Consider the following 72089-nt stretch of genomic DNA (forward strand, 5'->3'; position numbering starts at 1 on the left):
CAGTGCCCATTCCACTGCATTTGAGTGTTCTCTGCTAACTTTGGGTCCCAGCTGGAGACTGAGCTGAAGCAGTCCCCCTAGTCCTAGACACCGCACAGGCTCCTAAGCGACAGCTGGCTGGCCCTGCTGCCCTGATGCCCAGCACTCTGTGGCAGTCTGGCAGGCAGACACACCCTGGCTCGAGCCTAGGGAAACGTTTCGCCTCTGCCCTCAGATGAAAGGAGAACTAACATTTATCAACTCTTCTGCACCTGGGGAGGCATGCGCCTTCCCAGGCTTTTGTAGATTTTGCAGATTTCATTCATTCTTTCAGAAGCAGGTGATGAGGCTCCCGCTGGGTGCGGACTAGGAATCCTGGGAGCTTGCAGAGAATCACAAGTCCATTTAAATGTGCTGGCAGAACCCAGAATCAGGGACCAACACCCATAAAACCGAAAGAAGGCAGCATAAAGGCACATAAAGGTGCTGCTTCAAGAAGGGGGAGACCCCTACAGCAGCTCCTGCTGACAACCCAGCCCATTTCCTCTCTGGATGCCCAAGTTCACCTACACCTGTGATGGTGAATCTGCACTCTAGAAGCTTCCCAATTGTACTGCCTGCCTCCTCTGTCTTAAGGCTTCCTCCAGAATCAGGGGTGAGCCAGCTACATAATTTGTAAGACATGGTACCAAAAGAAAATCTGGCCCCATGGCCTCTTCTTCAAAAAGCATGACACAAACTTTTGATGGAGCGCGCTTGCTCTCTCTCTCAACCTGTCATAGTGATTTTTAATTGTTATTTAATGTTGCATTCCTTCTGACACAAGTGTTATTCTCCAGACAAGATCAGACCTAAGCGAAGCCTTGCTTCACAACCTGGTGCAACACAATCCTTCCCATGTCCACGCCAGGCTCCAGCCAAGGCAGAGAACAGCCAGAATGCCAGGGTCGGGTGATGGAGCAGGCGGCCAAGAACCTGTTTCCACGAGGCAGGAGGTGGGGAGGCAGGGAAGAGGACAAGATAGGACCAAGATGAGCATATATGTGCCTTTGTCCCACCAGACTTCACTTACAAAACCCAGTTTCAAAGGTAAAATTGTTAACAATTCCAAGATCGTGACTGCAAGGCTCAATCCTAAAGTGGAAGGAAATTAACAACCATGGGGGCAATCCACCACCCACGGGGGCAACAGTCAGCAGGTAAATGCCAACCTGCCATCCAATGGAGCAATTCTGAGGTACGTTTTGCTTATTCTACTCCACAGGTCATGGTGGGATGGAGCCCAGCTGCCCACAGCAGCAAATTGCTTATGAATATATTCTTTACTGGTCTTCTTCCCATCCTCATTGGTGCTTCCCACAACCTGTGCCCATTGTGCTTATTTCAACTCAAACTAAGCCCCCCAACAGTTCGGGGATTTTGTTTGTTTGTTTGTTTCCTAGGGCTGCTGCAACAAAATACCACAAACTGGGTGGCTTAGAACAGCAGAAATAGATTGTCTCACAGTTCTGGAGGCTAGAAGTCCAAAATCAAGGTGTTGGCAGGGCTATGCTCCTCCAAAGCCTTAGGGGAGGATCCTTCCTTGCCTCTTCCAGCTTCTGCCTCAAGCATTTCTTGGCTTGTAGGTGCATCACTTTAATCTCTGCCTCCATCAGAATTTCTAAATAAACTCACTCCTACATGAATCCTTGTCTCAGGACCTACCATGGGAAACCAGGAAAGCAGGGGTCCACAGGTGCCCCGAATTCTGGATGCATGTTTGCAGGCCTACTTGAGATGTCTTCTTTAGAGCAAACTCAAACTAAGCCCCCCAACAGTTTGGGGATTTTTTTGTTTGTTTCCTAGGGCTGTTGCACGACCTGATAGTCTATGTTTTTATCACACTCCTTTTTTGTTGTTGTTGCTGGCTGCTCTGGGTCTTTGTTGCGAAATGTAAACTTTCTCTAGCTGCAGTTCTCTCAAGCTTCTCTAATTGCAGCACACGAACTACTCTTGTAGACTCTCAGGTCTCAGAGAGTCTCAGGCTCTCAGGTCCCGCCCAGACATCCCAAATGAGAATCTGCATGTGGGCACAATTCCCAGGTGCGTCACCTGCACAATAAAGAGAAATATTGCTTGGAGGCATAGGCCAAGTTTTCCTCTTCCGTGAAGACTTTTCTCATGACCTCCTGTTAGGAATGAATAAACAAACAGAGAGGAGAGCGACTGGGTTCCATACCGTAAGAGACATAGATGAGCTTGACATCATTTTCCACTGGGCATTACAGAAGATGCCATGGTGAACCATTGGTGGTACCCCACTGGAAGGTGCTGGTCAAGGTGAGCATCATCCCACGGACATCTTCTCCCTGTATGTCTCTGAGTCTCTTCTCCTCTCCTGGGGACATCAATCATATTGGATTGGGGCCCATCCTACTCCAGTAAGACCTCAACTGAACTAACTACATCAGGCACAACCCTATTTCCAAGTAAAGTCATGTTCTGAGGTACTGGGGTTAGGACTTAAATGTATCTTTTGAGGGGGTGCATCACTGAAGATCATAATCCCAGCAGTATGTCCCATGGTGTATATGATTTTAGTTCACCCACCAGGGATCAAACCTGCATCCCGTGCATTGGAAGGCAGATTCTTAACCACTGGCCCCCCAGGGAACTTCCGTTTATCACACTCCTTGATGATGTTGATGCAGCTCAGAGAGGGAAAATGGTAGACAGACCTGTATTCATCTGCCCTGACTTAGTTCTAGTAAATATCAGACTCGAGGGCTGCTACATCCTCCCCATTTGACGGGGGTGGGGAAGCTGTCACTTGAGCCACGAACAGAAGACGCCTCTGTCCAGCACCTCCTGCCCTTCCCACTCCCTGGCTCCTTCCTCTCTCTTGCAGTCTGAATGCTGGTAACCTGCTAATACAGCTGGTCCCCCAAAGGACTAAAACCTCTAGAACCCCCCACATTCACTGGGATTATATAAGGCTCTAAGTGATCTCATGGCAATTCAGACCAGGTTTTGCCATCAAATGAGTTTTTGCCAAAACTTCATGTTCGGGGCTATAGGGGTTTTAGTTCTTTGGGGGACCAGCTGTATTAGTAGGTTACCAGCATTCAGACTGCAGGTGAGAGGAAGGAGCCAACGAGTGTGAAAGGCAGGTAGTGTTAGGCAGAGGCATCTTCCGTTTGTGGCTCAACAAGCACCCTTTTGGGGTAGAAGCTGAAGGAAAGTCAATGGGAAACTGATGGAGGGTGGTGGGAAAGGAGCACAGATTGTTCCTGCATTTTGAGTAGCATCATTTTGCTCCCCAGAGGCCTGGAAAATATTCATTCCCAGACCCCTTCTATCAGCCACTGAATAGCTGAATAAATGGATGCAAGGCCATGAATAAATAAACAAACAGAGAGGAGAGCGGCTGGGTTCTGTACCCTAAGAGACGTAGATGAGCCTGACACCCATTTTCCACTGGGCATTCCAGAAGCTGCCATGGTGAACCACTGGTGACACCCTGCTGGAAGGTGTTGGTCAGGGTGAGGCATCTCCCGACCAGCCCTGGGGCAGAGGGAAACATTTGCGATGACCCCTAGGCCAAAGAAAACTGGCCTGGGGGAACTATCTGGCCCTGGAGTTTCATAAGCCCCAGGCACTAAATAATTCTATTATCCTGGGTTTTGTTCCCAGGTTCCTGATAACAGCCTCTGGTCGATTGTTAGTAGTGACTGTCTGTACATGGTGCATGCATGTGTGTGTGTGTGTGTGTGTGTGTGTGTGTGTGTGGTGTGGTGTGCCTATGTAACAACAGAGACACACGGAGAAAAGAAAACAATGGTTTTTCTCTGAGCCCCAAAGGGAGCAGCCCCGGTGCTCCGGAGCTGAGCCAAGGGAGAGAGAGTTGCGTGTCCTCCTCTCCGTGTCTTTTCTTATTTTGCATTTCTCATTACATCCGCATGTCACGGGGCTGCTGGCTGATTTATAATTTATTGGTTTAGTGTCTCGCGGCAGGGAAAGGATGCTACGCTATATTTTTCAGGGACACTCAATTCAACTTTGCTGAAGCAGCCAGGGCCACAGCTGCGAGGGGCACGGGAGAAAGATGTGTGAGAGGAGGAAGACTGCAAGCCCAGGGCTGCCCAGGCCATCCTGGGTAAGAGCCGTTTGCCATCAGAGATGCTGACCTGCATGGGGGTTTTATTTAAGTGGAGGTTTTCTAAGCGGGTTTGGGAGATTCCATCTCAAGCAGGCCTGCAAACATGCATCCAGAATGTGGGGCACTGATGGAGCCCTGCTTTCCTGGGTTTCCCGTGTCAGGTCCTGAGACAAGGATTCATGTAGGAGTGATTTTATTAAGAAATTCTGCCAGGAAAAGGAGTATGGGAGTGTTTTAATTTGCTAGGGCTGCCACAACAAAATAGCACACACTGAGTGGCTTAAACAACAGAATGTATTGTCCCACGCTGATAGAAGTTAGAAGTTCAAGATCAAGGTGTCAAGGTGTGGGCAGGACTGATTCCTCCTGAGGGTGAGAAGGAGAGTCTATCCCATGCCTTTCCCTTAGCCTCGGGTGGCTTGCTGGCAGTCTTTGGCATCTCTTGACTTGTACCGAGTTGGCCAATAAGTTCATTTAGATTTTTCTATCTGATGTGATGGAAAAACCAAAACAAACTTTTTGGCCAACCCAGCAGAAGCATCACCTCCATCTCTGCCTTCGACTTCACTTGACATTTTCCCTGCATGAGTATCTGTGTCCAGATCTCCCTTTTATAAAGACGCCAGTCAGATTGGATTAGGGTCCATCCTAATAAACTCTTTTTAACTTGATCACCTCTGTAAAGACCCTACCCTCCAATGAGGTCCCATTATGAGGTACTGGGGGTAGGGACTTCAACATATGGATTATAAAGGGACACAATTCAATCCCTAGCAGCAAGTGAGGAAGTGATACAAAGAAAGAAGGTGACCAAGTGAGGGTGTGATATCAAGCATAGCCCCTTAGAGGGGAACTTGGGCTTGACCTCTAACAGCATTCTGGGCCAGGGGAGGGAAGTCACCCTCAGACGTGCCTGATGGGGGTACAAGGGAGTTGGAGTAGCAGTTACAGGAGGTCCCCAGAGGGACCTCAATTGCCAGGTACTTCCAGCCCTCCTAGGACACGGATAAAATGGGTGCTGGCTGTTGGGAATGAAAACATATAGAAAAGGATGTGCTAGAAAATGGAAGATGGATTTCAAGAGGGCGGGGAGAGTACTGACATTTGCTGTGAGCTTTCAAATCCCATTTCTATCCAGAAGTGACTAGTTGCCTCTTTGGTGTGTTGACATGCCCATACCAGGATATGAAGGGGAGGGGAAAACAGGGAGATGAGAGCATAAAGTCCCAGAAAAGCCTAGATTGATATTGAAAAACCAGTTGGTGTTTAGCTAGATTTCTGTCAGTGGTAGATTTTAATTGCAGGGAGGTGACCTCGGGTAGTAGGGGGGTGGGGGAGTGGGGGTGGGGGATGAGGAAACAATGTACAGACAGACAAGAGGGCCAAGCATTCTTGTGTAAAACAGGGAAAAGGAAATACACTTTGGAAAAAGTGGTCATGATCGACTCTTGGGGTTAGAATCACAGTCTTTGATTGAATAACATGGCAGGGTTTTGATTCAATAGTAATCCGATTTGGGCTGCACACCAATCATAAATTCTCCAGCAAACTGAAAAATTCTGTAGGGTAATGGAAAGTGTTCGAACCCCACGGTTTTCATTGAATTAAATATGAAAATGTATCATACAATCGATATTGCAATATTTGATTCAATCAGCATTTGGGGATGAGAACCGTTTTCTCCCATTTGTTTTTATGCTGTCGAAAAATATTTCAATTTGCTTCAGAATTTATTATTGACAAATCACCCTAACGGCGGTTGGTGGTTGAGGTGGGGAGCTTGTCACAGAGGATTGGCAGCTGAGAGATGGTGGGCCAAACCAGGCCCCCAGAAATAGCCAGGGACTGCTGAATGCTCAGCTGAAATTCTAGAAAGGAGCTGATTATGCACGGCAAAAAGGGAGATGAGGACATTGTCACCAGAAGAAAAGAGACAGGACAGGGGGCCTTGCCTTTCCTCTGGATGGGCCTGCTTTCAGCAGCAAGGGTCAGCCCTGAGCAAAATTTTGAGGCAGGCAGAGGAGGCATCCCCACCTCCTCTGCTCACTGTCACCCTGGCCCTCAAGAAGAAAGGGCTTTTCTCTGTAACCCTGCAGTAAGTGGCCTGGTGCTGTGTTATAAACACCAGCGTGGAGACTCAGAAACTTGGGTTTGATATGGGGGAGTCTTCCACTAATTAGCTGTGTAACCTTGGGTAAATGACTTAAAGGATAAAATCTGACCTTTATCATAGAATTCTTGTAATTATTAAATGAATGCATATTAAATGAACATGTATATGCTCAGGACTTCATAAGCAACCAGAAAACAGAAGTTGTTGTTGTTGTTATTATTATTATATCAATTATCCATTACTGTGTAATTCACTTACTCTCCAAAATGTAGTGCCTTCAAATAATAATTAATCTACCAGTCAATTTTGGGCTGGGCTGGACTCTGCTGGTCGTGGCTAGGCTCACATAGGTGTTTGTGGTAGGAGTGTCAGCAATGGGCTGCCTAGTTCAGAGTGGCCTCACACGTCAGGAGGTTGGCTGGCTGTTGGCAATAGTGGTGACAGGGCCAGGTATCTCTCGGCCTCCAGCAGACCCTACCCAGCTTGTGACATGGTAGAGTCAAGTGTAGCAAGAGGGCAAGCTTTGATGTGCAAATTTTATTCAAGTGTCTGCTCTTGGCACATTTGCTAATGTCCCCCAGTGGCCATGAGAGACACAAGGACAGCTCAGATTCAAGGGGTGGAGGAAACTTCTCCTCCTGAAAACATGGATACACATTTCAAGAACATACATCCAAGGAGAGGAAGAATCTGTGGCCACTTTTGCACAGGGACATTATTATCATCATCATTTCTTTTGAAGTGCTTGTCATATCCCACCCCTCCCCATGTAAAGCTCTAGACATGAAACGCCTCCCTCACTAGCCCAGAGCTCCTTGAGGGCGGCATCGTATCTTTGCACCTTTTGTACCCAGCAAGGTAGCAGGCACTTGAAATTGCATCCTGAATGGTTATGTAAGTATAATTATATAATCTTATGAGAATACTTTTGAAATGCATTCATACTAAAGAGTTGTCATCAGAATCGCCTGCCTCGCAGAAGTGTTTGAATTTTTAAGCTAATGGCAGGAAAGGGGCATGGCTTAATATAAATAGAAATTCTGGGTAAAATGTTAGGAGTCATTGATGGGCAGCTGTTTTAGAAAGAGTATGTCTCTCATATTCCTCACATTGAACCATTGGACATCTTTCAACTCCATTTACAACTGTGGCTGTCCTGTTTACATCTCCTAGGTAGAGGGGGTTAGGGTGGCTCAAGTGGTAAAGAATCCGCCTGCCAATGCAGGAGACACAGACAGAAGATGTGAGTTCAGTCCCTGGATAGGGAAGATCCCCTGGAGGTGGACATGGCAACCCACTCCAGTATTCTTGCCTGAGAAATCCCATGGACAGAGGAGCCTGGTGGGCTAAAGTCCACGGGGTCACAAAGAGCAAGGGGGGACCCCCTGCTCCCCCCAGGCCTTGTCTTCTGCATAATCCTTGTTAAGCCTCCCTGTTCTGCCTGCCCAGTTGCCCATGGTTAACACACACACACATACATACACACCAACAAACACACGTGCATGAACAATCACACTCCGTTTCCTAGGGGAAGATGAGTCAACCACTCCTCGGGGCCCTGCGACATCCTGTGCTCAGGCCAGGAGGTCACATCTCCTGGTCACGCAACGTTGCCTCTCTGCAGGCAGCCCTGCCAGTCTGCGGCTTCGCCTGACATCTTTGTTTTAGGGGAAGTGAACACAGAGTATTGCTGGGCTCCTGCCAAACTGGGTCAACCGTGTTCCCTCTTCTGTCCCCTGATGGGCTGAGACCCATCTGAGAGCTGCTTCCTCTACCCCTTCTTGTTCTCATCCAGCTCCTCGTCTGACTTATCCCTTTCCTTGGCTTTCTGCTTTGAGGATATCACCCTGACAGCATCTCCTCTCCACCATCTTTGCTAAGCAGCTACTAGAGTAATAGCTGAGATGCCCTAGGGAGTATCCACAGCGCAAAGGCCTCCCAGGAACACATATTGTTGGGGCCCCTTCTGGGTGTCCTCACTCCCATTCCATATGGTTTTAGTCTGGCTCTTGGTCCCACCAACCTATGCCCCCTCTCCAACCCCACCCACCAGGCAACAAGAGACTTTGTCCTGACGAGTCAGCACAGCCCACTCCCCTGGACACAGGGCTCAGTTTGGGGCTGGGCCTGAGTTCCAAGCAAGGGCAGTCACACTGATTTCCTGCAATTGTTGTGCAGACACCAAAGCAGCAGCGTGCTGGAGCCCTCCTTCCACCAGCTTTTGAGAGTCAAAGATGTGCAACCCTTGGGTACCTTGAAATGGACCACAGTGGGAATATGTGCACTGTGGTGAATTCAGCAAATGGTACACATCAGAGCTTTTTCATTTGGAGAGTCAGTTGTTAAACATTTACCAATATACAACTGGATGGTAAAGAGAAGCTCTGTTTCCATGAAGTGGCAAAACTGGAAGGCTCTGAAAGCAGCAACTTCTTATGCTGCATGGAGAGCTGTCATGCAGCACCAAAGAATGAAGACAGTGCAGAGAGAAGCAGAGTCAAGAACAATGAAAGAGAGAAAGAAAAGAGAGAAAGTTAACAATATGTGTGCTCCTGGATCCAGCCATGCCTGAACTCCAACCTATCATGATTATATATTAAAAAAAAAGGTTTTTTTTTTGCCTGGTTTGCATTTGCTAATTTGAATTGGATTTTTCCCCTTGAAGTGATTTAGAAGGAGCCTCCCCAAAATGTGCCACTTTAGCATGTGGACTATTTAGAGTTAAATATAATCAAGGCCTACTCCCCTTTTTAACTACCTAGAAGAACATAGATAGGGGGTGCCTGGCTCAGAGAAAGAGCTATTGCCAAAGATAAGTTTTATCTGAATGATCCATTTGCATGGCCGTGCAAACATCTAATTGCCAAACATCTGCTCTTATTATCATCCTGTGAATGACCCTCCCGTCCTTGGAAACCCTAAGTGCCTGTCCCATTTTGTAGCTCAGGAAGGCATACAAGTCTCAACTACCCTATTTGCCTTTGGGTCTTATATTGTTATGGGGATCCCATATATACAAAATTAAATTTGTTTTTCTCTTGTTAATCTGTCTTGTGTTAATTTGACCATTAGGCCAACAGAAGGGTAGAGGAAAATGTTTTCCTCCCCAACACCCCCAGGCAACTTTAAGATCCCTGACTGAAACGAAACTTGGGAGAAAATTATATTCTGCTTGGGGATTCCTAAAATTATCAGCACAAAAGGGGAAACAATGCAAAAGAAAACCCATCTTCTCTTGGTTCTGGGGTGCAAGGAGATGGAGATTGATGAACCCTTGCCAAGCAGGGTGCGGGGCATGTAGGGTGTGGCTTGCCAGTGTCAGACCCACACCTTCAGCCATGGGCAGAGGTCCCAACCTCAGGGCGCCGGAGCTTGGGTGATCAGCTTGGAGAATCCCCAGCACTGCCATTATCCCCATACTGAAGCTGAGGTTGAACCCCTCTGGTTTCTATTATTGTGAATCAGATACAATTGGCCCTGAAGGGGAGCCATATCTGCTACCCTAAAATATGCCATTTAGGCATAAAGATTATTTTAGGCTGACTACTTTCAAGAAACAGCAGTCACTGGGGAAGCTCTGAAAACAGAAGTTTTGTAAGAGACATCTCCGTGTAAAGGAAAAGTCCCTTCGCCAGTGTCTTCTCTGTACCAGGAAGATGAGTGGAAATCTCTAGAAACTCCTATGAAGGAAACAGGCATGGACTTAAATCTGCATAAAAACCTTACCTTTGTTTACTGCGCTTTTCCTAATACCACCCCCCCCACCACGAATGGCCCCAGCCATACCACCCACCCCCAGCATCTTTCTTTGTCTTTAGCTGGAGATGGGGTTTAAGGTGGTGGTTTGAGCCATTTCCAGGATTACTCATTTTTCCCGGGGCTCTCCCACGTACACAGACAGTATACAGGTTATTAAACGTCTGTTGATCTTTCTCCTGTTCACCTGTCTTCTATTGGTCTCAGCCAAGAACCTAAAAGGGTAGCAGGAAAAGTATGTTTCCTCCCCCACACCCCCTTCCAGTGAGAAAATCTCCAAGGGCAGCGGTCCTGCCCGTGCCACTGGCACAGAGCAGTTGTGCCCACTGGCCCTCTCAGAAGGAGCAGAGCCAGCAAGCCCCAGGAGACCCCCTTATCACTGAACCTTGACTCTACATGGCCTAGAGAGGTCCTTCCAGCACCTTCGCCCTGGGACAACGATGATGTGCTCCAGGCTACTGGCAACCTCAGTCCCAATGCAGGAGAGGCCACAGATTAAACCCCTCCATCAAGGGCATCCTGTGCAATCGGGCCTCAAAGGCGCCCAGTTTTTCTTACGATCCTGAGAAACCCTGAGCCTTTCTGAGGCGCCCACTCATGTCATTTCTGAGCTACCAGCCCCGATGAGGAATATCCCTCTCTTTGGGCACAGGGTAGTCACCCACCCCTCCTCCCCTACCTCCCCCCAGCCGACTCCATGGTGATCAGCTCTGAAACCCTGACATCAGAGGTTTCTGCGAGTGTTCCTACTAGGAAAGAGAAGAAAGAAGGGGAGAGACTGTGACTCATCCCACAGCCCAGCCTGGGTGGAGGAAGGAGGGTGCCCCACCACAGGCAGAGGGCAGCAGGCTGAGCCCCAGGTGCCTGGGAGAGGGAGGCAGGCCTAGTGTGGACAGCGAGGGGCCCTGGGCTAAGAGAGTGGCTAGCAGAGAGGGCCCCGGAAGATGGAGTGAATTCAACCCCGAGCCAGAACCTGTCTGGCCTTGGCAGTCCGAGACCCAAACACATTCACACACGTTATATACACACCACTCAGAAACACAGCCCATGCATGAACATAGACCATACACACTCCACACTCACTCCTGTGCAGACATGAACACACAAAGATACACACACACACACGCACTGACATGCCCATATATACACACACACACTTACAATCACATATGCATAGACACACACATCCAAATATGCTGTGCTCACACACACACCCGTCTATTGTGAAACCCCAGGAAACTAGGATTGTCCTGGGACACTTCCATGATCAAACTCCTTCCCTCTTTGCTGACCCCAGGTCATTTTTCCTCCCCCTGTTGCTGCCCCAATCCACCCCCCTCCCCTCAAGCTGGACCATTTTACCAACTCCTCCTCCTCACCCCCGGCTTGTTCTCTTTTCCTGAGTGATTTTAAGTTTCCATCTGTCATCTGAGGTCTTTAATCCCAAGACAGAAGGCCAAAGAAGCCTACCCCACACAGCCAAGCCATTAACTAATTGCAAAAGGTGCGCACATCCCATCATATTAATCCCCCTACAGCAGTCCATCGCCCGAACCTCGCTTCCGGAGTTGTGCTGATCAAAAGGATGAGTCGCCTGCTACTGTCCTGGATGGTATTGCCATGATGGATGGCCCGTGTCCAGAAAGGGTGGAGGTCAGCCTCGGGGACTCACGTGTCAGGCTGAGGAGGGGCTGAGAGGTAGGCAGGCCGGAGCCAGTGGCCGGCCGCCAGGGTGAATTTTTTTTTTTTTTTCCGCCAGCTGAGAAGGAGCTGAGACTTCCTGCATCCCCAGGCCTGGCTGGCCTAGACCACTGTCCCAGGATGGTCGGGCCTCCGAACATCTTCTTGTCTTTTTGTCTTCTCCAAGGACAAGCACAGGTGAGAAGAACTGAAAGGTCCCCAACCCCCTCTTTCCAGCAACTCTGCTCTCGCTAAGTCAGCAAGTTCAGGGAGGCTGGCTTTCAATGGACTGCCCGCAATCTGCGGACACAAACCTTCTTCCTGACGGTGATCCTGGAGGGTAGGTGGTCCCCCCAAGCTTCCCGTCGCCTCCACGGGGGACTGGCAGGCCCTGCCAGCAACGTGCAGGGACTGTCTGATGACCTATTTCCCAGCAGGAATTCTCAGCGAGTCTGCAAGCGTGCGTGCACATCCTGCTTTTCCACTTCTAGGGTGGGAATAAATTGCCTGATTGACAAACCTCCCCTGTAGTTCATGCACACTGTGCCCATGGGTTGGCCGCGGCTACAGTTGCAGTCAGCTGACCTAATCCATTTATCTTATTTATACTGTGTTCCATTTTCCATATGCGGAGTCGGGGCCTCCTGGATCTGGTATGCAAATGAGACACAGAGATTTGCAAATGAGCAGAGGCCTGACACTTTAAAAAATTATCATTAAGGACCTTGCCACCCTGCCACTGGGTAGGAGGAGAGGGGCTGGAACTGAGAGTGGGTGATACGAAGCATCCTTCCCAACGTGCTGGTCTGCACTCTCCTCCTCCTCCTCCCAGCCTTCCTGAAGCCTCGTGGAGCCCTGTCCCCTTCCACAGCCAGTCTATTGTTGGAGGGTGATGGGCACAGGCGTTGCTGGGGACAAAAAGGCTGGCAGGACATTCATAGTGCATTAAACGAGGCCAGACCGGGATTCCAACCGGCATTCCCTATCCACATGCCCCGGGCCCCAAAGTCCCACACCCCACTGCTTCAACAAACAAAAGAGAGGTTTGTCCACCCAGTTTTTTCTTTTGGGGGGTGGCCCATGGATGAGCTCTATTTAGAGCAAGGAGGAGGTACCTATAAGCCACCAAATAAGATAATCATTAATCAAATAGCCTTCAGACAAGAACCAAGACCATGCAACTTTACAGAATCTTCTTTCTCCCCTTTCTCTGCTCCAAACCCCCTTCAGGCAGATGTGTTTGTTCAAAATTACAGCCAGCATGATCTGTGCTGTGTGCTTAGTCGCCAGTCATGTCCAACTCTTTGCGACCCCATGGACAAGTCTTTATCGAATGCCCCCTGACTCAGAAGCCATCCCATGAAGGAGGCCAAGTGGGAACAACAAATCTGAATCCTCCTTGGGAACTCCAAGTGGTATGTTGGCTGCGAGACACCCTATGTGATCCAACAACACACCCTGGAGAGTGAGTCACCACTGGTGAGCCCAACAGAGGCCATCTGGGGAACCCAAGTTTGAGAAACAGGAAAGCACAACCATTCAAAACTCCTCCCCACTCCAGCTTCCGGCAGCCTGCTCTGTTATTCTCTAGTGTGGTATTCTAGAAAGGAACCTCATTTGAGTTCAAAGTTTGGTGGATTAATTTGAAGCCAACGTCTTACTTTTCTTTTAAGACACTGGAGAAAAGAACATGTAATCCCAGCTTTTCCAAAGGCGGAGCAAGAGACTTCAATAACAAAGCTGTATTTCACTTGGCAATCGGGGAAAACTGCCCCCCCCCCTTTTTTTCAAGTGCTCTTGTTTTTTGTTCTGCTTCTAAGAATATGCAGAAGAGACATCTCCAGGGCAGTAGGAACTCTTCTATCAGGAATTTCAAAAATGGCATTCCAAACATTTGGCCAATGGTTAGGCATCTGGGAGCTGATTTCCAAGATGCAAATCATGGTACCCGCCATCAGGAACGTAGGGCAAGTTGTCTCTGATGAATAAGATAATATTCGCAGAGGTTTTAATAAAATGAAATACAAGATCCTGAGAAGATAATGCCAGATTTAACCCCAAAGCCCCTGGCTTGCAAGAAGAATGGACTCCTCCCCATGCTAACTCTCAAAGCAAACCTCCATGTCCTCTGGATTTGTCTTAATGCAATTCATTAAGGACAAGCCACCACTGGTGACCAGGCGATGTTTTTAATTACTGTGTTCCCATTGACGTCTGCATGGCCTTGTTATCATTCCAGCAGATATTTACAAATATGACTTCTAGGGGGGGTTCCCTGTGATCTCCACGAGGACTACAGCTGCTAATGAGAGCCAGGCAGGCCCCCAGCCAAGGGGGCTGTTGATTATCAAGCCAAGAAACATCCAGACTCAGAAACTAATGAGCTGGCAGAGAGACCAAAACAGACTAGGACTGTGTAGCCCAGCACTGAGGAGAGAGGTCACTGAGACAACCTCAGGAGAGAGACAGAGCCAAGACAGAAACTTTCACGGGAGCCAAACCTTTGTGGTTGCTAACTGCCTTGATGAACAGCAGTTTTATTCGCCAAACGTCTATCAACTTCCTTCTACGTGCCATGCATTGGGCTAGGTGCTGGGGAGGTGATTCCGTCATGCTTGCCGCCCCTACAGAAGAGCTGGGAAGGCCGACAAGAGAAGATTACTCAAAGATGTGAGAGCCCCCGTGGCTGTTCCACTCATGGAGAAAGTCACCATGTTCTGTCTTGTGACCTGCTCTCACAGTATCATCTGGATCTGAAATTTCACTCTGGAATGGCTTCAGACACCCGCCTTAGGGCAGAGATGGACCAGATGCTCACCAAAACTGTTTCCTCTTCTGGGCACGCAGTTAAACTAATTTTGAAACCCCTTTTAATCTTGATGAGAGACTAGCTTTCAACAATCAACTGTGAGCAAAGGGGATGAGGTACTGAAGAAGGAGAGTGCCTTCTCTCTCTCTCCCTCGCTCCTATCTGCTTGCTGGATGATGCCAGGGTGACCTTGAAGGCACATTTTGAAGATGGCAGTGCTGAAGGATGTTAGAAGCTACTTCAGGTTCCCTAAAGGCAGAGCTTGAGATGGGGATGCTGATGCAAGGGACTGCATGACAGAATGCTCCCAGGTGAAACCTACAAAGAAAGAAGTAGGATAAGTCAAAGGAAGAATCTCAGCAAACAGGTAGTTTGGGATGAAGTTTAGCTCTGATTCCCCAGGAAACTCAGGAACATGAATGTCTCCACGGAGCTGTGTCCACTTGAGGCCATGGAGCCAGGCATCTGTCCTCTGGGTCAGTCAGTCATTGGCTGCGGGCTACCTCTGGGGGTCGCCTGCCCTCTCCAGCATTTCTGGGGGGAGTATCTGCCTGTCAGCTCCGGGCAAATAGCAATCAGCATCCAACTTTTACAACAGGTGCAAGATGGGCATACCAGACTGGTAAAGGAGAAATTGAGAAAATACCTATTAGCATCTACTCCAATGGGTTCCCTGAATGATTGCCTGGGGCAGAGCCCCCGCCTGCACTAGACTGTGACGTCAACAGGAAGTAACCCTTTACTGTTGTAACTGTTAGGCCACCAAGATCTTGGATTTGTTGCAGTAGCCAGTGTCAGACTAGTTGCACACCTAGCCTCTTAAACCAGAAGCTGGTAAACTTTCTCTGTAGAGGACCACAAATACTTTCAGCTTCTTGGGACACATTGGTGTCTGTGGCTACTGTTGGCCAGAGCTGTCTTGTAGATGCACCATAATCTGCCAGTGCATGTGTGTGTGTGCTGTCTTGTCCAACTCTTTTCCACCCTATGGACTGTAGCCTGCCAAGCTCCTCTGTTCATGACATCTCCCAGGCAAGAATACTGGAGTGACTTGCCAGTTCCTCCTCCAAGGGATCTTCCCAGCCCAGGGATCAAACCCACATCTCCTGAGCCTCCTGCATTGGCAGGTGGATTCTTTACCACTGAGCCACCTGGGAAGTCCATATTATACAATTGGTGTTGTTCAGTCGACCAGTCGTGTGCAACTCTTTTCGATCCCATGGACTGCAGCATGCCAGGCCTCTCTGTCCCTCACCTCCCGAAGTTTGCCCAAGTTCACGTCCATTGCATCGGTGACACCATCCAGCAATCTCATCCTCTGATGCCCTCTTCTGATTCTACCCTCAATCTTTCCCAGCATCTGGGACTTTTCCAATGAGTCAGCTGTTTGCATCAGATGACCAAAATACTGGAGTTTCAGCTTCAGCATCAGTCCTTCCAATGAGTATTCAGGGTTGATTTCCCTTAAGATTGACTGTTTTGATTTCCTTGCTGTCCAAGGGACTCTCAGTCTTCTCCAGCACCACAGTTTGAATGCATCGATTCTATGGCTCTCTGCCTTCTTTATGCTCTTCTTGCAACTGTATGTGACCACTGGGAAGGCCTTGATGTTATACAATATATTATGCAATAACACTAAATAAAGCCCAGGTGATTGATTTGAAAATGAAAACAAATGTAAGGTTTGTGTTATGATTGTTGTTTAATTTGATTTCATCTTCAGTGACCACAGAAAGGCTGACTTTCTGTGTCTGAGGTAGATGGTTCTAGATTCTGTGTGGGTTCCTTACGAGTTGCTATTGGAGATGACTGGCTGCAGCTCCCTATACTTTGGAACCTCCTGTCTCAAGTCTCTCTCACCAGTGAGAACAGAATCAGCAAATTCTGGCTTACCAGCTAGGGCAGTGCTAACTGTGGAGGGCCCAGGTATGCTGAAGGACCAGCATTACACATCCTAGAATCTAAAAATTGATCCATCTAGTACTTAAGTCTCATTGGCTAAAATCTTTTCTTGGTGCTTCTACATCCAATTTTAACAGTAAATTGACAAATATGGCAGCCATAGCCTGAGAAGAGCATGGTAACCAGAGGCCCAGACCCATATGTAATGAGAGTCTAGCTCACTTCAGTGGGGAAACTGCCTAGAATTAGCAGAGGTGCTAGCTGAGTGTGAGGGAAGTCTTGAATGGATGATAGAGGTGAGGGTAGTGAGCATCAGTTATGGCCACAAGATCAATCAACTCAGGAAAGAAGACCACTTAGAATCCTGGAGAAAGGCTTCCCAAATGGGACATACTCACCTAAGAAGCAAGTAAATCGGAAGAGCACAGGGGTAGACTTAGGGGATACCGTGGACTCGGGACACTTCATGTAAAGGCCAACACATCCATCCCCCGCTGGCTGGGAATATCAGCCTGTTGGTCACTCACAGCTGGGTTCTTCACTAGGCATTGCCCTCAGTCACAAGAAACTGCCCTGCACAAGTTTATGCCCTCCCTCCCAGGAGTTGCCCTAAGCCATCCCTGGCTGATACAGGGGTACAAAGGCCTGGTCCCCTCACCTCAATTTTGGACAATTCTGAAGGGCCACCCCAGCTCCAATGCCCCCATATCCGCTGAGGCCTCAGTTGCAACTGCTCCACCATCCTGCATCCCTCACTTACTTGCAGGTGCCTCTCCCAAGACACTACCAATAAATCTATTGCATGCAGCAACTAACAAGTCAGTCCTAGTATGTATATGAAGATATAAAGGAACCAGAACAGCCAAAACAATTTTGAAAAGAATAAAGTGGGAGGACTTACACTTTTTGATTTAAAATACACTACAAAGCTATGGTGGCTCAGACCATAAACATCTGCCTGCAGTGCAGGAGACCCAGGTTCAATCCCTGGGTTGGGAAGATCCCCTGGAGAAGGGAATGGTTACCCACTCCAGTATTCTAGCCTGGAGAATTCCGTGGACAGAGGAGCCTGGAAGGCTACAGTCCATAGCGATGCAAAGAGTCAGACACAACTAACATTTTCACTTTTACAAAGCTATAGTAATCAAGATAGTGGGTTACTGGCATAAGGATACACATGGAGCAGAACTGAACCAATGGAGCAGAAGTGAAAGTCCAGGAAAAAAATCCTTATATTTATGGTCAATTAACTTTCAACATAGGTACCAAGATTATTCAGTGGGAAAGGACAATCTTTTCAATAAATGATGCTGGATCTACTGGATACCCATGAAAAAAGATGAATTTCGATCCTTATATCTCACCATCCATACACAAAAATTAACTCAAAATAGGTCATAGATCTAAATGTTAGACCTAAAATTATAAAACTTTTTTAGAAGAAAACATATGACAAAATCTTTGTGGACTTTGATTAGTCTTTTCTTAAATATGACACGAGAAGCATAAAATTTTAAAAATTGTAAGTTGGACTACATCAGATTTTAAAACATCTGCAATTCAAAAGACACCATTAAGTAAATAAAAAGACAAGCCACAGACTGGGAGAAAATATTTGCGAATCACATATCTTGCATACAGAAAATATTATTTTCAACTCTTAAAACTCAGTAATAGGAAAACAGAGAGCCCACTTTTTTTTAAATGGTCGAACACATTTGAATAGTGGTTTCATCAAAAAACGCGAAAGTGAAAGTCACTCAGTTGTGTCCAGCTCTTTGCAACCCCATGGACTATACAGTCTGTGGAATTCTCTAGTCCAGAATACTGGAGTGGATTACCTTCCCCTTCTCCAGGGGATCTTCCCAACCCAGGGATCTAACCCAGGTTTCCCGCATTGCAGGTGGGTTCTTTACCAGTTGAGTCACAAGGGAAGCCTGAAGAAGACATACAAATGTCTAATAAGCCATATGAAAAGATGCTCAACAGCATTAGTCATTAGGGAAGTGCAGATCAAACCGACAATGAGATATTGCTTCACACCCACTAGGATGGCTGGAATCAAAAAGACAGACACTAGCAAGTGTTGGTGAGGATATGAAGCAACTGGGACTCTCATAGTCTGCTGGTAGAAATGGAAAGGGTGCAGCCACTTCAAAAAACAATTTGGCAGTTTCTTAAAGAGTTAAACAGAAATTTAAGCCACTTAAGCCAGCAGTTCCACTCCTTGGTAAATACCCAAGAGAAAATGAAAACTTATGTCTGTCCACACAAAAATTTGTGCACAAGTGTTCATAGAAGCATTATTCATAATAGCCAAAAAGTGGAAACAGCCCAAATGTCTACAAACCCAGTTGAAAACAACAGACACTGCATTTTATTTATTTATTTTGGTTGCACTGAGTCTTTATTGCTGCGCATGGGCTTTCTCTAGTTGCAGAGAGTGGGGGCTACACACTAGTTGAAACGCATGGAGCTTCTCATTGTGGTGGTTTCTCTTGTTGCAGAGCACAGGCTCTAGGTGCATGGGCTTCAGTATTTGTGGCACTCAGACCCTAGAGCCTACAGGCTTCAGGAGTTGCAGCTTACAGTCTCTAGAGCTTGGGCTCAGTAGTTGTACCAAAGAGGCTTAATTGCTCCACAGCATGTAGAATCTTCCTGGTCCAGGTATCGAACCATATCCCCTCCACTGGCAGGTGGATCCTTAACCACTGGACCACCAGGGAAGTCCACATATATTGCATTTTAATAGAAATGCTTATTTCTTTGTACCTCTGGTCAAATTTGAGAAAATTGGCAGTTTCAAGATAAAAAAGCCCCAAAGTATGCCCAAGTACACACACACACACACACACACACACACACACACTCACTCATCTTTCAAGCTTTCTGCCTTGACATATCAGCCACCATCATCATCACCTTTCCTGACCCGAGGTCTAGAATGCAACACTGGAATTCCTTCCCATGAAGAAAATAACTCAACCCCTGCCCACACGAAGCAGAGCCACAGTTGCCCATCCTACCATTCCTCATTATTTATAATTGTGAAATCCTATTTTTAATAGATGTTTCTGTTCTGTGCTTATTTGTCATAATTCTTTGGCCTTAAAAGCCCAGCTACCCTGAGGTGTAAACAGTGGTGGTATAAATTGCCTGTGTTTGGTGGCTAGTGAGGGTCAACGGGTTGGCAGGAAGGAGCCCATGAGACAGACTAGGAAAAAGAGAGGGGAAAGAAAAAAAAAGATGAGTTGATGAATAAGGACTCTGAGTTCATCCCCACAAGGCTGACTGGTCATTGCTCAATGTTGCAAGACACTGATTTCTGAGAGGTTTGCAGTAACAGCTCGCTCGACTTGGAAATTGCTGTGAATGTGAGTTCCACCTGAGGCCGAACCTGTAAAAAAGAGTTCTTGGGCATCCTCACCTGGCTGACAGGTCTGGGACGTCAGGTGTTCCTTTGGGGGTGGCTGAGTCTAAGCCCCAGCAACCCTGCCCCAAGCTCTTGACCATCAGACCGATCAGCAAAGACCTTGTCTCATCTCACTCCCTCTGTCCCCTGGCTCTTGCTTCTGCCATAGGTTGCAGCACTGCCCACTGCCTGGAATGCCAGACGCCCACTCAGTCACTCCCGAAACATTCATGGGACATCTACCATGACCCCGTGGAACTACCTCTGGGCTAAGTTCCAGATCAAACAAGCCATGAATAACACAGCCTCTACCCACAGGAAGTTTGCAGGTGTCAGAATCAGGTATTTTTTGCACTGTGATAAATATGGAAGGGGGAAATATCAGAAACAGAGAAGTGGTTTTGGGCAAGTCCACCTAGAAGGAGATGCCTGGGGAGACTTCCAAGAAGAGAGGACACTTAGATGGTCTTTTCAAAGAAGGGTGTCCTCTCGCACACAAGGCATTAGATTTCATTCAAAGGAGAGAGCATACCAACTGAAGCAAAACTCCAGAACCATGCTGTCCATTAGAATTTTTTCAATGATGAATATATTCTGTATCTGTGCCATCCAAAATGGTAGGCAGTCACAAATGAATACTCAAAATGTGGCTAGTGAGGCTGAGCAATGGAATTTTATTTTATTTCATTTTGATTCACTGTAACTTCAATATGCACACGTGGCTGCAGGCTAGCCAAGTGGAGAGCACAGCTTCTGAGATACAAAACAGCAGGGCCCATTCCCAGAAGTGCCAGTGGTCATAGGAGACAGAAGATTCGGGTGCTTGGGCATGACTACTAGGAACAGCCAGAAAAAAAGAGGCCAGGTCACCGAGGAGCTTGTGGACCTGCCTGAGTCAGGCATCGGGGATGATGACATATAGATATTGCCCTACCTAGTGAAGGAATTCGTCCCTCTCCGCCCCTCCATTCGAACACTGCCGGCTGCTAGGGGGAGATGGGCTGAGAAAGGGCACAGATGCATGGTGTGGGCATCCTGGTCACTCTGACTGGCTGGACAAGTGCAAGTCCCATCAAAAGTGGGCAGCCAGTACTCAGCGTCACTGGTGCTCTTGTTGTCTCCAAATGCAAGCCCCCAGTTGCCCGATCTTCAGATGATTCAAGAGAAGCCAGAGTCATGATCTATTTGGGGAAATAGTTCAGTATATCCAAATGCTGGCTACATTTTTGTTAAGGCTCCACAGTCCAAGGAAAACCAATCTGGGGGCTGGGATTTGGTCATTGAACTACAGATTTGCAACCAAGACTCATCTCTCCACCTGTGGCACCTACCATGCTTCTAGTATGAACCTTGCGCTTATAATGCTCATCTCTCCCCACTAGGCACCCCATTCCTCAAGGGCAGAGATGGAAGTCTTATTCATCCATCACTCCCAGAACCTAGTCCAATGCCTGCACATAGTCTCTGCTTCGTAGATGTTTGTTGAATGAATGAAAGCACGACCTCATTCATGGGTGAAATGACCCTGCCAGCCAAGGCAGTGGCTCGAAGACACAGCAGCAAAGGAGTTAAAAGGCAAGAAATGAACTAGGCTTGGGGATAAAATCCCATTAATTGCCATCTTACCAGAAATCTTCTTCCCTGCAAATCCGCAGGCTGTAAATTAAAATCTGAATAGTTGTTTTGAGCGCAGCTTTCTCCAAACCACAGATTTGCAAACACTTCTCTTCCCGGTAGCTTGAGGCCTCACAATCGTCTTGTGCTATTAAATCTTGCTGAAAAGTGGGCTGAGACCACTGGGTCTCTTGTGAACATTACCAGACGTGTCAACGGTTGGTGTGGGTATTCAGCGAGATGCCTCTGCCCCTGTCACCAGGGAGGGTCCAGCTGCGAAGAGGCACCTTGGGAGGAGGATGCCTGACCTCGGGTGACCCCCCAGAGCTGGGGGGAGGGGCGGAGATGGCATCCCAAAGTGGCGAATCCAGGTCCACAGCCCCTGGCTTGTTCCGCTCCAAATTCCCATAGCACATCAGGGGAAGTTATGCTTCAGCTGCTCCAAGCCATGCCTGAGAATGTGTGCTCCGCACCACAGCAGCTTCCTAAAGCCAAGCAGATCTTTGTGCAGCGATGTCAAACTTGTGGCAGGAACAATGAAAGCCCAGCCAAGAAAATGCATGAGGAAGCTTCCGAAAGAGGTGGGAGGGTGTGCCATCCCAACAACCCCACACCCAGACTCCCATGAGGAGCAAGAGACTGCGTTCCCGTCATTTTTTCCTTTGGGGGCAATTTTGGAGAGATTTTTTTGAATGCCTGCAATTCATCTTGGTAAAATCAAGACTGAAAAGCACCTAAAGGACTTTGAGTGGACCCCCTCCCTTGTTTAGTGTACAGATGAGGAAACCGAGGCCCCCCTCATTCTCAAGCACTGAATTCAAGGACACGCGGATGGACTCTCGGAGCCGAGCTCAGCACTCTCTTATCTTCTACGGCACCGCGGGTGCCCCTTGCTAATCCATACATCTGCACACACCGCGGTGTCCTCTCGCGGTCACTGATGACAAAGGCCATTTTTCACAGGAGGATATAATCTGCTAAAATCTTCTCCCGCATTCCAGGGCAAGAGTGCCCATATTTCACCGAGCAGGTTAATCACAAACATCAAGTGATGAAGCAGGAGGAACAAGAGAAGAAAAGGAGCCCTCACGGTTTGTGGAAACTTCTGAAATGGGACATGTTTTGCTTCCCCTCCTCATACAACACTGCAAACCACCTAAAAGCCTGTAACATTTAGCAAAACCCTTTGCCATACCTGGATACAAAATCATATTCTCTTTAAACCGATAGACACTTTATTTAGGAAAGATAATTGATGAGCTATTTATATTAGTCTCCAGTGTCCAGAGCCACCATCATTGAGATGAAATGCTCAGGACAGAGTGAAATCCCTTAATTACTCTCACATGTGTTGCGTGTTGCAGAGAAAGAAAACAGAATGCAAAGTGCTTATATATCTCAGCCGCATAATAGCTTGATGAAGATTTCTAAATTTTTCAAAATGTCATTTCTTTCCAAAAGATGGATTATTTCTGTTGGGGTTTAGTCTACCTAATTACTCCTGCCTTGATTACTTAACTACTCCAGATATTTCATCCCTCCATGCTCTTATCATGTTCGGCATGTTAGAAGAACCAAGGCAGCTTATTAGCACAAAGTAGACAGTCGAGTTTCCTGGCAGTTAGTGTGGGAGCATGGATGACAAAATTGAACACAAGGAACAGCTCCTGTGAAGCAGTGGCCTTATTGCAGCTTCCGGCCATTTGCTACAACCCAGGCTAGTCTGCACAGGGCATCTTCTAGACCCAAGTCACCCTGCCCCATCATCCCAGGAGGCAGCATGTTGATTCCCCTCTGCTCTCCAGCTCTCTGCCCCGTCCATTATGGAGACCTTGAGTCTGGGCTCCTTATTTCCTTCTTTAGAGGAGTGCTTCTCAAACTTCCACACGGAGGACTCCTTAAAACAGAGAAGGCCCAGCCCCACCACAAGGTGGCTAGATTCGGCAGGTCTCTAAGGATCAGAGAACCTGTGTCTCTAACAAGTTCCCAGGCCATGTTGATGCTGCTGCTCCTGGGGCCACACTTGGAAACACCGCTTTAAGACAATTTCTGTCTTTCTTTAAAAAAAAATTTTTTTAACCACTCAAATCTGTGATTAGTGTCTGTAATTAGGTCTGAAATTGGGACTAAAAATATAAGAACCGGCCTGCCTAATGCAGGAGATGTAAGAGATGCAAGAGCCATGAGTTCAATCCCTGGGTCGGAAAGACCCCCTGAAGAAGGGAATGGCAACCCACTCCAGTATTCTTGCCTGGAGAATCCCATGGACAGAGGAGCTTGGCGGTCTACAGTCCATGGGGTTGCAAAGTGTCGGACACCACTGAGTGACTTAGCACGTCCGGTATCTAGCTCTGGATTCAATGAGCAAAATAACTATTTAGGTTAAAGGTAAGGGCCTCAGAGTGAGAGAGAGGACAGAATGGAGGGAGGAAGAAAGGATGGAAGGAAGGAAGATGGTTGAACAGGGCAGGACATCTCCGGAAGGTGTGATTCTACAATTATACTCTGGAGAGTCAGGGAGCAGGCACAGCCTCACGGCTGGACTGAGAGGAATATGGCTTTTCTCCGTGTTTTCCTGTTACGTGGGGATCGCAGGGTGGGTTACCCTATCAGACGCGGGTCCTTTTTCACTCGCACGGGGCGCTGGGCCATGGGCAAGCCTGGATCCCAGAGCCTGCCTCCGGCGCACCTGTCACGCTGAGGGAAGGAGGCCCGCGCCCTTTGGCTGATCCCACAGCCTGGAAAAAAGCCAGACTCCCCAGCCTTTGAAAGCCTGTTCCTTGGAGCAATCCTGACTCGCTAGGTTTAATTGTTTCGTCTCTTTCCCTCTGGTTTATGAAGCCGCCCCGCCTGGAGTCCGCCCCTTGCGCAGCGGCCCCGGAAAGGTGGGAGGAGCGCGCTCAGCGTTCCCCGCTCGGCCAGAGCGGGTTTCTATTTCCCGATTATAAAGAAGCATTTGTTGGGAGCTGATGAATTGCGGCGGGGCCGGAGCCGGCCCGGATGCGCACCTGTGATGCTATGCGCCTACCGGGTTCTGTTTATGCATTAAATGTGGGCGCAGATTTTCCCTGGCGCTTGGGGTGGTGGGGCGAAGAGGGAGCAGGCTTCGAGTGCAGCGCCTCTCCATCCACCCCCTCCCCCCCCACCTACAATCTTGAAATCCCCTGAGACCTGGCAACTCAAAATGTGGTCCAGGGAGCAACAGCAGCGCCCGGGAGCTCGTTAAAAATGCAAATCTCGGCCCCACCCAGACCTACTGAATCTGAATCTGCGTTTTAAGGAGAGCCTGCAGTAAGTCCCAATTCCGATTAAGCAGGACATAGGGGTGCCTAGCATGGAAAAGGTTAAGCGCTCCTTCTTTCAGACGAGGAAGGGCAGGGGAGGGAGGTAAAGGTCAGCCCCCGGTGTGAAAAGGAGTAGGGGGTTAACCCTGAGGCTTGCCCACTGGAGTGGAAGACAAATTAACATAGGGAGTGAGTTACTGGACAAGTGGCCGAAGCTGGGTGAACATGAGTTGCAGGGGACAGCCCAATTTGTCTGGGGAGAGGGGTGGAAAGAAAAGAGATGGGGTAAGTGGGTACCACCCACACTCCCAGAAAAGTTGGGTATGTTGCATGCTAAGACCTTTTCCTCTGCCTGCTGCGCATTTTCTGAGACCCAACTGAGGCGGTTCAGCACGTACAATGCGTAATAGATGAGAAAACAGTGGCGGCCAGAGCTGATGGCAGGCACGCCGCTGAGGTAAGAGCACCTGGGAACTTCGTAATAAGCAAGTTGACATGTGGTGAATAAAATTTTAATGCTGGAAGAAAAAGAAAACACACAGTCATAAAAAGTATGCCCAGCATCGCTGCATTGTAACCAAGAGAACGCGCCAGCCAGGGAGCGCCTGTGGAGCTGAAGTGATGAGGGCCACCCCATCCTCCCATCCTAGCAATAACTCGTTTCTGGGCCCAAGAACCAGCCTGTTCTCCAGAAGGAACTGAGCATATTCAAGAGGAGGTCATCCGAAAAGAAATGATTTGGTTTTGGTATGAGGACAAGAAGTGATAAGCACCAACCTCTCTGGGTCCCCCTCTGACCATCTCTTGCCCTCACTTATCAGCAGCCCTGCTGGAACCAGGTGGTGGGACCCAGGGGCGGGAGGGACGGAGGCTTCAGTTAAATCTCATAAAATCCAAAGTAGCTGGTACACTTTCAAACTCCCCTCCAGGCCTCTTTCATCAGCCCTATTTAACAATTTTATGCATGGAGCAGGTGGACCGGTGGAAAACACACACCCATCAAATTCCTGGTTGCCCCCAAGCTGGTAGAGTAGTTAATCTACCAAGCAGATAATTTACTTGGACTTCAATTATGTTTCAACAGACTGTAACAATAAAGTGAGTCTATCAAGATGGTATTCACTTATTTATTTATTTATTTATTAATATATGCCTTCTCCTCCTCTTCCATAAAGGTATTGAGGTGCTTTGCAGAAATTGTAGCAAATTAAATCAAAATATTAAAAATGTAAAAGTCAGGTTCAGTTCTGGTGTAAAGTAGCATTAGACATCAGGACTGGTGCAAATGGTGACATTAAAAAGGAAAAAATTTAAAGTTCTATCCTTGTTCCAGAAAGCAAAAGTCGGGGTATAGGATGTGAGCAATGTGGTTTAGCAACATCTGAGATTAAAAAAAACAACAACCGTAATGAACAGTCTGAGTAAAGAGTAGGATACAGTGACTGGAAAAATTAAAAAGAACTCAGCTCCTAGGGTATAGTTACAGATGGAAATGTCTCTAAAAAGGGAAGGGATGGTCCCACACCACCATACTCTTATCAAGACCACTCCTGAAATATTCAGCTCACTTCTGAAAGTCACACTTTGAAAAAGTCATTTGGCAAACTGGACACACTCTGAAGAAAATAATCTGGAGCGTGAAAGATCATGAAACACAGAAGTGGGCTATGTGCTGGGCCCTGTGTGAGATACCAAAGGGACAAAGTCATGGAAGACATGGTCTTGTCCTTCAGAAACTTACAGCCCAGTGAGAAACTCAGATAAGTAAACCACAGAAAGAAAGAAGGCTAAATCAGGCAGTGGAATCTTGGAAGAAATTATGGAAATTATGAAATATTTGGACTGGGTGACATCCAGCACTCAATACTCTCAACAGCTGCAGAAATGAGTGCCTCCGTGTTAAAGGGAGAATCCAAGTGCATCTGCACAGTGCTACATGGATCAAGAAAACCCTGACTACAGAGGCTTCAACAAATAAGATGGATTTTGCTCACACCACAAGAAGAGAGGAGGTAAGCAAATATCAGTCCAAGAACGTCAGCACCTTAGACTCTGTGACTTTCTTGGCCCTTCCCTCATGGTTACAAAATGACTGCAACTGCTCTTGCCATCTCATCTACATTCCAGCAGGAAGAAGGGGAAAGGGCAACACTTGTATCAGGAAGACAAAAACTTTCCCAAACCCACAGCAGAGATGCCTGCTTACAGTTTATCAGCCAGAACTATGGCCCCTGTTCCCATGATGTGATTCATTATCAGGAATGCACTTTGGGTCAGGCAACTAACAGTGTCGGACATGAATGGGTTTTTGTTTTTTTTTAATTTCAGCCAAACACTGCTTCAGGCCATTCATGTCATTCACAGCCTTCTTCGGCCCATCTAGCACCACGTTGAGGCCTGGCTTCAGAAGCCCTCAGGAAAACACCTCCTGCAACTCTATCTGTGACAAGAGAGTCATCAGAATTGGAGTCTGAAACTCAGAGTGGGGTGTGTGGGGGGGTGGGGTGGTATCCATCTCGCCGCATGCAAGTCCACACCCACAGGAGGAAGTCGAGTAGCCCGAGACCCCCACACCTGGAAAAGGGCGCTCCTGGCCACTTTCAGCCCCTTGCCCTCCAGCTGCGGATCCACGTGGACTCCACAAATGGGTTTTGAATTTCAGGCTTGGGAGACTGAAGGGATGATGGTGCCATTCACAGAGACCAGAAATACAGAGGAGGAACAGGTTTGCTGGAAGCGAGGGTGTCAGTTAATCAGTTCAGTCTGGCATATAAGTTGAAAAGCCTGTGAAGTATCCCCAAACAGAGATGCTAAGTGGAGAAATTCGTTGTGAAGGTTTGGATTGTAACTGAAAGAGTTCTGTGCTTCAGACATGGATTTGGGAGTCAGCAGCAAAGAAGTGAGGATTGCAGCCTTAGATGTAGGGTTAGGGTTTGAGTTCCCTCAGGGAAGGAAGTGCGGAGTGAGAGTCTAACCAGGCTCAGCTGGGTACCAGTTTCACATTTAGGCATGAAGTTGGGGGGATGAGAGGAATCTGAAATTGTGTGCTGGGAAGAAACAGCTAGATGGGAAACCAGGAGAGAGTGGTTCATAGAAGTGGTGGGAAGGGAGATTTTGAAGGAGGGGGAGAGAGACAGGCGCTGCCCACACTGTCAATGCCCCCCCCCCCACTTTAGCCCGTCTCTGAGCATACCTGCGGCTGGGAGCCTCTGGGCACATGGCCAGCTTCTGCCTTGAAAGCTTGTCTCCATGTGTCGTGGGACTTTCTCTGGCCCTATAGGAGATTATTTCACCAAGTGCAGGCACAGGTTGGAAGGTAGAAGCTTAAACCCCCAAGTTTGGGGGGAGCAGCAACCATCAGGTAAATCCCCCAGCCTTCTCAGTTCTGAGCTGGATTTCACACAGGTTCTTTGAGGGCCCAGAGGAGACTGAGCTCCAGTTGCCCACTGCTGTGTGTCGCTTTACTTGTTCTGTTCTCTTCTCCATTCACTCTCCCTACCCATCCAAGGGTGCCCATGGCTTGGGAGCCCCCACGAAGGTGCAGGGAACCACCCACCACTGGTATCAGCATCTTGCTTTGATCCTTTGTATAGTTTGGTTGCTGCTGTAGAAGGAAACCAAACTAAAAGCAACCTTGAACCAGATCCAGTTGTCATTTTCTCCCATCCTTGAACTAAGACCAGACTCTAAACTAGGGTCAAAATACATGGGAGAAAGAGAGAAAAGGAAAGCTTGGCTTTGGCAAAGAGGGTCAACTTTGAGCTTGGACCAGGCAGTTTCAGAGATGTGGCAGTGGCTGGGACTAGATGTCAGTGAGATGAGAAGTGAAAAAAAGGGAAGGAAATTGAGTCAGCTGGTGTGGACTACACATTCAAGGCTCTTGACTCCAAGAGGCAGGAGGACCCAGGATCATAGCTAGCTTGTGATGTAGTCAAGGGAAGTTATTAAGCCTTCTCTCACCAATCTAAACCTAAAAAATAAAAAAACTTTGAGATGTATGAAGCAATTAAACTTGGAACACTGACTGGATATTTGAAAATATTAACAGGTAATTGTTAAATATTATAGTTACATTAGGAAAAGAGCCTTTATCTTTTAGAGATATGTACAGAGAGCCCCTGGAGAAGGGCATGGCAACCCACTCCAGTATTTTTGCCTGAAGAATTCCATGGACAGAGGAGCCTGGTGGGCTACAGTCCATGGGGTCACAAAGAGTCAGACACGACTGAGCAACTGACACTCTCACACACACACATGCACACACACAGAGATAGTTACATATAAGTGATAGGATGTTTGGGAGTTGCTTCAGAACGGTCCAATGGGTAGAAATGAAACCAAATTGGCATCAGTTCATCATTGTCAAAAAGTTAAAAGCCGGTGGCACAGGGTGCACTCCTGCATGAAGTGAAGTGAAGTGAAGTTGCTCAGTCGTGTCCGACTCTTTGCGATCCCATGGGCTGTAGCCCACCAGGCTCCTCAGTCCATGGGATTTTCCAGGCATGAATACTGGAGTGGGTTGCCATTTCCTTCTCCAGGGGATCTTCCTGACCCAGGGATTGAACCCAGATCTCCCGCATTGTAGGCAGACGCTTTACTGCCTGAGCTACCAGGGCAGCCCACCCCTTCGTAGGGGGAAGGCTATTTGGAGCCACTGCAGCCTTGGAAGTCTCACAGCTTCACTTGGTTTCACCACTAACTCACTGCCCCACAGCCCCTGATGCTCTCCAGACCTTTTCAAATGCCCCCTTGTTAAGCTTTCTCTCTCCATCCTGTTACTTGCACTGGAAAGTGACACCTCGCACCAGAATTGAAAATAAGGGAAATAAGTTTGCCCATAGGAAGCCTGTCTTCCTGGTGGCTCAGATGGTAAAGAATCTGCGTGCAATGCGGGAGGCCTGGTTTCGATCCCTGGGTCGGAAAGATCCCTTGGAGAAAGAATGGCAACCCACTCCAGTATTTAGGAAGCAATCTAAACCATCAACACTGAATGCATCAGAGCAAAGTCACCTTGAAGGAGTGGAATGCCCACGCCAGTGAGACTTGGCAGCAGTCTGATTTAAGTCGTTAGGAAATTAGTATGTGTCCATCACGTGGCAAGCTGAGGGTGGCGGGGGTGGAATCAGGTGGAGGCCTGGCTTTTTTCTGTCTGGAGTCATTCTCCTCCCTCCCTTGCTGGTGCTGGCCCTGGCAGGCTGATCTATATGGCTTTGGTGGAGTTCAGCCAATGAGCAGCCCCAGAAGGTGCTGCTTGAGGGGAGGGGAGTGGGGTCAACTTACTTCTTCCCCCAGCTCTCCCACTGCCACCTAGGATTCCCCAGTGCTCCTCATGAGGTTCCTTCTCCAACTAGGTTTTGCTAACCATTCAGTAGCTTTGGGCTGAGGGATGCTTCAAGCCCATTCCTCTGCAAACAGCACCTTGGAAATAAGCCTTTCTTAAATTATCCCACCTGGAGGAGAAACTGGCAACCCACTCCAGTATTCCTGCCTGGAGAACACCAAGGAGAGAGGAGCCTGACAGGCTCCAGTCCATGGGGCCCTGAAGAGTTGGAAATGACTCAAGCAACTGAGCAGGCAAGCAGGCAGATTATCCAAACGTGGGTGTTGCCCACCCTTTGCTGTTTGAACCCTGGGGGCAACTGAGGCAGAAACTGGAGTTGGGTTATCCACTCAAGCACTATCGATCAGTGAAGGGCGTGGCATCACCTCTGATCCGTGGAGCCTTATGGATGGGCTATCCCAGCGTGCTCCCAGTAAACTCACAAATCCTGGCAATCCTTACCCTTCCTGGAGACTGGGCCACCCTGCCAGCCTTAGTCAATGAGGCAGTCCTATGACCAACCTGCAGGGCCCGGGCTAGCGAATGGCAGCAGCCAGTCAACCAGTTTCTGACTGCATATGATGGCTTTAACCTTCTGGCTCCTTCTAGCAACCTTGCTTTAACTTGGTTCCAGAGCTGACTAGCATGGATAGTGGTGAGACTGAGTTTCTGAGCCTACAAAGCTGAGAGCCACACTAGGCTGTGGACAGGCCACCAAGGTAATTGTCCCTCTGACGGGAGTTGTCTGAAGCCCAGTCAGCCCTGTCCGGGGTCAGGGTTCTGCACCGCTGAGCCTCGCATGCCATTTGAATTATATGCAGTCCTGAAGCCACTCCAGCCTTTGTGAAGGACACCGTGAAGCAGAAAAGAATAGCCTTATCGCTTTGAGAGGAAAGGGGGAGGCCACAGCAGGTTAATGTCCACAAAACCTCTGTGTCCCCACCTGGAGGGGGTAGTAAGGAGTTTTATAGTAAAGGTTCAAAGAGAAGGGCGTGATCGGCTCATGGACATTCTTCTGATTAGTTGGTGGTGAGGTAATTGGGTATCAGCATTATCAGCCTCTGGTTCCAACTGGTCTAGGGTGTACGTGCCTGGGAGCAGCATACCTTTAACTTCTCCCACCTGGTGGGAGCTTCAGTATCTGCAAAAAGCTATTGTGTGTATGCCTTCTGGGGGAACCAGGACCCTGCCCCAAAGGCTACATTATTATTTCCTGGCTGCTCCTCCCTATCTCCACATCTCCTCCCTTCCCTAATTAGCATCTGTTTGAACCTGCCTGTTGGAACTCACGGAAGGTCACGGAGGCTGAATGAAGCCTATTTCCTGTAATCAAGAAATGGGGGACACAGAAAGGCTTTTGTGCCCGAGGAGCCCCACAGGATCCTGCTCAGTATCGGTATCGCTCTGAACATCACATAAAATCATAGACTTGTGGAGCTGGAATGGCCTTAGACGTGAGTGGGCCTGGTCTCGGCTCATTTGAAGGGTAAGAGATTTGGAGATCAGAGAGGCTGAATAATTTGCCCAGGGGTATTCAGAGAGTGAATTGGTCATGACAAGCCCCATCCCAGGGCAGTGTCCTTTTTATTTTTTAATTTCAGCTTTATTATTAACTATGTGTGTGTGCAGGTGCATGTGTGCTCAGTCGTGTCTGACCCTTTGTGACCCCATGGACTGTAGCTCACCCCAGGTTCCTCTGTCCATGGAATTCTCCAGGCAAGAATACTGGAGTGGATTGCCATGCCCTCCTCCAGGGAATCTTCCCCACCCAGGGATCAAACCCGTGTCTCTGGCATCTTCTACATTGGCAGGTGGGTTCTTTAGCACTAGGGCCACCTGGGAAGCCCATTATTGAGTATACTGACAGACAAACTTTGAATTAACATACCCATCATCTCCCATATCTATCTATCTCTTCCTCTTTTTTATTTTGGTGAAAACATCTGAGTTCCATCCTCCCACCAAACCTCAACCACACTGTCAGTGTTACCAACCATAGTCACCACGCTTATATCAGACCCTCCAACTTTATTCATCTTATAACTGAAAGTTGGAATCCTTTTACCGGCCTCTTCCCATCACCCTTCTTCCTAGCCCCTGGCAACTACTTCTCTACCCTGTTTGTAAGAGTTAGGCTTTTTTTTCCTTTCGGATTCCACTTATACAGGATACCAGTGGTATTTGTCTTTCTGTCTCTTATTTCACTTAGCATAATGCCCTCAAGGTGCATGTTGTCACCAATGGCAAGATTTCCTTCTATTTTTCTGGCTAGATAATGTTCCACTGTATGCATATATGCCACATCTTCTTTATCCATTCATCCATTGATGGACATTTAGGTTGCTTCCCTATCTTGGCTCTTGTGAATAATACTGCGGTGAACATGGGTAATAGAGATCAGTACCACTTTGAGACCCAGTTTTCATTTCATTTCCTTTAGATAAATATCCAGACATGGAATTGCTGGATCTTATGGTAGTTCCATTCTTAAGTTTTTAAGGAATCTTTGTACTGTTTCCATAGTGGCTGTACCAATTTATTGCCCTGAGGGCAGTGTCCTTTGAACACACCCAGCACTGCCCATCTATAAGAGCATATCTGGATTTAGGGGTCCTGGGGCCTAAAGGTCTTCCCACCCCTCCTGGTTCTGAGCCATCCTTAGCACTGGTAAAGGGTGAGTTTGTTGAGGGGGCGGTAGAACCCTAGACTCACTAAGACAAGCAGTCCTGGGCCTGTGTGACCCTCTGGAAGCATCTTAACCTCTCTGAATCTTTTCCTTATCTGCAAAATTGCACCTAACAATAACTACACCTTCCTCCAGGTCAACTTTCCCAGCACGCTTTGAAGTTAAGGCAAATGTCATGAATGCTGTCAGCGCCTCGCCTTCATCCCCTCTGCTTATGGGGCGGCAGGGCGGGGGGCAGTCAACACAGCAGCTGCTTTTTCCATCCCTCTGCCTGAGGGCCATCTCTGGCTGCAGCACAGGCTGAGCCCAGGTTTGGGAAGGGTGGAGGTGCCAGAGACTTAGCATCATCCAGGGCAGCCCTCCAACAATGCAGGCCAGGAGGAGTTGGAGAAGTGCCCAGCCCTCTCAACTCTCAGGGCTGCCCAGGTGGTGTTCATGGTAAAGAATCTGCCTGCCAATGCACTAGACATAAGAGACACAGGTTCGATCCCTGGGTGGGGAAGATCCCCTGGAGGAGGGCATGGCAACCCACTCCAGTATTCTTGCCTGAAGAATTCCATGGACAGAGGAGTCTGGCGGGCTACAGCCCATGGGGTCACAAAGAGTTGGACACAACTGAGCGACTTAGCATGCACACATGCTCACTTCTGAACGGGACCATTTTGAGCTACATTTCAGACAATCTCTGAGAAGGTCACCAATGGGACTGCACCCCCCTGCCCACAGTGGAAACCTGCTCTTTGAAATGCCCATCATTGGCTTTCCCGCCTTCCTTGTCTCATTTCTGTGCTTCTTGGACTCACCTCGCACTGAATAAACAACTTGCACCGAAACCCTTATCTTGAGTCTGTTTTGCAGGGAGCCCAAGTTAAGACCAAAAACAGCAGGTGAAAGAAAATCTCACTGAGCTTAGTTGGGTCCAGCCCAGTGTTCCCCACGTCAGAGCAGCCCAGGAGGTTGGAGAATTTGCGCCCAGGTGTTGGGGTGCTTCCTGGGGACAATCAGCCTCGGAAAAGAGAACGGACTAAGCAGCTAGCTGGCCTCATGCCAGAGCACAGAGCAGCATCTAGGCTATAGCACCCAGGACCAAAGAGAAGAAGGCTAACTGGTACAAAAAAAATGCTTATCTTAAGAATTCCCTGGTGGTCCAGTGGTTAAAAATCTGCCTTCCAATGAAGGGGGTACAGGTTCGTTCCCTGGTTGGGGAAGTAAGAGCCCATATGCCATGTGGCACAGCTGAAACATTTTTTTTAATGCCTACCTTATAAGGTTGTTGTGAGGATTAAATGAGGCAATATCTGCACAGAGAGGTGTCTAATAATGGTCATTGTCATTTGCCAAAGAGAAAAAGGGGTGCAAGTCACTTCCTCTGTTGTGTGTGAACGGCAGTTCATGGGACACCCCAAGCCGTGAGCAGACATCTTTTTCTCTTTACCCTCCTACCCAGAATTTAACTTAGAAAGTCCTTGTGGACGCCCTGGCATGGTTTCAGCCTCAGGTCGCTCTTTAGCCTTCCTGACACCACTCGTACCGTCCCCTGCAATTGTTTCTATGCTCCTTGTTGGCTATCCACCAGCTCTTCGGCATGAGCAACAAAACTGAGGTCCCCAGGGCTCCTGGCATAGCAGCAGCTCTTAGTCAAGTCCATAATTTTATCTTCCTTAAGCTCCTTTGTAGTAGTCGATATGGAATTTCATTTTTGCATCCTTCCAACTTTTGGCATGGCTGCTGTGGCACCTCAAGCTGTAAGTTGAGGAAAACCTCTGTTTCCCTCAAAGAGCCCTCTGCCCCCCACCCCCACAATGAGAACAGAGATTCCTGACCCCCTCTCCCAACAGACCCAATCAGAATCTTGGAGGCAGAGCCTGGTGGGTTGGAGGTGGGGGTTGTATCAGTCCTTGATGTTGTCTATGACCCTCAAGCCTGAGAATCATGACTCCAAGCCTTTCGAAGTCTGAGCAGCCCATTCCCCATGGCTCTTAAGAATCCACCTTTACGGGATGTTTCAAGAGAACAGCATCGAAACATGTATATCTAGGGTGAAACAGATCACCAGCCCAGGTTGGATGCATGAGACAAGTGCTCAGGCCTGGTGCACTGGGAAGACCCAGAGGGATGGGGTGGAGAGGGAGGTGGGAGGGGGGACCGGGATGGGGAATACATGTAAATCCATGGCTAATTCATTTCAATGTATGACAAAAACCACTGCAATGTTGTAAAGTAATTAGCCTCCAACAAATAAAAATAAATGGAAGAAAAAAAAAAAAGAATCCGCTTTAATGCAGGAGACGCCGGTTTGATCCCCGGGTTGGGAAGATCCCTGGAGGAGGAAATGGCAACCCACTCCAGTATTCTTGCCTGGAAAATCCAATGGACAGAGGAGCCTAGCAGGCTACAGTCCAAAGGCTCTCAAAGAGTCAGACTGAGCACGCACACACTTATTCTGAGAAGACCGACTCACCTTCTCCCAAGGTCTCATCCCGCTCCCTCACCAAACAGTTCCTCCTTCTTGGTTTGAATTAACTCAAGAGTAGCAATTCTCCTTGTCAATGTTCAGTCTTAACAGGAGGTGAAACTGTCAGTAAGGTAAGTCAAGAGTTTGTTCAGACGCTCTGCTTCCAGCTGATGGTGACTCTGAGCAGCTGTCCAGCTGGTTCGCACACCACCCTCCCCCCTCCCCATCAGTAGGTGTCTCGACTCCAGGCCAGTTGTGTGGTCTGTCAGGAACCTTTCATCAATTACCCCCATCTGGTCTGGCAGCCTGTAACAAACTCCTACAACAATATGACTTCTGTTCCCCTTGCCTTTGATCTCCACCCACATGGTTTCCAACACAGCCCCACCCTCAGGACTATGGATTTCCATGTGGGTGTAAATCTTTTTATCATGTGCTCATGCCCCTCCTCCCCTTCTAAAGATTTCTTTTTCACAAGATCAACCTCCAATCACATCGTTGGTTCTCCTGGCAGCCACCAACGTTTGGTGCTTTCCAAAAGTCACCTCATTAACATAATCTTAGTTGTGATGGAAAAGGGTTTGTTATGAATATAACAAGGCACCCATTTCGCCTTTATGGCTTTGAAGGGATTTCAGGAACTGAGGACAGGAGACCAAATAGTAACAAAAGATGCTCCCATTGCTCTTATCACTCAGGAGATCCTAAGAGTTTTGGGAGCTGTAGGCCAGGAACCGTGGATGAAACCAAATAGATATGAGAAATGTACTTTGGTCATCTGAACGATGAAATATATATTTCTTATAAATCATAGTATCCAAGCACCTTAAGCAAAGATACTTATCACATTAAGTATTGTATGTGAGAAATCCACTTGAACCCTGATCCTGGAATTTTTCCATGGCCTGAACTGAAGGTCAGTTTCCCACTGCGTCTTTGCAGCAAGTGTGTTACAGGCAGGCTGATGGCATGACCTTATGATGATGTGATGCCTTATGGTCCTGTAGTTAGAGGGACCCCAGGAGAACTGGGGAGAGCCCTAGGTACTCAGAGTCAGAGAGTTTCCCTCGGGCTCTTTACTGCATTGGTTTGATGGATCCTGGGACTCAAAAGCAAAGGTGTCACTGCAGCCTATGGGCAACCAGGCCCGAGTAACCAGCCTCATGTCTGAATGCCAACTATCTAAGGCCTGGGTCTTATTCATTCTGGTGAAAGGTCTTCATCTCCTTATTCAGACACTCTGATTTTAGGGGTTTTTTTCCCTTTTCTACTCTTTATTATTATTATTAATTTTATTGAAGTATAGTTGATTTACAGAGTTGTGTTCATTTCTGCTCTACAGCAAAGTGATTCAGATGTGTGTGTGTGTGTGTGTGTGTGTGTGTGTGTGTGCGCATGTGTGTGTGATAAGTTACTTCAGTCGTGTCAGACTCCTTGCAACCCCATGGACTGTAGCCCGCCAAGGTGTTCTGTCCATGGGCTTCTCCAAGCAAGAATACTGGAGTGAGTTGCCATGCCCTCCTCTAGGAATGTGTATATATATATGTATATATATATATATATATATATATATATATATATGTATATATATATGTAGACTTTCCTGGTGGCTCAGACGGTAAACAGACGGTAAAGAATCCGCATGCAGTGCGGGATTTGACTGGAGTCCTATCTGCTCTGTCTCCTTATTGGCTGTGACATGACATGACTGGGCTTCCCCGGTGGCTCAGACAGTAAAGAATCTGCGTGCAATGCAGGAGACCTGGGTTCGATCCCTGCATTGGAAGATCTGCTGGAGGAGGACATGGCAACCCACTCCAGTATTCTTGCCTGGAGAATCCCCATGGCCAGAGGAGCCTAGTGGGCTACAGTCCATGGGGTCACAAAGAGCTGGACGTGACTGAGCAACTAAGCACAGTACATATATGTTCTTTTACATATTCTTTTCCATTATAGTTTATCACAGGATATTTAATATTGTTCCCTGTCCTATACAGTAGGATCTTTTTGTTTATTTAATCTTAGTCTTAATTCAAACTCTACTCAGTGGGTCTGAGCTGGGAACCTTCAAAGAAGTCAGATTTTTGTGGTGCTTTGTTTTTCCAACTTGCAAATGTAGCGGTATGGTAATACAAGGTCTTTTATTTAGCCAGAAATTCTGCCTTAGCAGCATTTAATTAACACGTTACCTTAGGAGTTTCGAATATTTCTTGGAAGTGGTGAGAAATTAATACAAAACTAAATAAATAAGCATTTTCTTTCTTTAAAGCCAGTATTTTTGACATGCAGCAAATACTTACCAGATTAAAACTCAATTCACTGACGCCTACGCTGATGAAAATCCCGAAATAATGGTATGTATTTTGGACACTGAGTTTTTTTTTAAAAAAAAAAAAAGTACAAATGAAACAAACAACACAGTTCTTGAGCTAGGCTGGTACTCTTGAACCATTTGGTGATGAACTTCTATTTTTTTAATTTCAGTGTCTTTTAAATTATAAAGTTAGCAGGTGATCATGCTAAAAATTTCAAAATATAAACAAAAAAAAAAGTTCTTCCAATCCCTATCCTAGGCCCAGAGATATTTTTGACTAACAGTTTCTTCAGTGTTCATTTAGAATTTTCCATGTATATTGTTGTTGTTCAGTTCCCAAGTTATGTCTGACTCTTTGCAACCCCATTGACTGTAGTACGGCAGGCTTCCCTGTCCTTCATTATCTCCATGTGTATACACACAGCATAAATTTAATCTAATAGAATCATACTTAGCATACTATTCTAATATTTGCATTTTAAACTTAATAATATGTAGATTAACTTTTTTACATAAAAACAAATAGGTATATATTGGACTAGGTATAAATCTAGGCTCTTTTAAACCCACAGTTCTAAAGAATCAGTGTTCAGTCTATGACCCCAAGAATTACAAAATGCCAATTCACAAAACATTCCATTATGTTTAGTATCCTATAGCAGCTAGCTTTTTCTGTGTAACAAATTACCCCATAACTCAGTAGCTTAAAACAATAACCATTTATTTAGCTTAAGAATCGGGGCTTCAACTGGTAGCTCAGCTGGTAAAGAATCCACCTGTAATGCAAGAGACTCAGGTTCGATTCCTGGATCGGGAAGTTCACCCTGGAGAAGAGATAGGTTACCTACTCCAGAATTTTTGGACTTCCCTGTTTGCTTAGCTGGTAAAGAATCAGCTTGCAATGCGGGAGACCTGGGTTCAATCCTTGGGTTGGGAAGATCCCCTGGAGAAGGGCATGGCAACCCACTCCAGCATTCTTGCCTGGAGAATTTCATGGACAGAGGAGCCTGGTGGGCTACAGTCCATGGGGGTCACAAAGAGCTGAACACAACTGAGAGACTAAACACAGCACAGCTCAAGAATCAGTGGACTAGCAATTTGGGCTGGGCTTGACCGAACAGTTCTGCTTGTTCTAGGCAGGTTTATTTATGAATCTGTGGTGAGCTGTCAGGTCAGCCGAGGTCACAAAGGTGACTAGACCACAGGTCTGCCATCATCCAGCCCAATTAGCCCAGGGCTTACTCACATGCTAGTGGTGGCAGGACCCTCAAGATCACGAGAGGGTGAGCCCCAGTACATAAGCACTGTGTCAATCCCATTGACTAAAGCAAATCACACAGCCAAGGTCAGAGTCACGAGGTGAAGAAAATGTCTCTATGTCTTGATGGAAAGGGAAGCATCTGTGGCATTTTTGGAATCTACTTTATATATTATGGGGTTGGGGGGGAAGCAGGACCTCATTTAGAAATAAATTCAACACTGCTATATGTAAAATAGATAAACAGCAAGGACCTACTGTATAGCACAAAGAACTATATTCAATCCAATAACCTTTAATGGAAAAGAATCTGAAAAAGTATATATATATATATATATATATAACTATATATAAAAAAGTATATATAAATAAAACTGAATCACTTTGCTATACACCTGAAACTAACACAGCATTGTAAATCAACTATATTTCAATTAAAGAAAAGAAATTCAAATTAATCAAAATCTCACCCTCACCCTAAATACTTTGAATTCTTCAAATGTCATTTGAGAAGTAAGAATAAGAATGCAACCTATTACTCAGAGCTTGTCCAGTGCGTCACCAGAGTGAGCTAGGCTCTCATTTGTGCTAGCAACCGTAGGTGATGTACACATTAGAAACAGGAAAGGCAGCAAAGCACTGGTGTCTTCTAGCAGATTCTTCCTGGTGATGTCCACAGAGAAAGGGGTATGATAATCAGAGGCCACCTAGAAGCAGTGCCCACAAGCCACTTTATTTTGAGATTTGGTCTTCTGGTTGATAACTAAAAACGAACCCCACTGCCATGGTATAATATCTCGAAATAATAACAGAGAATTTTCTTTCCTACATTTCTCCTCTTGCCTCTACAAACCTTCAGTGCATGGTATCAGTGGCATTCATGGAGTTGGGGAGGGAAGGAGGGGTGAGAATACAGCTGAAAACAAGGAAGTCATTTGAGTTTCCGCACATTTTTAAAAAACTCAGAGCAGAGGCCAAAGTTTGAAAGGCTTTCAGTGACAAGCACAGAGCTCTTGAGAGAGCAAAAGTTTCTAAGTGTCAAGAGAATAAGAAGCTAAGGGGCTGGGAACAGACACTGAAGCTGCAAATAACAGAGCAAGAAAGAATCTCAAAGTAGATCAAGGATAGGCCAGCTGGGCAGAGGAGAGCATTAGAGAGGAGGCGATTCAAGTTTAGATGCTCAGATGCTGGTGAGTCCACCATACAAAGGAACTCCCTAGCCCATCCCCAACTAAGCCTGGCTGGTCCCTGGGCCAGGACAAGAAGAACACCAGAGGAAGGACAGTTGAGTTTGGGTGAATCCCTGAGCAGAAGCACCTTTCAAATGAGCTCTAGGTCAAGCCAAGACAATGCCCAAGGGGCAAAGTGCATATATTGGTAGCTTGTCTTGGGGCTTGAAATGAGAAGGATCTCAGAGAGGTGATCACAGCTTAGCTTGGTCCAGAGTGGCTGAGAGGAGACTATAAAGGTGTGGGGCGGTTCCACAGCCAGACTAGGGAGCAGCCAGGTAATAGCATATACCTTGTGAGCTGGATACAGGTGTTTTCCAGGCACAGGCAGTATGGTGGGTGCTAATGACCAAATAAGCATGAAGCCCACATCTGGGCCAACAAGCAGGGCAGGACAGAAATCAATCTCATACAAGAGACCTCACTCCCAGGCCTGGACCATCACCAGCCCACCAGAGCTTAGAAGCACTGGAAATTGGGGGCAAGACACTGAACTGGGTGAGATTTTTACAATCTCTGAGTCTGTTTATGTGAAGGTGTAGGTCAAGTTTTCTGCAATTTGGTAGAATGGAGCACCAGGCCAATTTCAGTCAAATCTCATAGAAATAAAAGGTGTTACACACCTAACTCAGTGATTGTGAAATTTGTACTGACATTCCTTCATTCCCTAATCCCCAATACACTATTAGACTTGGGGAGGGCCCATTTGCTAACTCTTGGGGGATAAACAGGTGTTTGTTAAGTATAATTACAGTTATAAACAATTGAAATAAAACTCATTCTGATTACTAGCATGTTGGGCATGTTTGACTGTTGATTACAGAAGAAGACTCATGCAGACGGTATCCTTATATTCCAGGCAAAATCTAGCATCTTGTAATTTGGTACGCTGACCCATCCAGCAGGACCTTGGAAACCAGATGGCCACAACAAACAAGTAACTCAGGAGTGGGACACACTTTTACAACTGGGCTTGCTCTTATGTATCTGCCATCTCCATGAGAAGAACATTCTGGTCCTAGGAGGAGATGAGAGACATATGACATGGACTGAATGGCCCCAGCTAAGCCTGGCTTAAATCAGTTGACCCCAGAAATATGAGTCTAGTCAAGATCAGCAAGATTGTCCCTCCCAAGCCCAACCTCAGTGACCTGGGCTCCAGCTGCTCCAGAGACTCATGAGCTAAATAAGTGCCTATTGTTGTATGCAGATGGGATTTTTGGGGTTGGTTGTTACACAGCACTAGCTAACTGAAAGAAGAACTGTGTGCAGTTCTGAGAGTCATACTTGATGAAGGACTTTGACAAACTAGAATGCATCCATAAGAGGGCAGCAGGAACCATGAAGGGTCACAAGGACATGGGCTATAAAGAGTAATTAATGACACTGATATCATTTATGCTGAAAATGAGGAGTTGCGTGGAGAATGTGAAGATGGCCACCAAACATGTGATAAGCTGTCACATGAAACAGGGGGTGGATTTACTCTTCATCACACTTAGAATCCTAAGACCGGTTGAGAGAAACTACAGAGATAAATCCCTCCAGCAGAACTGTCTGGGATTGGACAGTTTTCAGAAGTCGTGAGTTTCTCTTCACTAAAATATTCAAGTAGAAAACAATAGAATCCCTTGGCAGGTTTATCGTGGAGGACACTTGACAATAGAGAGAACTCTGAGGGTCCTTCCAATCTTCTAGTACTTTGAGACTGCCACCTGGTCCACAAAACCTTTGTCTCACTGTTGTCCTCAAGTGTTCAAGCTGCCATCTTTCTCCCTGCTGGTCCCTGGCTTCCTGTCTGCTCCCCAGCACCCCTCCCCAGCCCCTTCTTAGGCTGTTTCACTTCTTCATCAGCCCCTCCCAGCTGCTGCATCCAAGGCTTATGTTCTCAGTTTCAATGATGAAAGTAGAATGCTACTCACCATAGTTGGGTCCACATGAGGGAGTGGCTCCTGTGGTTTTCCTGAGCCAGTATTCACCGCAGAGAGGAACCCAGCTTTGTGCCAGCCTCTCTCCCATGGCCAAAGAAGTGATGCTCTCTCTCCCAACATGATTCCCCACCCTTGGTCAGCCAGAACCATCACGCTGGCCTTCCTTCCTCAATCAAAACCTGGTTGAGAATAATTTTCTAATATTAGTGATTTACAACTTAGCATGAATTGAAGCCCAAGTCTTCCCTCCCTTCTAGGAGCACTTGGATTTGAAGTGTTATCTCTTGCTGTGGAATGAAGCGCGGTCGACCTTGCATCTTGTTCAAGGAATTTACAATAGCCTTGTGGTTTTCCTTTGGGAACCAGCCTCACCTGGGCCCCTCCAGCCCCTGTCTTTACGTTCATAAATAAGGATTTAAATAGAGTGAGACTCGCCTTGGGTAAGATACTGCCTCTGACACCAGCTCAAACAGGCGGCTGAAAACAGAAAGGATTAGTCAACAATCTGATATTTCCAAGTAATCCCACCTACTTAGTGGTCGGTAGAAATCGTCTTCAGCCTGGGTCTTTTCAAAGGTCATTTTTTTTTTTCAAAATGCACTAACAGTGGGGAAAAGTCAGGGTAGAGAGACAGGCTTAGTGCCCCAAATTAGCAGCACAGTTCCTGTCAAGTGTGCGGTGTGAGAAGCAAAACCCAGTGGTCACAGGCAAGTGTGTGGCCCCAGCTTGTCAGAACTATTGATTGACTGCTCACAATATTGCAGGTGACTTAAAGAGTTCCCCACCACCTTGTTTGTTTAATGTCACCTCCATATGAGAATGTCAGCCTCTGACATGTTTGACTTCTCCACAGGACAAATGCCACGTGAGGTGGTCCCACCGACATAGGTTGCTCCTTACTCTCTGTAACCACAACGATGACACTTTTGAAATGCTTAATTTAAAAGAAGCACCGACTAAATCCTTGGCCCTTTCCAGATCGGGTGGCATAACGGGGATTATGGCATTGGGCTGAGGAAAGCTATCCCATTGGCTTTTCTTATCAATCCCAATCCTTGTCACACTATAGTGCTTCACGGGAGCCGCCCGCTGCTAGCTGATGCGGCTGGTGGGGGCAGGGAGCGGGTGCAGAGACAGAGCCGAGACTGTCTGGGGCCAGAGGCCAAACTTGGCCAGGCCAAGACAAACACAGACTGCAGATAAAAGAGGGAAAAGTGGGAAACAGAGCCAGAGGTGACAGAGACAACAGCGATAGAGAATGAACAGCACAGGGGACTGGGAAATCTGTGCGGTGGTGTGAGAAGGGATGTGGCGGGGTAGGGGAAGGCAGGGGGGTAGGCAGAGTGGCTTGGGCTGTGGAGAGAAATGGACAGAAGAGAGAAAGACGGGGACCAGAAGCCCAGCGAGGAAGTAGGGAAGAGCTTGGAAGAGAGAAAGGAAGACGGAGAAGGAAAGGAGAAAGACTAGGAGGAAGAAAATAGGTGGGGGGAAGGAAAGAAGAAGGGAAAAGTGGGGACAGCCCAAACATCTCCCACCCAGTGAATACCCAGCCATAGACCCACTGATTATTTTTGATGGAAAAAAAAAGAAATCCAACCTAGGCTCGTATGTTGTTGAAACACAGTAAGTTTTGGGGGCACTTTTAGAGCAAATGTAGGGAGAGATTCAGTTCAGATTTAAATTCAAGATGGTTTTATTTTTTGAATGTAAAAAAAATCTCTGATTAAAAATAGTTTTTTGTGTATGTCTGGAATAGTGGTTCTCACTTGGGGGTGGGGGGAATTTTGCTCCCCAGGGGACATTGACCATGTCTGGAGACACGTGTGTTTGTCACGGCTGATGGTGGGGAGGTATGGGAGCTATGGCATGGAGTAGGTAGAGGCCAGGATGCTACTAAACAATCTACAATGCACTAGACAGTTCTCGCAACAAAAAAAGTACCCGGCCCCCCATGGCCTCAGTGTTGAGGCTGAGAATGGACTGGCAACGTCAGCATCAGCTGGGCCCACCTTGGAGCTATGGGAGTAGAAACTCTGAGGGTACCCAGCGCTGTATGCTTTAAGCAGCCCTCTACGTGATTCTGATGCCCACTAAAGGTTAAAGAACTCTGCCCTAGGGCTACACTCTCCAGTATACTAATCATGAATTATTTTAATTAATTAAAACAAAATAAAATTAAAAATTTAGATTGTCAGTCCCACGAAGACTAGCACTCAGTAGCTACGCGTGGCTAATGGCTGCCATATTGGACAGTGCAGACATAGACTACGCCTATCCCCACAGAAGGTTCTGGAGCTCTGTTCAACAAGTTTACTCATGGGCAGGAAAAGCTGACAAACACTTAGGCTGAGGAAGATTGTTCACCACACCATCCCTACACAGAAGCACTCTGAGGTTGAGCTACAGAAAAGATAGGACCATATGGGATGTCTAAAAGGGCCCTGGACTGAGATTAAGAAGACAAGATTTGAATCTCAGTGTTACATGTGAGCTTCCATTCTCCATCCATACAATGAGATACTATGGCATCCTGCCTGGTGGATCAGTCAGAGGAGGGAATGCTAGATGCCTGAACAAACACCTCCTAAATGTCTCTGGCACAGCCCAGTAAATGATTTGTCACTCAATCACATCAGGGTCATGGTGTCAGGGTCATGGTGCTCCTTTGGCAGTCTGGTGAAATCTAAGGGGTGCTTCTCAGAAAAAGGCTTATAAATGCATAAAATAAAATTATAAAGAAAACCAATTACATTGAAATGTAGTTATCAAAATAAAAAAAAACCACAGTTGTGATATATGATATATATGCCTCTTCATTAATGCAGTAATTAATAAGATAGAGTGGCAGGTCTAATAACTGGTGCAGTTTCCAAGAAGTGATACATGAAAATGATATTTTGTGATATGGGTAACAATGGTAATATGATATGAAATGTCTATGATTTCTACTGGAGACAAGGTCTCAGGGACCACTAATACCACCATGGTTTGTTACCTACGTTCATAATTGAAGGAAATGCACTTGTGCCAGGAAGGAGGACCCCTGAAATAGGTGGGCACATGGGGTCTCTGTGCCATGTAGCTACCTCAAAGCTCAAATAAGAAAATGGATGTGAAAGCACTCTATCAAAGCAGAAAAGAGTTTGCTTTTCTGAGGCAAACTCATTATGAGAACCACAAATGATAACATGAGGGTACTTCCTCCAGCAGAGAGCTGGACAGACCAATGAGGGAAAGAGTTTGAGTGCTATTCCAAGATGTGAGGTCCCAGGTTTAACACCAAGGCCACTCCATCCCAGACAACACCTTCCCATCCCCATCCCCCACTGCCTCCCCAGAACCCAGAACAGTTCCAGGACTTCAGGCCTGGTGTGGCCCACCTCCCTTGGTCATTCACGTCCAGAGCTGGCAGGCCCCCAGGAGGGAGGTAACAAAATTAAAAATAGCCTCTCCCCCAAGGAAAAAAATTAAAAATAGATTCCCACCCGCACGAAAATTTGGGTGGAAAGAAAGGAAAGGAAAACAAAATGAATCATCTTTATGTGTTTTGCTGAGCGAGAGCCTGTTGCCATGACTACGGGGCCCTGTGTGCAGGCCTGGTCTTTTCCAGCAAGTTCAAGGCCCGCAGAGGAGCCAATGGGGGCAGCCCCATCACCAATATGTTATAACCATCGGATCTGTGATTCCCCCAACACCGCTGCTGCCACCGCGCAGGTCATATTAATGACTGTGATAGTTAATTTAGTGTTTCCTTCCATTGTGATCTGTCTATCGCTGCAATTGAGCAAACGAGAGGACTTGTGTAGGTCTCCCGGGAGTGTAGGGAAATCTGGCCTGGTTTTGCAATCTAGACAGTCAAGAAAGGTTATGCGAACTTGTGGAGGAGCCAAGTCTTAAATCACAGAGTGGGAAAGTCGGTGTTCCAGCCAGCCATTGCCTGCCTTCCTGGTGGGCTCACTGGCGTGTACAGAAAAGTCCCCAAGAAGGCAAGGGAAGAGGGGAGGATGGATCAGCCAGCTGCATGGCCTCAGGAGCTGGTGACACACATGGGACTGTTGTGCCCCCATCCCTCAGGCAGGTGATCCACTCTGAGAACAGTCTCCCAGATTAGGAAGGGCTGGATTGATGAGGTCCCTTCTCAGAACTGGACTTTGAGGCCTGACCCCCAAACTAGAGAAGACAGCTTAGGGCTCTGGGCAAGCCTCTTGTCTCATATCCACCTTGGTAAAACAACAGTGTTCCATCTTAAGAAAACCCAATCCTTTAAAAATCTAAATTTACAGAATAAATAAGTTGGAGGTGGGAGGAAAAGGAGCCTCATTTCATAAAGAATTCTTCACTTGAAAATAATTGGCCTGGAAATGTTCCACATAGGAGTAGAGAGAGATGCAGTAATTCAATGCAATATCTGATCCTGGACTAGACCCTATCCCAGAGAGGGAAATACTATTAGAAACATGATTGGGCCAGTTGATAAAATGAGACTATGAATGGTAGATTAGGTAAAAAGATCATATTGATAAATTTACTGAAGTTGGTAACTCTACTCTCCTGTGGTTATATAAGAAAATATTCTTATTCTTAAGAAATACTGACATATTTCAGAGCAAAGTGCTGTGATGTATGCAACCTACCCTCAAAGAGTACAGAAAAAATTGTATATGTGTATGTGTGTAGATAGAGTGATTGATACAGAGAGAGAGGGTACACAAGTGATAAATCATATGTGGTAAGATTTAAAATGTTTAAAACAAGTGAATATAGATAAATGGTGTGTGGTTGTTCTTTGTGCTGTAATCATTCTTGCAATGTCTCCGTTAAGTTGGAAATTCTTTCCAATTAAAAAATGTTTAATTGACTTTGATTTCCTTTTATTTTATTTGGCCATGCCACAGGTCACGTGGGATTTTAGCATGTGGGATCCTAGTTCCCAGACCAGGGATCAAACCCACACCCCCAGCATTGAAAGTGCAGTCTTAACTACTGGACCGCCAGTGAAGTCCCTTTGATTTCCTTTTAAATATACAATCAGCCTTCTCAGTGTGTTTAAGTATCATTTAATTCTGCAAAATTCTGCAAAACTCAAGTTTTCAGGGACAACTCTGGTATGTGAAACTCAAGTACATCTTGGATTATATTCCTTCCATCTTTCAGATATAGCAAACGTACTCAAGACCAGGACTGTCCAGTAAAAGTTTATATGATAATGGAAATGTCCTATATCTGCACTGTCTGATACCCTGGCCAATAGCCATGTGTGGCTATTGAGCATCTGAAATGGGGCTAGTCCTACTGGAGATGAATTATAAGTGTAAAATACATAGAAGACTCAATGTGAAAAAAGAACAGAGTATATTTTGGATATAGCAAATTCAATATATTAATAAAATTAATTTCACCTGTTTCTTTTTACTCTAACGTTGCAATTAGAAAATTTTACAGTACTTACATGGCTTGCATTTGTGGCTCATTTTTTATTTCCATTGAACTGCACTGTTCTAGAAAGTCATGGAAGATGGGCTGGTTCTGACTTGGCCTGTGGCTGAGGCTGCCAGCCTCTCCTAGCCTGGGTATTCTGACACGGGGAATACTCTTGAGGAATAATGGCTGACTTTAGGATGTTCAAGGATCTAGATCCTTTAGAGCTTGAGAACTGAGTATCTAAGTGAGGGAAGGGCTTGGTGGAAAAGTGTTCTAAGTTGAGGTGCCATCTTGTAGAGGTGATTTTTTTTTTCCATTTATTTTTATTAGTTGGAGGCTAATTACTTTACATCATTGCAGTAGTTTTTGTCATACATTGAAATGAATTAGCCATGGATTTACATGTATTCCCCATCCCGGTCCCCCCTCCCACCTCCCTCTCCACCCGATCCCTCTGGGTCTTCCCAGTGCACCAGGCCCAAGCACTTGTCTCATGCACCCAACCTGGGCTGGTGATCTGTTTCACCCTAGATAATATACATGTTTCGATGCTGTTCTCTTGATGTTTTATCCAAAGCCCTTACAAGAAGAGACCAGAGAGCTAACTTGCCCTCCCTCACCATGTGAAGACACAAGGAGAAACTGGCAGTCTGCAGCCCAGAAAACGGCCCTCCCCAGAACCCAAACATGCTGACACTGTGATCTTTGACTTCCAGTCTCCAGAACTGTGAGAAAGAAATTTCTGTTGTTTATAAGTCACACAGTTTATGTTACAGCTACCTAAATTGACTAATCCAGCAGTGAAAGTGTTAGTTGCTCAGTTGTGTCCAACTCTTTGTGACCCCATGGACTGTAGCCCACCAGGCTCCTCTGTCCATGGGATTCTCCAGGCAAGAATACCAGAGTGGGTTGCCATTCCCTTCTCCAGGGATCTTCCCCACCCAGGGATCCAACCAGGTCTGCACTGAAGACAGATTCTTTACCTTCTGAGCTACCAGCAAAACTCCCTGGATAGGAATGTGATCTTATTGGAGGACCAGCATGGACATGCCCTAATCCAAATCGAGTCTATAAATACCATTCTGGTAGTGTGTGGTTGAGATCCATATTTCTACCACTGTTGGTTACCAAAGCAATCACTCAAGTCTCCATCCCTTTCCGCCAGAAGAATATGACCAACAGCTCTCAACCAGAGGAGAAGACAGGACCTCGCCAAGAACAGTCCAAGTATGGTTGATTATATTTTCAAAAGATGCCCATATTATGGTCCCATTTGTTCTCCCAGTACCTTGCACTTCCCATCAGAGGTGGAGTCTGTGTCCCATGACTACTGTTATCAACTGTGTCCTGCAGAAGTGACATTATGTGACTTTTGTGGTTAGGTCCTAAAAAGACACAGCTTCTACTTGGCTCTTTTGGGGACACTGGGCCCTGTTGTAAGGACGTCCAGGCTACACGGAGAGGCCACAGCCAGCTAAGACCTCAGCTGACAGCCAGCATCAACCGCCAGACACATGAATGCACAGGCTTCCAGAAGATTCCAGCCCCCAGTCTTTCAGTCGTCTAGCTCAGGCTCCAGACATTATGAAGCAAGGACAAGTTTTTTCTGCTATGCTTTGTCAGAATTCCTGACTCACAGAATCTGTGAGTATAATAAGTGTTTGTTTTAGGCTACTATGTTTGAAAATAGTTTGGTTTGCAGTCCTGGTACCTACAACACCCCAAATGTGATCAAAAGTGTCCAAACATCACAGAAGGAAGGCAGCAGTTGCAATGAATGTTGGGGCATAGGGGTGGGACCTAAGCAGTAGCCACTTACCACTAGCCTCACACACCATGGAGCATATTCCAGCTGGTATCCCACTGTGAGCTTAGCATTTAGCAGGTGGTAGATAATTCTCAACTGGGTTTTCGAGAATTATCAGTGGCATGGACAACTTTGTAGAGGAAAGAGTCAAAATGCAGAGCAGATTTAAAAGCGCTAAGTTTGACATTAAATAGGTGTTAAAATATGTGTCATCTATATTGCCTTTCAGCTCTAGAGAACTCCAATCATGACAATAATTAATATAATGGCTTGATTTATTGCTACTCTTCCTCAGCATAGTATTTATTTCATTATTTTAAAATGTTTGAATCACCCAGGCAGGCTGGCTAAGGTGAAAGATTGTGAGGGATGTTCTGCCAGAAAAAAAGAGAGAGAGAGAGAGAAACATGATTTATAAAATTAGTAACATCAAGTAAAAGCAACTGTCCATATAGTTTAAAAATAAACTGGCTCTAGGCAATCTTGGAGGTGAGGTCAATTTTTTTAAAAAGCATAGAAGAAAGCAAAAGCTGAATTTCGTATGTGGTGAGACGGTGTGTTCTCTGGAATTAGTAGCTGGTGTCTCCTGACCTGGCCTGCGTTTGTTAAATACCTGATGAGCACTTTCTTTCCATCCTGCCCTGGGAGAATGCACCCCTCTTGCCCGGACAAAATGCCCTCAAGTCAGCCCACTAAAGTGAGTCACTGGGTTACGACGCGAACGGGGGAGCAGAGAGGAATGTGCCCTCCCAGAGAAGGGTAAGTCTGGAAAGACAGAACAGAAAAAGGAAGACATCATCCTCTTGAGGCAGAGGCAGAGGGGAAATGCTGGGAACTCACAGGGGTGTTCCAACCCCAGCATCATTTCATGTAATCCTCACGACAAGCGTATGAAGGAGATGGTTATAATCCCCATACTACAGACCAGAAAAGAGAAGATATAGCTTGAATTTCCCAAGGCCACAAACATTAGAAAACAATAATAGCCAGATATTAATAACAAATACTTTTAAGCCCTTACTATGATCCTAGGAAGTATTCCTAACAATTTCACTTGTATTACATGGCTATTATTATATGCATCATGCAGATGAGAAAAGTAAAGCTGAGGTCATTTGCCAAAATATATAAAACCCCACCTCCCCCCCAACACCAAATTATCCCCAGGTTGTTTTTTCAGCCCAGAGAAATGGGAGAGCTGCACCAGGGGTGTCAATGAGGCAAACCCCAGTGAGGCACCTGGGGGAGACGGACCGCACTAATGGGTATAACGCAGAGTAGGTCCCCATGGAGACAGAAGCAACAGCCGCGTCTCTGTGGATGGCGGGGCCCAGGGATTCACAGCCTAATGAACTAGATCATGAAATCTCATTTGCCTGTTCGATAGCTTCTGTGATGCGCTCAGGTTCACTTAGGACGAAAAGAAAAGGGAGGCTGAGGAAGGGCTCGTTTTGCATACTTTCAAAGCGTGGGAAGATTGATGGGGAGACGGGTCTCAGGGGGTCCGCCCAGGAGACAGGCGTGGCAGGCAAAACTGAGACAGCAGGGAGGCCCAAGCATACACACCAACAGCCGGATGGATGTCCTATGCAAGCCATCATCAGCACAGCCACTGGCGCGGAGCAGGGCTCTCTGTCCATAATTCATAATTTAATTTACTGAGAAAGCAGCTACACACATCCTCTTGTGATCTCCCAGCAGGAAGATGCTGTAGGAGGGTGGCCAGTGGACCCCACAGAGCCGAGCTTCTCAAACTATCTGTGATGAGGCACCAGTTATTTTTTTGTTTGTTTTCCCAATCAGTCATGGGCAAATCTTGGCTAAAATACAACAAAAATGAAGTAAGTGGGGGGGAAATGAAATTTTAAAAGCCCCAAGTTTTAGTATATGGATTTAACCAATGTTAAATTACTTTGTCATTGTGTTAAGTTTCAAAATTCTTGTTCTCAGCTTCTGTCACTTAGGTTAACATATCTTTCCCCAGTTGGCAGTGATCTGAGGACTACTCTTAGAGTAGCACTGCCGCAAAGGACTCTGGGGTGGTTGGCCAGAGCCCCCCAGGGGTTGGTTGAGATATCCATGAGGAGGAGATCTCTGGGCAAAGGGTTTGTCAGGACAGGAAAGCATGATGGCCCCTAGTTGAGTGTTGTTGTTGTTTAGTAGCTCTGTCCTGTCTCTTTGCAACCCCATGGACTGTAGCCCACCAGGCTCCTCTGTCCACAGGAATTTCCAAGCAAGAATACTGGAGCTGGTTGCCATTTCCGTTTACAGAGAATCTTCCCAATCCAGAGATCGAGCCAGCATCTCCTGCAATTCTTCTGCAGTGCAGGCAGAATCTTTACTGCTGTGCCACCAGGGAAGCCCTGCTTATAACACATTCACTCATGACATATTCCTGAGGGAAGGAGCCAGGACAGGTATTACATTTTGTTTTCCTGCAAAGAGGGTAAACCAAGACTCAGTATGGGACTTATCCAAGTTCACAAGAATTTGTGAAGGCCAGGTCTTCCTCTCCATTTCCAATAACCTCTTGGGCTAGCTTTCTCATTCTGATGAGGGAACGCCGTTTTTCACACAAGGGCCCCCCAAGGAAAATCTTCTCTGCAGGGGATCCTCCTTTCTGCTGTTGCTAATGGTTTTAGTGGGAGTCTCTCAGATTCTTCCTAACTCTCTTACCTGCCTTCTTTAGCTCCTCTTCCATGAGGGTGGGAGTCCCAACCCCTCCCAAAGGAGAGAGCAGACCAGATGCCCAAATCAGGGAACCTCTTCTCGTTGGCAACAGGAACCCCGAGATCCACCTCAGAGGTCTCCTCTCACTCCTGAAACTGAAAGGGCATCTGGAATCCCTGAAATCTGGACTATCTGAGCCTTTAGTCCTGCTCCCTGCTGGCTGGACCTGTCTTCCACACCACACTCAAAAGGGGCTGTGCAACCCACTTCCCCAGACACATCATCCACAAGCCTCACACTATAAGTAGAAGGACCTCCATCTCCTGGCCCAGTGGTGGCCAGCAACAGAAAAAAACTGCTTTGTCCAGTGACACTTTGGCCAGTAGATGTCCCTGCAGCCTGACTTCAGATTACCAAAACCAAGCCATTAACTTTGGTTTATGAAGCTCTGGGAGGACCATGGACAAACAGGCACCCAGAAGATGCACTCTTTTGGCTCTTTTTCTTCTCTTCCCATGTGGTCGACTTGCTACTCTCCTGCCAGAAAGGTGCCTTTGGTACCTCTGTTTCACCATCTGTAAAATGGGTTTCTTTCCACACGTTCCTTTCCTTCCCTCCAGAGATGCTGTGGGATTCTGCAATGGTTGTGATGTTACAGAGATAATTGGCTCCTCTCCTCCCAGAACCATGGTTATTTCTCCAAACAAGTTAAATTGAAGCACCCCAAAGATAACTGACTTACCTTGTATTTCCCTTAACAGGTATCCTGGAACCACCTCCACCAACTCTCGTTTCCATAGTAACAGAAGGGTCCAAAAGGAAAAAAAAAAAATTCTAACAAAATAAGACATCTAAGAGGCATAAACAAAATATGTGATGGTGTGGGAGGCTGTAAAGTTTTTATGGCCACCTGTTTGGGAAGACCTGCATAATTCAATCGTGCTCCTGGCATTTGCGAGTGAAGCAATCACCCCAAAGTTGTGGCAATAAAGCCTTTATGGGCACAGCCCCCCATGCTGGCAAGCCCCCTTTCTAGGTACAAAGCCCCAGTTTGATAAACTTCCGCTTGTTCCATTTGCATAATGGAAACGGACGAGATTTTAAACCTGGGCTGTTGGGAGGCATAACTCGCAGCTTTCTTGGAAGTGAATCATGCGGTTGTCTGGATGGAGGTGGCTCGAGGGGTGCGGGTGGGGGAAGGGGATACCAAACCCCACGGACAAGACCCCAGGGCTGGGGAGGGTACCTGGAAAGACCTTCTCCCTCCCTCGGAACGGGGGCCGGGCCGGGTTCGGGTGCAAGATCACAATACCCTGCATCATAATAAAGGCAAAGTGCCTTCATGGTGAGCCCACTGGCTGAGGGAGCCTTTCTGGTGCCAATTTGTGGCAGAAAGGGAGTTGCGACCCAAGTACGCATCTGATGTTCCTTCCTATCAGCCCCCCACCAGGCTCCCTTGGGGCCCTCACATTTTCTGGCACCCCCCCCCCCATCTGCCATCCATCACCCACCACTCCCACGACTTTTTGCCAAGTGCACCCGTTGGGGGCAGGGGCAGGAGCGGGGAAGTAGCAGCGGCGGCTCTGGGTGCCTCCCCCTCTCAGGAGATTACCGCAGCCCTGCCGGCGCTCCGCGGTAAAAGTTTGAACGTGTCTGCAGAGCTTAATCAAATGCTAATTCCGTGTGGTGAAAGAATTTGCTGGAATCTGCAAGGGAGCTCCTGGCAGCAAGAAAATGCGTTGATTCACTCCCAAATCTGCTTTGCCCAAGCCGGGTGCGATTTAGACTCTAAAGCTGCATTAAATCACAAAGTGCTGTGTGGATCACACAGCCATCCTTTGTGTCGTTAATGAAGGGAAAAACAGGGCTTTATTCTGAAGCTTTGTGTATAATCAGATGCCATGTTGTAAAGCTCTGGAAAACACACCAGAAATCATAATTGGGAGGAAATAAAAGGGTTAGTCCAAAACAGCATATGATTTAAATAAGAAGGAAAAAGAAACTGCCCCCAAGATTTGTGCGTTTCAAGAATCAACTTTTAATTCATTCGCAGGGAGATTACAGAAGGGGAGGAGCAGTCTTTAAAACAGTATGAAAAGCTAGTTTAGATGTAAATGAGAGATAATGGGCTTTCGCCGGGAAATAACCAAGGGGGCCAAGTTTGTGCCCTGGGCGGGGGAGGGGGGAACACATCTTAGCAGGCCCGGCCCTGAAGATCTAGAGGCCCAGAGACAGAACAGGAGCTTCTCGGCCTGGTGGGAGAAGGGTGGTTTTGCGGCACAAGGTCTGGTAACCCGCATTCAGAGCAAAAGGAAGGTGCTGGCTGTCCTCAGTGGTCCCCAGAGCGTCGGGTTTGGCCAGGTTGGAACAGAGGGAGAGCTTGATTGGTGCTTTCACACACAAGATCTCGATGTGAGCAGTTTGAGGTCGCTAAGGAAGGGGGCTGGGGCTTTTACGCTTGTCTTACAGCCTGGAGTTAAGGAGCGCTGCGTCGAGCCCTCCCCAGCCCTAATTCTCTAATGATTTGCTTATTAGTTCGGATCAGGGAGCCAGCTTCTGGAGAGATGTGAATTGGCATTGATTTAATCCTCTTCCCAGCACGCGCTCCCAGCCCAGGGTGAGGCTGGGAGGGGAGAGGGGGGCTGCCAGCCTGCTCAAGAGCAAGTTGCTGCGTCTCCTGCCTGGCTTTGTCTGCTCTCCTTACCATCTGCTCTCAGGCACAGAGGAGCCGCCGGTGATGAAGCCCTTGGTCTAGTCCTGGCCGAGCTCGGCAACCTCCTAGGGAAGTGAAGGGTGTGGACGAGAAGCTGGGCGAGGTCCCTCAACTCCAGCATCTCTAATTAGATGGACTGAGGCCTTTGGAGAGTTTGGGAGGAGGAATAATTCTGCCCAACATGTATTCCATATTCTCTAAGTAGGGTACTGTCCCAGGTATTATGTCTCTTAAACCACCCTGCAGCTTCTCAGGTAGACTTAGCCCCTAACAAGAGACTTCTCTGGTGGCTCAGCGGTGAAGAATCTGCCTGCAATGCAGGAGCCACAGGAGACTCGGGTTCAATCCCTGGGTCAGGAAGATCCCCTGGAGGAGGAGGGCATGGTAACCCACTCCAGTATTCTTGCCAGGAGAATCCCAAGGACAGAGGAGCCTGGCGGGCTACAGCCCACAGGGCTGCAAAAAGTCAGACACAACTGAAGCGACTGAGCACACAAACTTAACAAGAGAGGAAGCTGAGTTTCACAAAGGTTAAATAACTTGCCTAAGGTCGCACAGGTAAAAGGATGAGACTTCAGTCTTCATCACTTTCTTTGTCTTTGATGATCCATCCCTTTGTAAACTTAGTGATAGTCAAGGATTTGATGTTCTAGAGTTTGCTGCCCAGGCTTCATCCTAGTGACCAGTACCCTTTTCTGAACATGGCAAGAAGCACAATCCAATGATTATTTTATTCCAACCCAACTGGACCTAGTTATAGTTCCAGCTCCATACTTGTGCTCAGATGGTCCCCATGACCTGCACTACCATCCATCCTTCTTCATCCCCACTTATCTAAGGCCCAGCAATACCACAAGTAATTCCTTTCCCTTGTTTGGCAAGTTGAGAGTCACCTTGGCCCCACACTGACGTCTCTTGTGGAGAGTTCTCTGTTCTGGAGGGCCACTAGGTCCTATATGTGCTTACTAAGCATTTGAGGATTGGAATTGAGTCTTACACTTCTCTACATTTCTAATTCGACAGTGTCTTGAACACAGTAGGCTCTTGGAAAATACTTGCCAGTTGACTGATTAACAGAACCTGGGATTATACTTGTGGTTTCTTTGAAAATCTCCGGTGGATATCTTTTCAATCCCCATAAGCCCCACCACTCATCAAAAGAGATCCATTACAGATTTCACCTGCCAAGGACTCAGTTTTAGAATGCTATTAAGGGTCCAAGAAATCCCCAGAGTTGGCTGGTTCTAAAGTCAGTTCCAAAAGAGTCCAACTAGCATATGTTAAGCTCCTACTGTGTTCCCAGGCACTGTGCTAGGCCTTGAGGATACCAAAATAAATAAGACAGAGGGTCTATGGCTCCATCTGGAGAATTGTAACCTGAACAGGACAGCCATTGTGGGGTCTCCTGGACTAAATGGTAAACCTGGTAAGAACCAGGTTTGTGCACTAGTTGTATTCACCATTTTATCTCCAGTGTGTAGCACAGTGAAACACATGCTCTGGAAATCCATGTTGAGTGAGAACACGCAGAGGATTTTGCCATGTTGCCTTGTTTAATCTTTTCCTCAACTCAGTGAAATTAGCCCAATGATTTTTCATTCTAACGATGAGAAAACGGGCAGAATGATGTTACATACGCTTCTGGGGTGGAAGTGGGGGGTTCTGATCCCTGTCGGTCAGACTCCCAACTCAACTATCACAGCCATCATCAAGAACTCCCAGGATGCCCTCCTGAGCTGGCAGATGGTGGGACAGCAAGGCATGAGCCAGTTCTGATTGAGTGGAAGTTGCCACTGTCTCCTCCACGGCCAATTCACATCCCAGTTTAAAAGGCATTACTCAGGCTGAGCCCACCTAGCCCTTGGTTTCTAAATACCATTTTCCCCATCAAAAGCAACCAGCTTCCTTGGAGAAATAGATGAAAGGAAGCTAAGGAGACATGACGACTAAATGCAATATTGATCCTAGATTGGATTCTGGATCAGAAAAAGAACATGATACAAAGTACAGTAGAGGGACTATTGACAAAATGTGCATATGGACTATATATTAGATAATATGTTTGTATCAGTATTCATTCCTTGGGTGTTAAAAATTGTCTTGTAGTTATATAGAAGAATGCCCTTGTTCTTAGGAAAAAGGGGCTGAAATATTTAGAGATGAAGTGGCACTATGCCTTTAAATTACTTTCAGATGATAGGGGGTAAAAGGTATGTAGATCGATAGGAGAACAAATATAGCAAAATAATAATTAATGAGTCAAGATAGAGGGTAGTACGGTATACAGGTGCTCATTGTATTATTCTTTCTATTTTTCTGAAGGTTTGACATTTTTCAAAATAAAAATTAGAAGGGGAGAGAATTACATAGAAATTGGCCCTGAAAATTTTTGCCTATGTCCACCCAGAGGGTCTGCAATGGAGGATGGGGGTCACAAATGCAGTTGCCTTGGCCACAGGTAATAACACAGCAGCCGTGGGAATGGACGCATTCACCGAAGTACATTCTTACAAGAAAGCTCGCACAAAGCTTCTGTAGCAACCGACCATTTTTACAGGCATTTGCAAACGTGAAACCAAATTAACTACTACATACCACTAAATACAGAGCTGTACGTGCGAAAACCCTTGAGTGGTAACCCAGGACAAGGTGGGAGCAGATTGGAGGTATCCCATCTCCACTTCAGAGACTAAAATGTGGGCCACTTATTACCTCGGGTAACACCTAAATGTCAAAAGGCACGGACAGAGCCAGAGAGCAAAGCTCGCCTGTGAATACAAATGGGAACGGGCTTTAAAAATAAAGCCTGGGTTCAGGTTCCAATACTCCAAATGCCAATCAAAAGACTCATTTATTTTTTAAATATGTAGGTGAGAGTTGAGAATTATGTCTGAAAGGTTGCTATCCAGGAATAAGTACAGAGATCATCCTGTAGATTTTGCAAGTTCTGTGTGTCTGCCTTGGCTTTAGTTTAGACTTTTTTTTTCTTTTTTTACTGATGTGGGGGGACACTTTTGAATTTTTTTAAATGAGTATATATTTGTGACATTTTTAAAATTAAAATTGAGTGAATGAAAAAGAACTGCTCAGACCTGGTTCTGAAAATACCTGTCCCAAGAAGGTCTAGGGAGTGGGGATGGGGAGAATCATTGTAATTAAAGAAAAGCTGAGATGAAGTAAGTCAGACAGAGGAAGACAAATATCATGATATCACTCATATGTGGAATCTAATTTTTTAAAAATGAGACAAATGAACTTATTTACAAGACAGAAACAGACTCACAGATATCGAAAAAAAAAATTAAGGTTACCAAAGGAGAAATGTCCAAGGAGGGGGGATAAATCAGGAGTTTGAGATTGACATGTACACTCTACTATATATAAAATAGATAATCAACAAGGAACAACTGTATAGCACAGGGAATTATATCAATATTTTGTAATAATCTATAAAGGAAGAGTCTGAAAAAGGATATATATATATATGTATTTATATATGTATAACATAACTAAATAACTGTGCTATACACCTGAAACTAACACAACATTGCAAATCAACTATAACAAAACTTTTTTAAAAAATAAAGAAAAGCAGAGAACCTAGGGCCTATGATTAGCGATAGTGTGTTGTATACTTAAAAATATGCTAAGACTGTAGATTTTAAGTGCTCTTACCACAAAAGGGAAAAAAAGTGGGTGGAAGGAAACTTAGAGGTGATGGATATGTTTATGGCATTGGTGGTGGTGATATTCTCACACATGTGTGTTTACCTCCAAACACATCAAGTTGCATATATTAGATATTCACAGTTTTCTCTGTGTCAAGCATACCTCAATAAAGCATTTTTCAAAAAAGAAACAAAGAAAATGGGGGGGATACATTTTAGATCTAAAATTCTGCCTAGTTGGAAAAATATTTGTCAACAAAGATGAATTTTGATGTGGACACTTGCGGAAGTTGCCAAACCTAGGAAGGCTTTCTGAAGGCAGCATCCCTGCTAACAAAAGTTGAGATGCACTGGCTTGACAGCTTTGAATTTCTGTTGGGGAAGTTCTGGTAGCTGATGGCAGAATTTCTTCCTAAGGCCTGGCAGTTGAGAGGCAGTCTCTGACTGAAGCAACTCACAAATCCAGTGATCTTGTTCTCAAGTGGGAGGGTCCAGCTCAAGGCAAAGGAGAGCCCTCACTGCTGCCATGACCTCTCCTGTCACCCCAAGCAGCCAAGATGAGAGCCAGGAAGGGGCAGAAGTTCTGCTCAGGGCTCAGGGGAGCAAAGCTTCTCTTTCTTGGCTAGGCACCATTTTGTTTCTCCTGAAAAGAAACTCAGAACAAGCATAACAACAGAGCTGAAGAGAGCCTGGGGCAGACCCTGCCAACAGAAGATACTCCTATTTGGAAAAATAAGGACAGTCCAGTTCATTGCTATAGGCCACAGTTATTGCTGTTTTGATTTGGGGGGAGGGGGGGCAGGTTTAGGTGAAGCAGACTATTGCAGACAAGAGTCAAAAAGTCGCTCAGTCTTGTCCTGCTTTGCCAGCTGAAAGTTCTCATAGAGAAGTCTCTGGGCTGATGTCATGGCTTTGGAATTTATTTAGGTTGCCTTTTTGGTATGTTACATTTTGTAAATGTGCTATGTGTGCTCAAAAAGAGTGTGTAATCTGTTTGTTGAGTGCTAAATTCTATTCATATGCATTAGTTAAAGTGTTTAATTGTGTGTTTCAAATCTTCAATAGCTTTATTTATTTTTGTCTTCATTATTTATCAGTTTTCAGAGAGAAAAAACTTAAACTCTCCAGCTACACTTCCTGGTTTCTCTATTTTATTTTTCAGTTCTGCTCACTGTTGCTTTAAATGCTTGAGGTTACGTTGATAATTGCATGGAATGTAAATTCTAAAGAAGATAAGTATTTCTGTCTGTTTTGGTCTCTACTGTATCCCTCAAACCTAGAACAATGCCTGGAATATTGTATGCATTTCTTCATACATTTTGCTACATGAATAAAAAATCTATGTTCATCATCGTTACATAATCTGGAACTATTATTCCTTTTCCCAATATAAACTATCCCCTTTTGTATTGCAATGTCTATAGCCTTGAATTCTAGTTTGTCTGACAGTAAAATTGCTACTGCCAAGAAATATTAATAATAATGATAATTTAAGAGTATGGAATTCTAGATACTGTTTTCACTCACCATTTTGAAGATATTATTCCATTGTCTTCTGGTTTTTATTGCTGCTGGTAAGAAATCTGCTGCCAGTCTTGATATTCTTTCTTAGTAGGTAATCTGTCTCTCCTCTTGATTGCTTTTAAGATGCTCTCTTTCTCTTTAGAATTTTATGATAATGTGGCTCAGTTTTACTTTATTTTGCTGAGGATTTATTATACATTCTGAATCCATTTTTTATCAATTCTGGAAAGTTCCTAGCTATTATGTCATTGAATATTGCTTCTTCCACTTTCTCTCTGTTCTTCCTTCTAAAACTCCTATTAGTTGCATTTGGGAATTTTTTCCATCCTATCCTCCATATCTTTTCATTGTCCTTTCATATTTTTATTATTCTGTGCTACATCCTGTGTAATTATCTGACATTACTCTCTGGTTCAATAATTTCCTGTATCTGAGATCCAACTCTTGCCTCACAGGACCCAAGGCATCCATTCCTGCCCCTCCCCCCAGGTGATCATTAAATTGTACATGGCCCTAGAATACTGAGACTGTCTCTCCCCATTAACTCCTACCGTAAGTCAGTTACATCATCATTCACAAGCTTGCTGCCCTAGTTTTCAGCACCTTTCTCATTCACAACCCCTGTCAACTTCCCATGTGCACAACTATTCATTCAAATAAATATTTGTTTCTTTCTAGATAGCTGTAGAAAATGGGTTTTCAGTTTATCTTTATCCTAGTACTGCCAGAACTAGAGGCTGAAATTTATTTATATAAGCAAATATCAAATCCACTATTTGCTGAGATTCCTGGCTGTGATATTGATATTCTTTCCTTATGTATCTCTGACAGATAAATATACTGGTTTACATCTTTTGCACGTATTAATACTGAAATCATACAGGCTCACCACTGTTCTAAGTTTCACTATACAGTGAGTTAAAACCCCTGGAATATTTGCCCTGCCGGTATTCTTGCTTTTATGTTTTAATAATACTATTAAGTCATTGACAAGAGAGGCAGTGCAGAGTATGAGAAAAAATATACATGAACTTCGTTACTTTCCAGCTGGATGTCCTTGAGGAAAAATAGTTCTATATGAATTTCAGTTTCTGCCATCTGTAAAATGGGGATGATGAATACCTCCTTTGCAGGGATAAAGTTAAAATTAATGTTGATAAAGCATCCAACACAAAATCAGTTCTTAGATTATTATTTAATGTATCTTTGAGGTCTTTTAACTACATAAGTATCATCCTTGGCATCATCCACAGTGGCTACAAGGGTGTTCCTTCAATTATGACTTCCTTTATCTCACTAGTTACCAACTGTTTCTTTTTCTTAACATTAACAAAATTTCCCTTTTTATATGCTTCTGGTCATTTAGGGAGCAGTCACCTTAACTTTAATTGCCTTTACTAAACCTCTGTACCCAATAAATGTGCCTTGTTTCAGCCATAAAGTTAATCATGGCTTTATCTGCAAGTTCTTAGCTGGGATGACGTAAGTAGGAAAGGTGAGGTAATTTATAAGTTTCCAGTTGGAATATACCTGATCCAGAAGATGTCAGAGCTAGAAGGGACCATAGAAATCCTCAAGATGAGAAACCTAAGGGCCAACAAGGAAAGAGGACCTATCCAAGCTTATGCAAGCAGTGAGTGCCATAGCTGAGATCAAAACTCCAGTTTTCTGATGCTAGGAACAAGGCTCTAACTAGAGTCATTCTCACTGACTTAACTACAAAGTTACAACTAACCTGGAATACTCAGTTGGTAATCTGGAAGCAAACCAAATTGCCATTGTTAATAATTTCCTTTCTACTTTGTTTCTGTGGCCCTATAAACCTATCAATTGTAGCTTTCCAGGGAGCCTCATGACTCAGTGTTCATAGTAGATGCTGAATAAATGTGTGTTCAATGAAATAATGAAGGACTGTCTTGCCATTATCTGACATTATGTGCTGCGAATTCTAAGCTTGAATTGAACCCTTTAACATTCCAGATTCATGTTCGAAGTGGCCCTTATTGTTCTCTTGGCATTGCTATTTTTACGTGTTTTTAATATTTTCCCCACATAGAAATTGAAAATAGGCCTTTCTTTCATTGCTGGGTGGTTAATCCCTCTCAGACACAGGTCCTGTCAACCTTTCTGTGAAGCGGTCGTCTCCAGGCTGTGCTCCGGGCAGTGACCACCCAGCTGAGTGATCGACGCCAAGCTGGGGAAGGGGAGGGGGAGAATCAGAGGAGATCCATTACCTCCATGAGAAAATTCAAACGTTGCATCTTCCCAATACTGAGTTGGGAATGAGGTGGCTCTAGACAGAGCCAGGAAGGTCTTGAGAAGAATGGGAGGCAGAGGGTTAGCGAAAGCTTGTGTCCAAGACTGTGGAAACAGCATCACCATCACCAAATATGGCAGCAGGAAAGCAGGAGACCCAGCAGTCCTGGGGATCTGGGTGGGCAGGGGCGGTCACCAACACTGATGTACCTTTAAGGTCTGACTGGTTCATTGGTCTGGCCACTGGTTTTTTAGTTGCATCCTGAAATCAAGTGGACGGTCCTCTGTTATGAAGGAAAATGTGTCCTTCAATACACAGTGGAGTAAGGGAACTCAGAGGATTGGGCTGGGTCTGGCAGCTTATAATCAGACACGACTGAAGCAACTTAGCACGCACACACCCACCAGTGACTCTTGCCCTTGTAATGATCCCCTCCTCTTTGGGCAGAGCCTGTGAATGTGATGAAATATCACTCCCGTAATTATGCTACCTTGCATGGCAAAGGTGAGATCATCCTGGCTGGGCCTGATGAGTCCTTAAGAAACAGAGTTTTCTCTGGCTGGTCACAGAACACGAAGGCAGAGTGACACCCTCCAGATGGCCTAAAAGAAAGCAAACATCCATATGAGCTGTCTATAAGGGTTACATGGCCAGAAGCTACTGGAGGCCTCTGGAAGCTAAGAATGGTCTCCAGCCAGCAGCTTACAAGAAGATAGAGCCTCAGCCCTACAGCCCCAAAGAAATAAATTCTGTCAACTTTCTGTGATCCTGGAAGAGAACCTCAGGTCTTAGAGGAGAACCACAGCCCTGGCCGACACTTTGAGGTTAGCTCAGGGGAGAAAATTTGGTCACATCAAGCGAGGATTTCAGACCTACAGGACAACAAGATCCTGCACTGAAGTTGTTTTGAGTAATAGAAAATTAATCCATGGGGGAACTATGGATCTATCAGGGTAGGGATCAGGGCCATGCTTGGCTTAGATCCCTCAGATGCCTTTGACCGTGTCTGTGTGCCTAACCTGTGTTCTCAGTTCCAACTGCTCACACCTGTAATTTTCTTTAGCTGGTTGGCTCAGAGCTTCTGAAGTTGCTTTCCACAACTTGTGCAGAGCTAGAAATGCTGGGAGTTCCTGCTTCCCTTCCCCCAGAGAGATACTTAGTCTAAGACTGACTGGTATGGGAGCATAAACCCTAGATCCCTTGCCTCTAGTTGGAATAAACTCGGAGGATAACTCATACTCCAGAGTTCCCCTGTGGAATCAGGCTGAGCTAAGATTTGGCCCGAGATGCTACCTTGCCTGGCTTCCTTCCCTCCCTACCTGCCTCCCCCAGCCCTCCATGGTCTCCCCTGGGAGCCTGTCTTTCATAAATCACACACGCCTCAATCTTTGTTCCAGATTCTTCTCCTGGGTTACTCCACCTCACATGATCCGTTAGCCCATTTCCTCTCTCCCCGGCCTCAAGTGAGATGATGTCTGTGACTGGGCTTTGCAACCACCAAGCAGCCCCGGCTGACTCTCCTCCCGTGCTGTTTTTCCTCCACCCTCCCCCTTTGGTGTGTCAGGGTGACATAATTATTTTAGCACTTGACAACAGAGTTCTTTTTTGAGAAGATGGAGTCTTGTTTTAGGAAAAGACCTTGATGGGGGCAGAGGAGGAACTCAGAGTACTCTTTAGCAGGAGACTACTAAATCAGGTAAATAAAACACTGTATATAAGGAAGGAACAGGAAGTCAGGAGGAGAACAGAACAGAGGTGATGGCTGGCAGAGACAGAAAATGGTGGCTGGATGGGTCACTGGCCTGGAATCCACAATGGTGCCCCACTGCCCTCCCCACCAGCATAGCCTGGAACCTCAGGAAAGCCAGCTGTGTTCAGAGTCACCTAGAAGAGTGGTTTTCAGGAAACCAGGTTCATGTTCTTGGTCCTCAAGGGGCAGGGAAGTGGATAGCCCAGATCTGGCTCCAGGATCTTACCCCACACGCCAGCTGCCAACTGGAGGGCTCCACAGACCCACCATCATTCTGAACATGGCCCCACTTGAACTCACCACCTTCCCTCCCAAACCCCATCCCGCTGTGGTCCCCAGCATTCCAGTGCTCTTATTATCTGGTGACAGGCTGTATTAGTTTTGCTCCTCCCAAAGCAGACTCTGAGACAAGGACATAGGTGATCCTGAGTGAGGAGATGGGGACGAGAGACAGGGAAGAAAGAGCCAGCCAAGGGTGTAGACGCTGGGGCTCCCTCCCTGGGGGCCCTCTGAGGAAGTGTGTAGAGCACGCTTTGGAATTTTCCAACCAAAGCGTGGGGAAGCTGACGTTTTTTCCAATGGTCCTCATTGGCTGAGAATTGCTCAGGGTGACTAAATTCCTGGAACTTCTGGGCTGCCCACTGCCTAGGCTGAGCAGCTCGCCACAGTTCCAAAGACCTCGAACAGTGTGGGTACCAAAGGCAGGACGTGCCCACCGCTGCTGCAGGTGAACTCAGAGATGGGCAGAAGGGTGTGGGGCGCAACATTTATAGCAGCCATAGAAAAGCCTTGAGCTCCCACCAGCCCCTTCCTCATTCAGGCTCTTCTTACCCCATTGCCTACATGTGTGCTAAGTCGCTTCAGTGGTATCTGACTCTGCGACCCCATGGACTGTAGCCCACCAGGTTCCTCTGTCCATGGGATTCTCCAGGCAAGAATACTGGAGTGGGTTGCCATTTCCTCCTCCAGGGGATCTTCCTGACCCAGGGATCAAACCCAGGTCTCTTATGTCTCCTGCATTGGCAGGCAGATTTTTTACCACTAGTACCACCTGGGAAGCCCTTTTACCCCACTATTCATGCCTAACTTCTGGTCCCCTGCTTTTTTCCCCCATTCTCAGCCGATATCAAAACTCAGGCCCACATCGTTTCTCACCTAGAAATAATGACTTACTCACTGAATTGTCCCTCCCCCAAATTCTTATGTTGAAGCCCCAACCCCTAAGTTGACTGTATCTGGAGATGAGACCTTCAAGGAGGCAGTTAAGGTTAAACGAGGTCATAAGGGTGAGGCCCTAATCCCACAGGACTGATGTCCTTATAAAAAAAGAAAGAAAGAAAGAACTACTAGGGCTGATGACTGGAGCTCACATGCACACGCAGTCTCTCTCCTGCAAGGTCAGAGGAGAGGCCCTGTGAGGACACAGTGAGGAGGTGGCCATCCATAAACTAGGAAGAAAGGCCTCAGGAGAAATCAATTCTGCCAGCACTTTGACCTGGGAATTCCAGCCTCCAGAACTGTGAAAAAATAAATGTGTGCTGTTTCAGCCACCCAGCCTGGGATATTTTGTTCTGGCAGCCCCAGTTGACTAAGACACTTACCAATGGAACCCTCCACCTCCCATCTCATTTGCTCCTTTTGTGAGTCAAGTGACCTTTCCAGAAGGCAAATCTGACCCTGTCAGTCCCCAGTGCAAACATTTTGGAGCGCTCTGCAGTGCCTCCAGGATCTAACCGGTAGCCTTGACATTGGCCCCAAGGCCCCACACATTCTATCTAGGAGTCCAGCCTTGTCCCTGATACTTCCTGGCTTGTTTTAGATATTCCAGCCACTCAAAACTATTTTTAGTTCCCCAATGCTGCCATGTCCCTGAACTTACTCCTAAAGTATCTCTCTTCCCCTTGTCTCCCGGATAAATCCCTGCTCCTTCCACAAGGGTTTTTGGCTCTCTCTTGACTCCTCTAGCCAGAGTCCCACATGCCATGGCCTTCCCTTGCCTTCTAACATCTGCTGGAACTGAGTTTGTCCCTCTACCTGTCTGCCTGCCCTCCTACATATCCTGAGCATGAAGACCAGCATCTGGCCCACAGCAGATGCTCACATATTTACTCAAAAGGAATAAAGACTTGTTCTTTTATAGGTTGCTGATTGTCATGATGGAAAGGAACTATACAGATGCTGTGGGGACTTCCCTGGTGGTCCAGTAGCTATGACTCTATGCTCCCAATGCAGCAGGTCCGGGTTCAATCCCTGATCAGGAAACTAGATCCCACATGCTGCAAGTAATATTAAAGAAAAAAGATGCTATGGTGTAAGTTCCATATTTCACGGCAAGGAAAGGTAGTGGTAGTCAATGCCAGGCCCCCTTGCACTCTTTGGCTTTCCTATTTAGGCAGAGTCCAGCCAGTGTTGCCACTCCTGGGACCTCACCTCTGCCCATACGTGCAGCAGACCAGGAATACCAGGAAGGAATGCCTATCACCACCCACCAGCAGCCCTCAAGCAATGACTGACAGTACTTGGTGGATAAATACCCCAGCTCCCTCCCCCTCAGTCTGGCCATCAGTGAGACATGTTCTAAACCATCTCCCAGAGGTTCCAGCAGGACTGAGCTGCACACAGGAATGACTGATCTAAAAATTCTCCCTTTACTGATTTCCTTCTCTTCCAGGCCTTACTTCCCCACATCTCTGCCAGTGAGTAGTTCCAAATAAATGATTTGCCCTTGAATCTTTGTTTCTAGGTCTCTTCTGGGGAAACCCAAGCTAAGGCAGAGACTGAGGCCCAGAGAATACAAGGAACACGGCCAAGGTCACACTGTTGTTAAATGTCAAGGCAGGGTCTACATATATGTTTCCTGGCTCCTCCTGCCCACAGCTCACCACACCACTCAGCACACAGGACTTTTATGAGAACCTAGGCTCCAGGCTGGGCAGTGTAAGCTTCTCCCTGTGTGAATCAAGGAAAGAGCTCCTCGCCCCTAGTGAGTGGTGGACCCAAGCCTGTGATTCACCTCAGATGCCAGGACTAGGGCCCCATTCTCTTCCTTTACCGCCTGGCCCATGCTTTCACTCCCAAACCACTCCTCATCTCTTCTCTTTGGGGTTCCAAGCTCTCATCTCCCAATTCAGACAATTACAGCTGGAAGAGACTGTCTTTGGAGAACCTTAATAGGTACAAGCTTCTCCCTACTCTAGCCCTCACCCCCACTCATCTTGATTTCGCCTGAAGTGGGTGAGAATATCCCATGGATTTGAAGCTAAAGATGCCAATTTCCAAGTAAAAGACAACAAGTCACATTTGAAAGCCCATTTCAAACTCCTTGAACTTGGGGGTTAATGCTAAAAAAAATAAAAACTCTCATTCACACATGGGCACACACACAGACATACACATACCATAACACACATACAATGCAAACATGGAGTGTATACAACACACAATACATAAACATAATACACATGTACATGTGACCTACTTAATGCACACAAACAGGGGATATACAACCCACATAACAATCGCAGCACATGCATACAACACATACATTCACATACCAGAGGTGTGCACACACTTACACACCACCACCACCTCATTTCTCCCAGTCCCTTGCCCACCTGAGCAGGAGGTGATGTCTGGGACAGGCATGGCACTAGCTCCTATCTTGCCAGTAGATCGAGGCTGCTCTGAGCGCCTCGCTGAAGAGAAGGTTATGCCAGTTCATTTCCACCAGGCATTTTATCCGACTTTGCTCATTTCTTTTTCATGCCTCGGTATTAATTAGCCCCAGGATTTAAATCTGATGCATTAGGCAAAAACAATTCTAAATGCTTTTGGAGAAACAAGTTCCAAATTAGCTGTAGCTGAACGTGCATCTATTTGAAAGGCAGGCAGCATGAACACTGACAGCATAAAAAATAGAAGCAAAACCCTCTAAGAGGGAAGGCCAAGATCAGCAGTGTTTGCTGACTGCCTGGTTCACAGCCCAGCCCTGGCACAGGCAGTGGGGCAGGTTCCCAGACCACCAGAGGGTAGAAAGAGAAAAAGACATTTTCCATCTAGGTTACAGGTAAGGAGGGGGCAGCAACAGCCATTCTTCCTCCTTCCTGCTTTCCCATCCCCAGCCCTCTCCCATCTTTGGAACACACAGCCTTGCCTGGAAGTCTAGAAAAGATGAATTCTCCTAAGCATGCTATAGACAAACATCCATCTCCAATTTCTCCCCACTCCAAGCAGTCATTTTCCTTACCTGCCTTACCCTTCTCTGAATGGCCCATAGGATGTAGGGTGAGGTAGCCCACTGTGGGACCTTTCAACCTAGCCTAACACCTCCCACCAGTCTCTAACTGACTGGTGAAGCTGTCTTCCCCCTCAGGAAGAATGGAAGTCCCTTAAATGCAGGTATGTGGCAACTTTGTGGTTAGGGACCCCAGGCTTGCGATTATTTTCGGTGTACCATTGTCTAGCTGGTTGTATCAGCCTGAGCTGATGGGGAAGCAGAATCTCTCTGAGTGACTAGAGAAGGGGGAGTTGCGAGAGTGATCAGCCCCCAGATGCAGTGGAGGGAGCTGGTTAAGCAATCTCTACCTGGCTACCACTCCTGTGCCTGGTGATGGCTCAGAAGCCAGCAATCAGGAAGGTAAGATGGATGTGAAGCGAGGGAGGCCAAGGGCAGGCTGAACCTGCAGGGACAAGCTGGGACTTGCATCTCTCTCTCACCACCTCCAACCTCAAAGGCACAGAATGACCTGCGGGCCAGGAAGGTGGCCTCTAGCCGGAAGCCACACATGCACCTGCCCACCCCAGGGCTTGGGGGAGCGGTGGGGAGGAGGTCTGGCAGGTGCTGCAGGGGCCACCATCCAACACCAGCCATACAAGTGGCTGCTCTTTCACTCCCACCTTCCAAGTCTCATGCACATCTCTCCTGTGTCCAACCCTAACCCAGAAATATAGAGGAAAGTGAATTCTGGAACACATCATCCAGTCTCATTCCGTTCAATTCAGTTCAGTCGCTCAGTCGTGTCCCACTTTTTGCGACCCCATGAATCGCAGCACGCCAGGCCTCCCTGTGCATCACCAACTCCCGGAGTCTACTCAAACTCATGCCCATCGACTCGGTGATGCCATCCAGCCATCTCATCCTCTGTCGTCCCCTTCTCCTCCTGCCCCCAATCCCTCCCAGCATCAGGGTCTTTTCCAATGAGTCAACTCTTCACATGAGGTGGCCAAAGTATTGGAGTTTCAGCTTCAGCATCAGTCCTTCCAATGAACACCCAGGACTGATTTCCTTTAGGATGGACTGGTTGGATCTCCTTGCAGTCCAAGGGACTCTCAGGAGTCTTCTCCAACACCACAGTTCAAAAGCATCAATTTTTCGGCCCTCAGCTTTCTTCTCAGTCCAACTCTCACATCCATACCTGACCACTGGAAAAACCATAGCCTTGACTACATGGACCTTTGTTGGCAAAGTAATATCTCTGCTTTTTAATATGCTTTCTAGGTTGGTCACAACTTTCCTTCCAAGGAGTGTCTTTTAATTTCATGTCAGTCTCATTATGTGACTGCAAAACCATCAACTGGAAAATTACCTCCTGGTCTACTCAGTGCCCCCTACTCACTCACGTTTGCACCAGATAGTTTATAAGCTGGGTGGGTTATTGGTATATCAGCCAACTACTGCTGCATAACAATCTCCAAATCATAGCAGCATCCAACAATGAGCATTGATTTCTTACTCACAAGTTCATGGGCTGGCTAGGGGGCTCATCTCTGCAAGTCTCTCCCCTCCTCCTGGGATGGGTACAAGCCACGGTGTGCTCTTCTCATGGCAATGGCAGAAGCCCAAGAGGACAAGCAGAGACTCATGAGGCCTCGTGGAACCTAGGCTCTGGCCAGAACACTGTCGCTTCCATGCCACCCCCTCAGCCAGCATGTCACATGGCCAAGCCCAAAGTCAAGGGAGGAAATGTACATCTACCCATGATGAAGCCATAACAAGGACATGGATGCAGGCAGGGGGGATGAATTGGGGCTAATGACTCAACCCACCACAAGGGGACAACTCCCTACATCTGGTCATATCTCCCCCACCATCTCCGTCACCAACCCAAGGAGAGTTCATGTCTCCTGAAACCTCTCTTTCATCAGCTTTGCTCAGTCAATGAGTCACAGGCTACTTCTGTCTCCCTTTTCCTCCTATTCATCTACTCCCCTCTTCCAAATCTTGTCTAGGGAAAAAAATCTCTTTTTCTTTTCCTTCATTCCATATCTGAGCTAAAAAGCCATGTGATGGCCAAATTCTGCAACAGACACAATCGAATGGAGGGAAGGAAAGGCTATTCGTTTTGAAGTGAAATTAGACAAAATAAACAGTCAATGTCATCAATCTCTACCAACCTTTGACATTTCTGGAAGTGCCATGCATCATCACTGATGTCTCTGTGAGCCTCCTCAGACCCAGCTAATTCATGCCTGTTTGGCTTCAAGTCACAGCACTGAGCTAGAAGAAAACTTTCTCCATTTCAAGTTACTGATGGTCGTATTTGTATTTAGTGACTAAGATTACTTTCTATTAGTTTACAGCAGAAGAATGAATGAGTTAATCCATGGTACCTGGTATACAGTAAGCCCTAAACAACTGTGAGCCCATTAGTAGTGGCCCGTAGTGCTTTGAGCAGCTATGCTATGTAACAAATTACCCCAAAATATAGTGGTAAAAAACCCACAACAGCCATTGTATTAAGTTCACAGATATCATCCATCAAGAATTCAGACAGGGCACCCTGGGGTGGCTTGTCTCCTCTCCACGATAACCGGGTATCAGCTGGCGAGACTTGAATGGTTAAGAATGATTCAAATGACTGGGAGTTCATCAGGCATCTCTCATCTCTCTCTCTCTGCCCCCTGACATGGTGGGCTCAGGGCAGCCAGGCACCTTACATGGTGGCTCAGGCTTCCAACAGTGAGTCTTCCAGCAAACAAGGCAGAAGCTGCATGGCCTTTGGCAGCCCAGTCTGTGGGCCATGACATGTTACTTCTGCCATACTCTTGACTAAGGCAATCACAAGCCTATGCAACTCAAGGGGAGAGGACACAGACCCCATCTCTCAATGAGAAAGGTATGAAAGAATTTTCTGCCATGTTTTATAGCCACCACTCAGCTATTTTTGGTGCACTGACAGTTGAATTGGCTTTTGTGGGTTACCCGGGAGCCTCACAACTCTTCTTAGCACTGTTTCTATGGGAACCATGTTTTGAGGTCCAAATTATAGACTTACAAGTTAACATTGGGACACAATTTATTGATAAAGTGGGACTTCCTGAGTTCTCATCCCCCACCCCCAACATTAACACTGTGGACATAGCTACCCATGTTATTTATTTACCAATGTTTATTGAGTACCTCCTATGTACTAGGCTCTAAGCTCAGCACTCTACATGGATCATGTCATTCAATCCTGCAAACAATTCCTATACATGCTGTAGCTATTTCCATTTTACATATGGGAAAACTGAGGCTTAGAGAAGCCAAGTGACAAGCCAAAGGTCACAGCTAGGACTGTGATATGATTTTGAAACCAGGTCTGTCTAAACCTCAAGCCCATGCCTAACTACCACAGTGCATTGACTCTATGAAGACTGTGAAGAAAGGAAAGCTTCCTGAGATGTGTAAAGGCCAGAGACCCTGGGGAGCCAGGCGATTGGAGCTAACAAGGAAACTATCATAGAGGTTGCCATCGGTCGTTCTTGTGCCAGGAGGTCAAAGAGGCACTAAAGGAACGCCCTCCTTTCTGTATGGATGTGGGTCACGTGGTCCCTCCATATGCTCACCACCAATGTACATCCCTGTCTCACCCCTGGGCTGCCCGTCTTCTCTCTCTGTCCCCACCAGCTCCATCTTTCCTAGACCAGAGCAAACCAGGCCACACTCAGCTTTTTGTCCCCAGGCAAGGGTGAGGAATGAACGGCCGTTTTGTCCCTTGCTGTACAAAGCCATTTGTGTGGGGCAGCTTCGCCCACCACCCCGGGGGGTGGGGGTGTCTGGGGGTTGGATAGGAGGCAAGGCAAACACAACCCCATTCTCCCAGGCTGGTTAACAGACAGCAACTACACTCAGGCAGGAGGCAGGGCTCAGGCTGGAACCCGTGGCCCCAGGGGCTGCTCAAGAGGAAAATAAGTTGTTGCTGGTGGGCTGTCCCCAGAGGTTCACAGTCAAGTGTCTGTCTCCCCCGCCCCCAACTCCCTGTTTCCCCAGCTACCTCTCCCCTGCCCCACATCCTGCAGTTAGAGATGAGAAACCCCCTTGTATGGGGTCTTTGCAATAACCATGAAAGCCTTTTCCCCCCCAAGAATTCATCTCTGCATTCCAGAAGGGGCATTTATCACCCGTGCCCAGGCTGCAG

The sequence above is a fragment of the Odocoileus virginianus genome, chromosome X, assembly GCF_023699985.2.
Source record: "Odocoileus virginianus isolate 20LAN1187 ecotype Illinois chromosome X, Ovbor_1.2, whole genome shotgun sequence".
In the NCBI taxonomy this organism is placed as follows: Eukaryota; Metazoa; Chordata; class Mammalia; order Artiodactyla; family Cervidae; genus Odocoileus; species Odocoileus virginianus.